Raw genomic sequence first — 72,089 nt, 5'->3', positions numbered from 1 at the left:
AGCACGACAATGACCCAAAACATACAGCCAAGGCAACAAAGGAGTGGCTCAAAAAGAAGCACATTAAGGTCATGGAGTGGCCTAGCCAGTCTCCAGACCTTAATCCCATCGAAAACTTATGGAGGGAGCTGAAGATCCGAGTTGCCAAGCAACAGCCTCGAAATCTTAATGATTTACAGATGAGCTGCAAAGAGGAGTGGGCCAAAATGCCATCTAACATGTGTGCAAACCTCATCATCAACTACAAAAAACGTCTGACTGCTGTGCTTGCCAACAAGGGTTTTGCCACCAAGTACTAAGTCTTGTTTGCCAAAGGGATCAAATACTTATTTCTCTGTGCACAATGCAAATAAATATATATAATTTTGACTATGTGATTTTCTTTTTTTTTTTTTTTTTTTATATATTCTATCTCTCACTGGTAGAATTAACCTAGCCTAAAAATTCTAGACTGTTCATGTCTTTGACAGTGGGCAAACTTACAAAATCAGCAAGGGATCAAATACTTATTTCCTTCACTGTACAAGATTACTTCTTGTTACTATGTGCAGTGCTTGGTTCCACAATTCTTGCATCAAACTGTTCCACATACTGTTCCTTGATAAAAACACCTGATCTTTGCTCGTACAGAAGTTCAAAGCTTACAGTATATAGAATGTCACATAACAAAACAAATAGCTGCCCTGCTAAGCACATATAACATCTACATAAAAGGGACAAAGTACAGATTCCATATCAAAGCCTACTATATGAATATTTGTATTCTTTTTTTTAAAATCATCATTAGAAGTACATTGGGTGAGGTTACATCGGTATGTTATCCAATCTCTTGTTAACCCTTCCTATCTGTAGAGACAATACCTAGAGGTGGCTAAAAATGTCATGATGATTTTGATGATCTGACTGCCATTCAGTGATCAAGTGATACTCTATGCATCTATGAAGTTATGAATCAGACTTTCAGATGTATATACAAGAGAGTTTATCAGATTGGGGGGAGATACCCCCACTATAATTTTATATATATAATATATACAGGGCCGCACCATCCATAAGGCGAAATGAGCATCTCGCACTGCTTGCATCATTGAATGGCAGGGCAAGGCACCCTGAATATTGATGGTATTATTTTGAAGTCCACCACCCAGACTTAGACTTTGCATACCTCCGTAGTATATAATTATGAAAAAAAGAGATAGATCCAGAGTTTATGTTTATATATATATATATATATATATATATATATATATATAAAATATAACTTTTACTGTGCTTTCTTTTTTAAAAATAGAAAAATACTAACATACATATATAGTGGATTCATACGTCATAGGTCACATTGCATCTCTTATAACGTGTAACCAGAACATTATTTTTGGTCAAATTAGGCAGCAAGATATTCACAATATCTACAGGTGGGTCTATATGTGGGGCACTATCTACGGGGGCTATATGTGAGGCACTATCTACAGGGGGACCTGTATGTGGGGTACTAGCTACAGTGGGGCTACATGTGGGGCACTATCTACAGGGGGCTAAATGTGGGGCACTGTCTACAAGGGCTACTATCTACAGGGGGATCTATGGGGGCCACTAACTGCAGGGGGCTCTATGGAGGGCAGTATCTACCGGGGGCTCTATAGGGGGCACTAGGTATGTGGCCCACTGTCTACAGGGGGCTCTATGTGGGGCACTGTCTACAGGGGGCTCTATGTGGGGCACTGTCTACAGTATGCTCTATGTGGGGCACTGTCTACAGTAGGCTCTATGTGGGGAACGGTCTACAGGGGGCTCTATGTTGGGCACTGTCTACAAGGGGCTCTATGGGGGCACTATCTACAGGGGGCTCTTTTGGGGGCATTATCTACAGGAAGTACTGTGTGTGGGGGCACACAATGTATGGTGCTATTATAATCAGGGACACCATGTACGGTGCTATTATAATTAGAGGTACAGTTTATGGCACTATTATATTTAGGGGTGTAGTGTGTGGGGCACCATGAGAATTTTATCTTCGTTTATAGGTGCAGAAATATTTGAAAAGTGAGAAGCGGAAGACATCTGAGCGGAAAACTGCAGAAATGGGCTGTGGCTGGGAGAAGTCACCATAGAGGTCTGGACCGGATGGAGAAGAAAAGAGAAAAATAACAACTAGAATCTGAGAAGACGTCACCTGTGAGACACTTAATGTAAATCTCCAATTAATGCAGATCCCTGTATGATCTGCAGCGAGATGATGGGTGGTATGATTATTTTTTTTTGTGAAACAGCAACTCCCAGGATATCCTTACCATTTTTCGGGCCATGCCGGGCACTGTAGTTTTACGCCATACAAACCTATATGGCAGGGGTTGCACTAAATTGAAATGTACTTCTGCTGGTGCTGTATTTATGTACTGAGCTTGGTTCTGTATTTATGTACTGTGCTTGGTTCTGGTGCTGTATTATGTACTGAGCATTGTTCTGGTGCTGTAATTATGCAGTGAGCTCTGATCTGGTGCTGTATATATGTATTAGGCTTGGTTCTGGAGCTCTAATTTTATAGAATTTATTTATAATAACACAATTGCAGGGCAGATGGAATTGTTTTCCATTCATTGTATATTTAATGGGAACCTGTCAGGTAGTTTTAACCATTTGAACCGCCACCATGCCGTAATACATGACCTGACAATATTTCCAAACATTCCCTTTTATGTTTTTTTTCAGATGCAGCAAAATCTATAAAATCAACGTTTAAAACGGCGCACGCTATATGTTATTTATATTAAAGGTTCATGAGGCGGTGCCGCTATCCTGAATAGTCATAGTCCTTCCTCCAATCCCACGTTTTCATTCTTGATCCTGGCTGTTATACATCACTACCAGTCTCCCCCAAATTTCTTAGATGCGCCATTGCCTTGTACTACTTGGGCATGCACCGTGCAGCGAGGTGTACTCTGCCTGGCTTCATTGCTGCACCATGCATGTCAGGGGAGTACAAGGCAACGGTGCATCCACAAGGGGTGGAGGAGGCTGCTAGTGATGTAGAACAGCCAGGGGGATGTCAATCAAGATCTGGGGGGCGCCATTTCAATTTTCGCCTCTGACATAATCTTAATGATTTGCGTGCCACCACATTGGATTTTAAGTGAAACAACTAAAATCCAATTGAAGAGTACACTTTCAGGTTTAGTTCAAGAGATTGAACAAAAATATCCTGTGAAACGTTTAGAAATTGCAACCATATTTCTACACAGCCTCCTCATTTAAGGGTCTCAAACGTAATTGGACAAATTAACCCCTTAATGACCGGGCCTGTTTGGGCCTTAATGACCAAGCCAGATTTGTTAAAACTGGTATGTCTGACTTTATCAGAGAATAACTCAGCGAACGTTTTGAATATCCAAGTAATTCTGACATTGTTTTTTCGTCACATGTTGTACTTTATTTTAGTGGTAAAAGTAGACTGATACGATTTACGGAAATTAATAAAAAAATAGAAAAAATGAAGAAATTTTGTAAAAATTATCATTTTTCCCTATTTTTAATGGCAATATGTCACATATGTACATACATACAGTACAATTTTTTTTAATAAATATATATTTCCATCTCTTTACTCTATTTTGGCAGCACTTTTGAAAAAATAAATTTTTTTTTGAGCAATTTAGAAGACTTACAAGTTTAGTAATAATTTTATACATTTTGAAGTACATTTGGTTTGCCTGCACCAAGCCAGGTTTTCAGAGGCTCATAGGTGTCAGAATGGTGGAAACCCCCACAAGTGACCCCATTTTGCAAACTACACCCCTTAAGGTATTTATCTAGGGGTGTTGTAAGTATTTTGACCCCACAGTTTTTTTGTAAGAATTCATGCAAAGCAGGCGTAAAAAAATATAATCTCACTTTTTTCATAAAAGTATAACTTTGAAGACCGATTTCTTTGTAAAGCGACCATGAGAATGAAGAAACACACCCCAAAATCTATCACCCTGTTTCTCCTGTTTTCAAAAATGCTCCCATTGTGACTCTAATGCATTGCCTGGACACACGGCAGGGCCCGAAAGGAAGGGAACACCCGGAGACTTTCAGGTCTCATATTTTGCTTGAAAATGTTTTAGGCCCCACTGTATATTTGGAGAGGTTGTGAACTTCCAGAACGATAGAAACTCCCCATAAACGACCCCATTTAGAAAACTAGACCCCTTAAGGTATTTATCTAGGGGTGTAGTGAGTATTTTGACACCACAGTTTTTTGCTAAATTTAATGCATAGCAGGTGAAAAAAAATAAAAAATCACTTTTTCCATAAAAATATCACTTTGAAGACCGATTTCTGTGTAAAGCGACCATAAGAATGAAGAAACACACCCCAGAATCTATCACCCTGTTTCTCCTGTTTTCAAAAATGCCCCCATTGTGACTCTAATGCATTGCCTGGACACACAGCAGGGCCCCAAAGGAAGGGAACACCCGGAGGCTTTCAGGACTCCTATTTTGCTTGAAAATGTTTTAGGCCCCAATGTGCATTTGGAGAGGTTTTGAGCTGCCAGAACGATAGAAACTCCCCATAAACGACCCCATTTAGAAAACTAGACCCCTTAAGGTATTTATCTAGGGGTGTAGTGAGTATTTTGACCCCACAGTTCTTTGCTAAATTTAATACATAGCAGGTGAAAAAAAATTAAACTTCACTTTTTTCATAAAAGTATCAGTTTGAAGACCGATTTCTTTGTAAAGCGAACATGAAAATGAAGAAACACACCCCAAAATCTATCACCCCGTTTCTCCTGTTTTCAAAAATACTCTCATTGTTGCCCCAATCTGCTTATTAGAAGTGTGGCTGGGCCAAAAAGAGAGGGAGCACCCTTTGGCTTTCAGGGCACAATTGAATAAATTCTAGGCCCCATATCATGCATTTAGAGGCATTGAGCTGCCTGAACAAAAAAAAAAAACACGCAGAAATGACCCCATTTTAAAAACTAAACCCCTAAAGGTATTCATCTAGTGGTGTAGTGGGCATGCGGACCAAAAATTTTTTAAAGGAGGAAATAATGGGTATCATTTCAGACACTATGGGTATATAATGTTTTCTTCAAACTCTTATTACGTTTCCAGATAAAATAGAGGAGACGTGGTAGAAGGTTATTTTGTTAGAAATATGCCACATTAATAAATTTGTGCGGCATAGAATAGAAGTGAAGCCGTGTATTCATAATGGATACATGTTGCTATAGACGTATTTGCCTGTACTTATGACTATGTCTTGCTGAAGAAGCAGTTGGTGCCATTATGATGTCATTGTGGACAGAATTCTGTCCTAATATAAAATCAGTCAGAGAGGAAAAAATAAACTGTACTGGAGTGACGGGCAATATCTTCAAACAAATGGAGGAAAATTTATCCAACTATGTTGCAAACTCGAGTCTGTTCACCGGATAGAAGAACACCTGCAGGGCTGTCAAGACAAGGTTTTTTTTTTTCAGTGATTGGTTGTACAACGTCTCTTTAGCTTCATCAATCCTTATGAGGGACGAATGTGCCAAGTGACGCGGTACACCATAACAGGCCCCTGGCCGGCAAGGTAGGAACCGCTATGTGCACAAAACAACCAATCACCTACAGAATATATAGAGGGGCAATGTCCAAAACCATCTATAGGAACAGTAAAGGATCACTAATCCCCAAAATGATGTCAGTATTTCCAGAAGAACCGTAACAAAGCCCATGGTGTATTGATAAGGAACAGTTCGATTATTAGAGATCCTCCAAAAAAAAAATATCATGCCCGTATCACGGTACAGAATTAGGAATGTAACAGCTGTATGTGGCAGGACATAGTCATAAGAAAAAGGAAATACATCCCCAATTATTTTCTTGTAACCATTGCTAAAATGCACGACTTCAACTAATTCAGGGGCGGCACATGCCGCAGGTGTTGGATTTATCTACTAATAAATGCAATGCCCAAATTTATTTTTTATTTCAAGAACACTTGTGGGGTCCATGTTCTGAATAGACAGATGTGGGCTCCTGCACAATAAACTGTATTCATTTGTGAGTGATCAAGTCCTGGATTTAATTGTCCAAGAATTGTATAAAAAAAATCATAAAGGGGAAATTTAGTTTTACAGTCTGAAATAAATAAACCTCCCCATGAGAATCCCTCCCTCCCTTGGAAAGCCCAGAAACTAAACAAAAAAGTATGCATAAATGAAATTGACTCCCTAAAAAGAATCCCCCCCCCACCCCACCCTTTTTGGTTTTCCCTAAATTATAGATAAAATTAATAATTAGAAACGGTGTGGTAGGTCTCAAAACAGGGGTAGTTGCACAGGCCTGGATTTGAAGGGCACATGGGGCAGTAAAACCGGGAATCGCTCCTCCTTCCGTGTTTACTGCACACCTGGCATCACTTTTGGGGGTATCTTTGGTTCACAGAGGCAGGGACGGGGTGAAGGAAGTGGCGCTCAGTGAGCCTTTTGACATCCTCTGACTCGAAGGAGTCTCTAGGTGCGGGGGAGTCAAACAGGAGGTGCTCTATAATTTTCTCCTGATACTGGAGGAAACTGAGCGTTGCCTGGGTCTTATAGAGCACATAACTATTGTAAGTGGCCATTTGGATAAGGTAGATCGCTACCTTTTTATACCAGGCCCTAGTTTTGCGCTTGACCAGGTACGGTTGTAGGACCTGGTCAGATAGATCGACTCCCCCCATGAACTTGTTATAGTCCACCACGCAGACCAGTTTCCTCTTATCAGAGGTAGCGCCCCTCTCTCTGACTGCCACTGTGGTGTCCTCGTGCACGGTGGAGAGCATGTACACGTCCTTTTTGTCACTCCATTTGACAGCGAGAAACTGGTCACTTGCAAATGAGAGTGACGCACCCCTTACTAGTCGCCTGGACACCAGTCGTTGAGGGAAGCCGACTCTATTTTTTCGTACCGTCCCACGGGCCCCTGTATTCGCAGCATGGAGGGACTTAGACAGGGGGACACTGGTGTAGTAATTGTCGGTGTACACATGGTACCCTTTTTGTAGGAATGGCCCCATGAGTTCCCAGACAATTTTCCCACTAATGCCAATATCCTCTGGGCATCCTGGGGGATTAAGGTGGCGGTCCCTGCCCTCATAAATGAAAAAGCCACAGGTGTAGCCCGTTGTGCTCTCGCACACCTTATAGAGTTTCACTCCGTATCGGGCTCTTTTGGAGGGGATGTATTGTCGAAAAGATAGACGGCCCTTGAAGGACATAAGGGACTCATCTACCGCTAGTTTTTGGCCTGGGGTGTATAAATTGAAAAATGAGTCACTTAGGAGGGAGATTAGGGGTCTCAGTTTGTTGAGGCGATCATAGGCTGGGTCACTTCTTGGGGGGATTTGTGTATTGTCAGAAAAATGCATGAAACGCATTAGAGTCTCATAGCGCGTTCGGGCCATAACGGCTGCAAATACAGGCGTGCTATGGATAGCGCTGGTAGCCCAATAGGAGCGGATAGAGGTTTTTTTTACTATCCCCATGTTTAGGGTAATTCCCCCAAAAATTTTTATTTCAGAAACTGTTGTGGGGATCCATCCTCTGGCATAGCAAGACCTTGGATTTTGGGTGCCAAATTGCCTGGCGTATAAATTCGTCTGCTGGACGATTAGTTCCAGGACCTGATCGCCTATAAACAAATGAAAAAAATTATAGGGACTAAAATTTGAGACATCTGCGTTGATGCCTGGAGTCGCTGTAAATGGCAAAACCTGGGGGGAGAAAGCAATTGCAGGATCCCAAATTGCGGAAGGGACTGCAGTACTAGGCCTGTCTCCTGACGCTTCACCGCTGACCGCTGCGTCCACCACCATAGGGCTGGGGGGTCCAGTGGCAGAAGCAGAACTTGTGTCGCTTTCTGAGCCAAGTTCTGCTTCTGACGCAGTGTCTGTATCACTGCCGGAACCGCTAGAGCACAGCATGGCGTATGCCTGCTCTGCAGAGAACATTCTGCGGCTTCTGCGGTTCATGTTCACCACACTAATAATTGTTTTTTTTTTGTTTTTTTTAGAATACAAACAAAAAAAACAGGGGTGATTACGTGTAATCTGGGGTGATTACTGGTAATATGGGGTAATTACGGGTAATCTGGGTTAATTACGGGTAATCTGGGGTAATTACGGGTAATCTGGGGTGATTACGGTAATCTGGGGTTATTACAGGTAATCTGGGGTAAATTACGGACAATATTCAGATAATAACGGAACACTGGCGAGTAAGTATGTGGTGTATTTTACAGTATAATACAGCACAAGATTTGTATAGTATCTCTCTCTCTCCTCTCACAGATCAACTACAGTGAAAGGAGGGAGGGAAAGAGCACAAATCTTGTGCTGTATTTTGAAAATATGGGACTATGGTCACTGTGATAGGTATATCACAGTGACCATCTGATCAGGGACCAATTATAACGGTCCCTGATCAGTTTCTATTTACAGGCAGAATAGCTGCCTTTCAACTGACAGCGCATGCGTGCGCCATTTTTTTTCATTTTCCCGGCGGTTGGGGGGGGGGGCACGATCGGAGGCCTAACAAGTAGTTTTTTATCTCCTCTCACCAAACATTCATGGTGAGAGGAGATAAAAAGTTACATTTCAATGCTGCATTAATTGTAACGGCGATCGCCGGTATTCGTTTAATACCGGCGATCGCCGGTTTGGGGACCGCAAATAACGGTCCCCAGATTGTGCTCCAAGCCCTCAGCTAACTCTGGTAGCTGAGGGCAGGGAGCTATCACTCTGCACGGCGCCGCAATCTTAATTAGATTGTGTGCGCATGCGCGGGCGCCATTTTTTTTCTCTTCCCGGCAGCTGCGGGAGGAGAAGAGAAGGGGGGCACGATCGCGGGCATCGGAGGCCCTTCAGGTTAGTTTTTTATCTCCTCTCACCAAACATTCATGGTGAGAGGAGATAAAAATTAAGATTTTCCACCGCTGCGTTAATTGTAACGGCGGTTTGGGGACCGCAAACAACGGTCCCCAGAGTGTGCTCCAAGCCCTCAGCTACCTTCGGTAGCTGAGAGCAGGGAGCTATCTCTTTTCACGGCGCCGCAATTTTATTCTGATGCAGTGCCGTGAAAAGGCCTATGCATCAGAATAAAGCCCGTTAGTGGCCGCCGTGAAAAGGCGTATTGGCGGTCACTAACGGGTTAACATTACCATAAATAAAATAGTTTTTTGTAATACTTTGTAGGGAATCATTTGCAGGCAATAACTGCCTGAAGTCTGAAACCCATGGACATCACCAAACGCTGAGTTTCCTCCTTTGTGATGCTTTGCCAGGCCTTTACTGCAGCTGTCTTTAGTTGTTGACTGTTTGTGGGTCTTTCTGCCTTAAGTTTTGTCTTAAAGGGGTTTTCCACCTTCTGACAACTGATGACCTATCCATCGGATAGGTGGGAGATGTATATATACACACACACACACACACACACACACACACACACACACACACAGTATAATGCCCATAGCTGCCCCATACAGTATAATGCCCCCACAGCTGCCCATACAGTATAATCAACCTATATAAGCCCCCTTAAAGCATAATGCCACTTTAGCTGCCCCATACAGTATAATGCCCCCTTAGCTGCCCCCACAGTATAATGCCCCCACAGCTTCCCCATATAGTATAATGCCTCTATAGCTTCCACATACAGTATAATGCCCCCATAGCAACCCCATACAGTATAATGCCCCCTTAGCTGCCACCATACTGTATAATGCCCCTTTAGCTGCCACTAAACAGTATAATGCATCCACAGCTGCCCCATATAGTATAATGCGCCTATAGCTTCCCCCATAAAGTATAATGCCCCCTTAGCTGCCACCATACAATATAATGCCCCCTTAGCTGCCCCTAGTGCCAGTGCCTACATAGACAGTGACCATGTAGATAGTGCCACACACAGTGCCCATATAGATAGAGCCACAGTGTCCCATGTAGGTAGTGTCAGTATATAGTGCTACAGTGGAAGATAGCGCTACCTCCCTGTAGATAGCGCCACTGGGACTCCCTCTAGGAGCAGAATCCCCAGCCAGAGCATAGGCCGGGGGCTCCGCTCATGGAGGGAACCCCTGATGTCACTGTCCATATATGAACAGTGATGTCAGGGGCTACTCCTAGAGCAGTATCCCCTGCCAGAGCATTGCCGATGCTGGTGCTGGGCTTTGTGCTCCATGAGGAGCCCCTGATGTCACTGTCTATATATGGACAGTGATGTCACGGGCTTCCCCGGGCACAGCGCTTAAAATAGCGCTGTGCCTAGGGAGACCTCGGTGAGCCGAGGAGATCCCCTCCCATTGCTCTGGCAGGGGATTCCACTCCTGGAGAAGCCACTGAGGTTACTGTCCATATATAGACAGTGACGTCAAGGGCTTTCCTGGGCACAGTGCTTAAAGTGTAAACTTCTGACATGTCACAGTGTAACGCCCATGGCCACAGACCAGCAAGATTACTCACCTCCTGAGGGCCGCAGCCATGGATCTGTGAGCGCTGGCCCGCATCTCCTCTTTAGGAGTCGCCAGCGCTCACTTCTGCTTCACTCTGCTGTGTCCCGTAGGGTGCGCAGCCTTAAAGGATCAGCGTGCGCTCCAGAAAAGTATGTCAAATTAGCCCATGATCATCCTGGATTATAAGAAGGGCCCTGCGCCTTCCTTCATTGCTTGAGCATTGTTGTGTTTACCCATGTCAGTCTTTGCAAATGGTCCCCTAGTGTTTTCCAGTTCCCAGTGTTCTTGTACCTGCTGCAACATCTATGGCCGCGAACCGTCGTTCTGACTTACCCCCTGACGGCTGCGGCCATGGACGAGTGAGTGCCGGGCGGCATCTCCCGCCTGGGAGATGCCGGCACTCACTTCCACATTGTGATACTGGCTCCCGCAGGGTGCGCATGCACACACGTGCCCGGCCTTAAAGGGCCAGTATGCGCACATGTAGAATATCTGCAAATTAGCCCAGAATGCCTGTGGACTATAAAAAGGGCTTTGCCCTTCCATTCAATGTCTGAGTGTTGTTGTCATTACCCTAGTTTGTCTTTGCAAATGGTCTCCTAAGTTTTTCCATTTCCCAGTGTTTCCCGTTCCTGCTACCTGTACCCTGTATCCCGTGCTACCGTGCCCCTGTGCCTTGAAGTGTCGGAGTCGTGTTGTGATCTCTGCTGCATCTACTGTATTGAAACCTGCCGGGTATCTGTCTACTGCCGGAGCCTCATCTTAGATTGAAACCTTTGCTACTGTCTACGTTGCCTCAGGTACCCTTTCAGAACTATAGACATTGCCTGTACCTGTTTGGCCAGCTGCTATCCCACTACGCGGTATGGACCAGTGGGTCCACACCACGCGCCGTGACAGTACGCTCAGGCCATGGACCTCGCTGGTCAATTCAAGGGCTTGTCACCTTCTCAAGCCATGCAAGCGGATCTGCAGGACCTGTGAACACGACCGGATTAACTCCTTTTGGCAATAAACGCCATGGCACTACAGCTAGGGGCGCTAGCTGCTTCCTCCTCTGCTCCTTTTCCAGTTTCTCCGACTGATCCTCCGGCTACACCTCCTTTTAACGGAAACGCAAGTGCATGCAGGGGATTTCTCACCATATTCACTTCACCTTGCATGCGAGAGTGTAGTCGGTAGCTAGCTCCCTTCTGAACCTTCGCCATGAGAACAACACTGTGGGTGAGTACACCATCCAGTTCCGGACCCTGGCAAGTGAGCTGTTCTGGAACAACAAGGCGCTGGTAGTTTCCTTCTGGCATGGACGGTCATCTGAGATCAAAGACGAACTGGCTGCCCGTGATCTACCACCTACCTTGGAGGACCTCATTTTACCCGGGTTGATATGAGGATCAGGGAAAGATCCCAAGAGGTTCGTCGAGAGAGAGAAGACTTCCGGACTTTGTCTATATTGCGGCCTCGGAGGCCATGTCGTGCGCCTGTGTCCCCAGAAGCAAAAAAACTCCAACGCCTGGGATTGGTTGGGGAGATAACCCTGGGCGACACAGCATTTGACAAAGAACTTTCTTCCAAGCTGTCTATCCCTGTGACTATTGTCACTGGCGAGAGGACAGACCTGGCCTCTGCCTCTGCAGCCAATTTTATACGCAGAGACCTAGTGGATCTCCGTCACTTGCCTACAACCCTTCTGGAGAGGCCGTTGATCGTTGCCTCAGTAAATGGACTGCTGCTGCCCGACCCAATATTGTCTGTTACTAAACCGCTGAGGCTTGAAGTGGGAGCCCTTCATTCCGAGCTCATCTCCCTTTTTTTGTCCTGCCCAAGGCCGTCAACCCCGTGCTGCTGGGTTTGCCTTGGCTCCGTCTACATGCCCCAGTCCTGGATTTCAACTCCAGAGAGGTCCTCCAGTGGAGTCCAAAGTGCCTCAACCGCTGCCTGGGGCATATCCATCCGGTTCAGCCTCCTCCGCATCAGTCATTGGCAGGGTTGCCCCCTTGCTACTGTCAGTTCTCGGATGTCTTCAGCAAGAAGAAGGCAGAGACGTTGCCTCCACACCGGGCGTTTGATTGTCCTATTGACTTGGTTCCTCATTCGCCTCCTCCCCGCGGTAGAGTATACCCTCTCTCCTTACCTGAAACCCAGTCTATGTCCACCTATATCAAGGAGAATTTAGAGGGGCTTCATACGCAAATCCTCATCCCCGGCAAGGGCTGGGTTTTTCTTTGTTAAAAAGGACGGATCTCTCCGACTCTGCATTGACTACCAGGGTCTCAACCAGATCACGGTAAAGAACAAAAACCCGTTGCCTTTGATTTCAGAATTGTTTGATCGCATACGGGGAGCAAAATTTTTTTCCAAACTAGACCTGCGGGTGGCCTACAATCTAATCCGGATTCGTCGGGGTGACGAATGGAAGACGTCATTTAATACTCGAGATGGGCACTACGAATACCTGTTTATGCCCTTCGGCCTGTGTAACACTCCCGTGGTCTTCCAAGAGTTCATCAATGACATCTTCCGTGATCTCCTCTATGTCTGTGTTGTAGTGAATCTCGATTACATTTAGATTTTTTCCACAGATCCTGCGATTGAGGGAGAATCGCCTATATGCCAAGCTGGAGAAGTGCGTGTTCGAGAGAAAGTTTCTACCCTTCCTGAGCTACATCATCTCTGATCAAGGTCTCAAAATGGATCCTGAGAAGATAAAGGCTGTCCTGGAATGGCCACGCCCTCAAGGCTTAAGGGCCATACAGCGCTTCTTGGGATTTGCCAACTTCTACCGGCTGTTCATCCCCAATTTCTCCTCATTGACAACTCCCATCTCTACCCTCACAAAAAGGGCATGAACGCCAAGGTGTGGACTACAGAAGCAGAGGCCGCATTCAAGAACTTAAAGAAGGCCTTCACATCAGTCTCAATCCTCCATCATCCTGATGTTTCTCTACAGTTTTTGTTGAAGGTGGACGCCTCCTCTGTTGGTGCTGGCGTACTTCTGTTACAGAGCGGTCTCAAAGGCAAGACTGTCGTATTTGGCTACTACTCCAAGCTTTTTTCTCCCGCAGAGCGCAACTACTCGATTGGGAATCGGGAGTTACTGGCCATCAAGCTGGTTCTGCAGGAGTGGAAACACGTACTGGAGGGTGCAGCTCATCCAATCCGAATATTCACGGACCACAAAAACCTCACCTATCTTCAGGCAGCCCAGTGGCTGAACCCCTGTCAGGCTAGGTGGTCGCTGTTCTTCGCTCAGTTCCAGTTTGAGCTTCACTTCCGCCCTGCCGACAGGAATGTGATGAATATCATTGATCCATCCTGCATCATCCCTGTCAACCCTCTGCAAGTTAGCGACATTCCTCCGGGGAAGAATTTTGTGCGTCTGGCAGACAGAAGAAGAATCCTCCACTGACAAGTCACGCTGGTGCCCGAGACCTGATTTCCCGTCAGTTCTAGTAGCCGACGCTGCCCAAAGCCGTCACAGACTTTGTCTCCTCCTGCACGGCGTGCGCTGCAAATAAAGTTGCCCACTCCAGACCAGCTAGCATGCTCCAGCCACTGCCTGTGCCCGATGTCCCCTGGCAACATATTGCAATGGACTTTGTCACGGACCTGCCTCCCTCTGCTGGATGCAGTTTGGTCTGGGTGGTGGTGAACCGATCACTTCAATGTTCTGGAGAGCCCTCGGCGGACTCCTCGGTGTGAAGTTAGACTTTACCTCAGCCTACCATCCCCAGTCCAATGGTCAAGTTGAGAGAATTAAACAGATTATGGACAACTATCTACGACACTATCTTCAGGCAGCATGATGACTGGGTGCAGCTGCTTCCTTGGGCTGAGTTCTCTTACAACGACCATCCTAGTGAGTCCACCGCCTCCAGCCCATTTTTCATTGTCTACGGCCAACACCCATGAATACCCCTGTTTCCACTATGTCCAGGTGCCTGCAGCTGAATCCCCTTCCCGGGACTTTTTACAAATCTGGCAGCAGACCCGATCTTCTATTCTGCTGGCGGTCGACCGCATGAAAAGAAAGGCAGACACAAGAAGACGAGAGCCTCCCCAGTTTCTTCCAGGTACTAAGGTGCTGTCTTCTAAGAATATCTGGCTGAGGGTGCTAACTTGCATGTTTGCTCCGAGGTTCCTTGGACCCTTTGAGATTCTGCTGCAGATCAACTCTATCTCCTACAAGCTTCGTCTGCCTCCCACCCTCAAGATCCCAAAATCCTTTCATGTCTCTCTGCTGAAGCCTGTGGTCCTGAACCGTTACACCAAGACTCCTAGATCCGCAGTGTCCCCTAACGGTTCGTCTGAGACATTCGAGGTGAAGGAGATTTTGGACACCAAGAGAGTGGGAGGAAAAACTTTTTATTTGGTGGATTGGAGGGATTTGGTCCAGAGGAGAGGTCCTGGGAGAACATTAACGCTCCTACCCTTGTGAAGAATTTTCTCTCCCGCTCAGGCCCCAAGAACAGGGGGCGTAAGAGGGGGGGATACTGTAACGTCTATGGCCACAGACCGTCGTCCTGACTTACCCCCTGACAGCTGTGGCCATGGACGAGGGAGTGCCGGGCAGCATATCCCTTCTGGGAGACGCCGGCACTCACTTCCGAATCGTGATACTGGCTCCCGCAGGGTGCGCGCGCACCTGTGTGGCCGGCCTTAAAGATCCACACCAGGGAGCTTATGCAGGTGGACCTGCTTAAACTGTATGTCCAGGAGAAACTCTGTAGACGCACTTCTGGACTTTGTCTGTATTGCGACCTCGGGGGCCATATTGTGCGTTAATGCCCTCAAAAACAAAAGGGACTCCAATGCCTAGGATTGGTTGGAGAGACAACACTAGGGGGAATGGCACTAGATAAGAAGTTCTCCTCCAAACTGTCCATTCCCGTGACCATTGGGTCTGGGGAGAAGACGCACCAGATCTCTGCATACCTGGACTCTGGGTCCGCAGCTAACTTCAACGGAAAAGAACTAGTGGACCTCCTCAGAAGCTGAATTTAATAGCCTTAAGAGTGCCTTCATGTCAGCCTCAAATCTCCATCATCCTGATGTATTGCTACAGTTTTCATTGAAGGTGGACGCCTCCTCTTTTGGTGCAGGTGCACTTCTGTTCCAGAGAGGTTCTAAAGAGAAGGCAGTGGTATGTGGCTATTATTCCATACTTTTTTCGTCCGCAGAACGCAATTACTCGATTGGAGATCGGGAATTACTGGCCATCAAGTTGGCTCTGGAGGAGTGGAGACATCTATTAGAGGGCGCAGGTCAGCCTATCCTTATATATAGGGACCACAAGAACCTCACCTATCTCCAGTCGGCCCAACGACTAAACCCTCGTCAAGCCAAGCCAGGTGGTCGCTGTTCTTTGCTTGGTTCCAGTTTTTACTCCACTACCGCCCTGCTGACAAAAATGTGAGGGCCGATGCCTTGTCCAGGTCGTTCGAGACAGACGACACCGTGGACTCTCCAGAAAATATTATTAATCCGTCCTGTATCATCTCTGTTAATCCTCTGCAAGTTAGAGACATCCCTCCATGGAGGACTTTTGTGCGCCTGGCATACAGGAGGGGAATCCTTTGCTGGGGACACGGCTCCAAACTTGTGCCAGTAAGACTCGAGATTTGATTGCCCGTCATTTCTGGTGGCCCACGCTGCCCAAAGACATTGTGGACTTTGTCTCGTCCTGCACGGTGTGCGCTGCCAATAAAGTTGCTCACTCCAAGCCTGCCGGTCTGCTCCAACCTCTGCCTGTGCCCAACGCTCCCTGGCAGCATATAGCAATGGACTTTGTCACAGACCTTCCGTCCTCTGCTGGATGCAATACGATCAGGGTGGTGGTGGACCGGTTCTCGAAAATGGCTCACTCTGTTCCACTGACCGGCCTACCTCTTGCTTCTCGACTGGCCAACCTCTTCATCCAACACATCTTCCGCCTGCATGGCTTACCTCTGCATATCGTGTCTGATCGGGGGGTTCAGTTTACCTCAAAATTCTGGAGAGCCCTCTGTAAACTCCTTGATGTAAAGTTGGACTTTTCCTCAGCCTAACATCCCCAGTCCAATGGCCAAGTCAAGAGGATCAATCAGATCATGGAGAACTACTGTATATACATTTCATCTCCAGGCAGCAGGATGACTGGGTGCAGCTTCTTCCCTGGGCTGAGTTTTCTTACAACAACCACACAAGCGAGTCCACCGCCTCCACACCATTATTTATTGTCTACGGCCAACATCCATGAATGCCTCTCCGTTTCTGCTACGTCCCAGGTGCCTGCAGCTGACTCTGCATTCCGGGACTTCTACGGATCTGGCAGCAAACCCGGTCCTCTATTCTGCTGGTGGTCGATTGCATGAAGCGAAAGGCAGACACGACGAGAGGAGAGCCACCTCAGTTTCTTCCGGGTACCAAGGTCTGGCTGTCCTCAAGAAATATCCGGCTGAGGGTGCCATCATACAAATTTGCTCCTAGGTTCCTCTGACCCTTTGAGATCCTCCAGCAGATCAACCCGGTCACTTATAAGCTTAGACTGCCCGCTACCCTCAGAATCCCCAACTCCTTTCACGTGTCTCTTCTGAAGCCTGTGGTCTTGTACCGCTACTCTAAGACTCTTAGCCCATTAGTTGCCCTCAGCAGTTCTGCCGATGTATTTGAGGTCAAGGAGATCTTGAACTTCAAGAGGATAAGAGGAAAAGCCTTTTACTTGTTGGATTGGACGGGGTTTGGTTCTGAAGCGATGTCCTGGGAGCCAGAGGAGAACCTCAATGCTACTACCCTCGTGAATAAGTCTCTCTACCACTCTGGTCCCAAGAAGAGAGGGTATAAGAGGGGGGATATTATAACGCCCATGTCCACGGACCATCGGGATTACTCACCTCCCGACGGCCACAGCCATGGATCTGTGAGCTCTGGCCCGCAACTTCTCCTCAGGAGATGCCAGCGCTCACTTCCGCTTCACTCTGCTGTGTCCCGTAGGTAAAAGTATGTCAAATTAGCCCATGATCACCCTGGACTATAAGAAGGGCCCTGCCCCTTCCTTCATTGCCTGAGCGTTGTTGTGTTTACCAGTGTTAGTCTTTGCAAATTCTCCCTTAGTGTTTTCCAGTTCCCAGTGTTCCTGTACCTGGTACCTGTATCCCGTGCTACCTTGTTCCTGTGCCATAGAGAGTTGGAGTCATGTTGTGCCGTATACTGCACCTGATGTGTTACACCGCGCCTGGTGTCTGCCTACTGCCAAGGTCCCATCCGAGCCTAACCATCGCTACTGTCTGAATTACCACAGGTACCCTTATTCGAACTATAGACATTGACTTGGTATCCGGTTGGCCAGCTGCTTCACCGCTACAGCGGTACGGCCCAGTGTGTCCACACACCCACCATGACACATAGTGACATGTCAGAAGTTTTGATTGGTGGGGTCCGAGAACTGAGACCCCCACTAATTGCTAAAACGAATCAGCATAAGCGCTCAGCCGCTTTGTTTCTGTTCGGTTTTTTCCGAAAAGCCGATGTAGCAGAATACAGGCTCATAGACTTTCTATTGAGCCCGTACACCGCTACATTGTTTTCCGGAAAAAGCCAAACAGAAACTAAGTGGCTGAGCACTCACACGAGTGCTTCTCCCGCTTCGTTTTAGAGATTGGTCGGGGTCACAGTGGGGGAACCCCACCAATCAAAACTTCTGACATGTCACTATGACATGTCAGAATTTTGTTGAAAATTTAGTTACCCTTTAAAGTAGAGCTGTGACCGGGACACAATTCTGCAACCATATAGCAGACTCCTGACAGAATCTACTATTAAATGGATGATCCATTCAATTTTTACATCTCTTAAAATAGATGATAGTCTTATGTGACGCCATTTCCTACAATATGGGATCAATGTCAATTATCTGCCAGATACTTTGTATTGCAGTTCTAATTATCGATGTAATTGGGCTAAATAGGTATAAAAATACAAAGTACTTGCTATGTGTGTTTGCCATGTGAGAATCAGATCATGTGTCTAGTGTGGTATTTTTCCAGCACTTCCTAAGTATTTCCTCAGTCCGTGTTTGCTTGTGTTCTTTTCTCCTTACCTAGTTTCCCTGAGTTTCTGATCAGTTTGTGTTTTTTTTTATTTCCTCTGTTTCCTAGTTTTGTCCTGGTGCTGTATTAGGGACAAGGTATGCAGTTTAAGGATTCCATTAGGGACAGTGTTTGTGACAGTGAGGGATATGGTTTTGTGGTGTTAGGGTCAGTGCTTAGGGACAGATCAAGGGATGGATAAAGGGAGAGCTAGTTAGGGTTAGCTTATCATCTATCATCAACCGTTTAGCTTCCATTGTCTAACTGTTACCAACACCCATCATCCATTTGTTCCCATGATCCATCTAATATCTTCATCTTTTTCCATCCCTGTCTTTAATCGGTGAATTCCTATTTCTGGCATTTTTTGTTGCTTATCTACACTGTGATACGTGCTTCATAAATCAATCCTCTTCAACTGACCGGTTGGTTTACAATTTGGCTCTACTGTAGTCCTGCCGTCTTGTGGCCAGCTAGCGGCGTTACAATAAAGTGCTGCACTGAGGGAGACACTGACTCACTGATCAGACAGTACGCTTGCATTAATCCCCACCTTTGTATTACAATTTTGTTTACTGTATGTTTTTAGTGTTGCCCACAATTATTTGTAAAATCTAAACTGTTGTGTGTGAAAAGATGAGTAGTTTCCAACATCAAACCATGCTGTCGGCCATGAAAAATGTAATAAACATAGTCACTTAGATCAACATGAATCATGTCTGCATGCTTTTATGCATTGCTGCCACAAAATTGTTTTATTTGATATTTGCATGTAGAAGTGTCAATTTATAGATTATATTTTTATTTAAATCCCCTAAAAAGTTTTATGTCTGCTATTTTCACTACAAATGATACTACAATGTTGTAATTTCTGTTTACAAATATTCTTTAATGAAATAGTTAATACTAAGCAAGTCACTATCCATCTGAATAGTAATTCAGACTGACACACTGTAAATAATGGCAGGAAGAATGCGATCGCATGTAAAAGTTGGATTACGAATCATAAAGCCATTTGTTTGTGTTCACCTGTGGTCAAGTATGCTGAACTATAGTACAAAAAATAGTTGTGCACAAAACTGTTAAAGTGAATAGCTCTATACGAGGGAACCTGATCAAACTGGTACAATACAGATACACATTGCTTCTCAAGTAGATATCACTAAGGTTTTGTTTGGTTAACTTTCGAAACCAAAGCTGAAGAAAAACGACAAGAATTACAGGGCTAGCAGGCTCAAAAAGATTAGGGTTTTCCAGATGCATTGTATACATAGGGGGAATCTATTTACTTTTCTTCATGTGGGGTAATGTTTTACTCGAGAGAAATAGCTTTACAAATTTTGCGGTGCTTTTTCTTCTTTAGTCCTTGCGGAAATCAGAAAAAATTAGCTAACCTACATTTTCTTTGAAAAAATTTACAGTGAAGGAAATAAGTATTTGATCCCTTGCTGATTTTGTAAGTTTGCCCACTGTCAAAGACATGAACAGTCTAGAATTTTTAGGCTAGGTTAATTTTACCAGTGAGAGATAGATTATATAAAAAAAAAAAAAAGAAAATCACATAGTCAAAATTATATATATTTATTTGCATTGTGCTCAGAGAAATAAGTATTTGATCCCCTACCAACCATTAAGAGTTCAGACTCCTCCAGACCAGTTACACGCTCCAAATCAACTTGGTGCCTGCATTAAAGACAGCTGTCTTAAATGGTCACCTGTATAAAAGACTCCTGTCCACAGACTCAATTAATCAGTCTGATTCTAACCTCTACAACATGGGCAAGACCAAAGAGCTTTCTAAGGATGTCAGGGACAAGATCATAGACCTGCACAAGGCTGGAATGGACTACAAAACCATAAGTAAGACGCTGGGTGAGAAGGAGACAACTGTTGGTGCAATAGTAAGAAAATGGAAGACATACAAAATGACTGTCAATCGACATCGATCTGGGGCTCCATGCAAAATCTCACCTCGTGGGGTATCCTTTATCCTGAGGAAGGTGAGAGCTCAGCCCAAAAACTACACGGGGGGAACTTGTTAGTGATCTCAAGGCAGCTGGGACCACAGTCACCAAGAAAACCATTGGTAACACATTACGCCGTAATGGATTAAAATCCTGCAGTGCCCGCAAGGTCCCCCTGCTCAAGAAGGCACATGTACAGGCCCGTCTGAAGTTTGCAAATGAACATCTGGATGATTCTGAGAGTGATTGGGAGAAGGTGCTGTGGTCAGATGAGACTAAAATTGAGCTCTTTGGCATTAACTCAACTCGCCGTGTTTGGAGGAAGAGAAATGCTGCCTATGACCCAAAGAACACCGTCCCCACTGTCAAGCATGGATGTGGAAACATTATGTTTTGGGGGTGTTTCTCTGCTAAGGGCACAGGACTACTTCACCGCATCAATGGGAGAATGGATGGAGCCATGTACCGTCAAATCCTGAGTGACAACCTCCTTCCCTCCACCAGGACATTAAAAATGGCTCGTGGCTGGGTCTTCCAGCACGACAATGACCCGAAACATACAGCCAAGGCAACAAAGGAGTGGCTCAAAAAGAAGCACATTAAGGTCATGGAGTCTCCAGACCTTAATCCCATCGAAAACTTATGGAGGGAGCTGAAGATCCGAGTTGCCAAGCGACAGCCTCGAAATCTTAATGATTTACAGATGATCTGCAAAGAGGAGTGGGCCAAAATTCCATCTAACATGTGTGCAAACCTCATCATCAACTACTAAAAACGTCTGACTGCTGTGCTTGCCAACAAGGGTTTTGCCACCAAGTATTAAGTCCTGTTTGCCAAAGGGATCAAATACTTATTTCTCTGTGCACAATGCAAATAAATATATATAATTTTGACTATGTGATTTTTTTTATATATATATAATCTATCTCTCACTGGTAAAATCAACCTAGCCTAAAAATTCTAGACTGTTCATGTCTTTGACAGTGGGCAAACTTACAAAATCAGCAACGGATCAAATACTTATTTCCTTCACTGTAGCTATATCTCTGACTGTGGACCACTTAGAACAGTGCTTCTGGTGGTATATGAAAGATGAGAATCTAATCTTTCATATTCAAGATGGCAGTTCTAGCTGTGAAACAACCGGAGATATCACCAGTTAAAAACACAGTCGGAAATGGAAGCAACATTACACCGCCCAGAGTGAAAAGAAACCGTAACCTCCCATTGACAAGTATAGCTAAATTAGCATATTTACAAAAATGAACATAACTTTGCAAATAATAAACGTTTTTGAAAAAAAATGTACACTGTAGTTATCAGCATCATATCGCCTATTAGATTAGATAGGAGATAGGGCATTAACAAACTAGTGACAGATCCTCTTTAAAGGGAATGTGTTGCCAGAAAAACATGTTTTGTTTTTTTAAATTAAACATTTAGTGTGTGGGTGATTAAACATTGTTCAAATTTTTTTTTTTTTTTTCACGAGTCAGGAAATATTATAAATTAATTCTAATTTATAATACTACCCATTTTTGGTCACTAGATGGAGCTATTCCCAAAATTGCAGCATTGCAACATTGGGTTAAAAGCCCTCGCTCTAGTGAGCTCTCAGCATCCCCCCCTCCTTTATCCTGGCTAGTGCCGGGATAAACGAGGGGTTTGAACGGTGTAACCTCCTACACTGTGTGTCGCCATTTTTTGAGCTAACACACAGTGTAGTAGGTTTACATACAGTAGTAAACACACACAAACACGAACATACATTGAAATCTCTTACCTGCTCCTGCCGCCGCGGCTCCCTCCGGCCCGTCCGCTCCGTTTGCTGCCGCTGGTCCAAGTGCACAAATCCGGAAGCCGCGACCGGAAGTAGTAATATTACTGTCCAGCCGCGACTTCCGGTCCACAGGAAAATGGCGCCGGACGGCGCCAATTTCGAATTGGACTGTGTGGGAGCGGCGCATGCGCAGTTCCCACACAGACGCCGTACACTGAAGTCAATGGGACGGGAGCCGTTCGCAGTCCCTATGGGACTGTGGCTGCCGTATTCCATGTCTGTATGTGTCGTTAATCGACACAGACAGAAATGGAACAAAAAATGGCAGCCCCCATAGGGAAGAAAAAGTGTAAAAATAAGAAAAAGTAAAACACAAACACACAAATGAATATAAACGTTTTTAATAAAGCACTAACATCTTTAACATATAAAAAAATAATTTGTGATGACACTGTTCCTTTAAGCCAACATAAAAGGTGTGTCTCATGTAATTAATTTAGTTGTATAATTAGATGTAAGTCTCTAGAAGAGAAATAATGTTTTTGTTTTTTTTTGGTTTTTCTTAAATGTTGCAGCTATTCATGTTTTATTTTTAAACATGTCCCTGTGGCCCACACTTCCTTCCTGCATTGTCTGTATAGACAGTGCAGTAGGGTGCATGTGCTTTATGGCAGCAGAAATGAATGGGAGTCAATTAACAAAGGACATTGTGATGATTCTGCTCATCCTATCCTACTCTATACAGCGAGGCTGACGAGTGAGCTACAGAAAACAGCAAACATCAGCCTATTGTGTCTGCTCTAGTGGCAAGTGAGAAGATGGAATATTTCAAGATTTGTTCAATTATATGTGGATAGTGAAAAAGAAATTTGCCCAAAAAAATATGTTCATAATAAAAATTTGATTGAAATAATATGTCATTTTTCAATGCGGGCCAGTAAAGTTCTCCTACAACAAACCTCACAAAATATTCATATGGACCTCGCTTTTTGCCTTGGAGCATTGTAAAGCTGATACAGGAAATGGCTTTCCACAAAGCCATCATAACAGCCCTAGACCAGGTGATTAAGCATTAGGGTATGTGCACACACAAAATAAAAAAACATCTCAAAATACGGAGCTGTTTTCAAGGGAAAACAGCTCCTACTTTTCAGACGTTTTTTAAGCCACTCGCGATTTTTGCTGTTTTTTACGGCCGTTTTTGGAGCTGTTTTTCTATAGAGTCTATGAAAAACGGCTATAAAAACGTCTGACGAAGTGACATGCACTTATTTTTCACGTGGCTGTTTTGAAAAACAGGCGCATAAAAAACGGCCCGTCGGAACAGAACGTCGTTTTTCCCATTGAAATCAATGGGCAGATGTTTGGAGGCGTTCTACTTCCGATTTTTCAGCCATTTTTCGGGATGTTTACGGCCTGAAAAATGGCTGAAAACACTGCGTGTGCACATACCCTTAAACTCACTCCAGAAAACTCATCACTCCAGCTTATATGTTGCCCATAGTGATCTCAGGCTTATGTGCAACCCAATGCATGACGTCGAACATTTTATGTGTGCAGATTTAGTGAATTTGGAACTTGGCATTAGGTGTTGTACTGGAGGGCATATGATTTTTTTATTTGTTATAAACTCAGGAAGGCCGAATCAGGGTTGGTGGGGCCCACTCCCCAGTAACACTCTTATATAATGCATGATAACTTACAGGTTAACTAAATGTAAAAAAACTTTTGACATGTCATAGTGACATGTCAGAAGTTTTGATCGGTGGGGGGTTTGAGCACTAAACCTGTACATCGCTTGCTCGGCTTTCCGAAGAAAGCCGATCAGAAACAAAGCGGCAGATCTTTCAAACGAGTGCTTCTGCTGCTTTGTTTTAGCGATCGGTGGTGGTCTCCTTGCTCAGACCCCCACCGATCAAAATTTCTGATATGTCACTATGACATGTCTAATTTTTTTAAAAGTTTAGTTACCCTTTAAGTTGTCTCTTGTTATATATTAACATTTTTATATTGTTGAATGCATGATTACAATTTATTTCAACTCCCATGTCAGGTGGCTAGGAGTGTCTGGGTGAGGCTGGAGGGAATTGAGTGGTGGAGGCACCTAGAAGGTGCAGTCATCTAGGCAGCCGCCCCTGTTGCCCTCGCTATAATCTAGCCATGAGCTTCAGTACTCTGCAGAAGCTGCTTCATGAAGTGACATGTCACTTTTTTTCAGCAAGGCGGTTTGCTAACTCGACCGCTGAAAATTCTGCCCTGTCTGAACAATGGGTTTTCGATTGACATCAATGGAAGCCTTGTTACCAATTGAATTCACACTGATTCCGACCCGGAAAACATGTCAGAATCAGCGTGACAATTCTGTCGTGTGAACAAAGCCTAAGAAACTGCCATGTTAAAATTTAGTGAGCAGAAAAATGTTGCTTCTGCATACTTGCTAAATTGTTGCAAAACTGAGACTGTGAGTAAATTTCACAAAAGACTCTAGAAGGCATTTATGAGTACTGTATTAGACAAGCCATCTTAAGCTACTCATATACCTAAAATATTTGTCAGCGTATCCTGACGAGTTTGACCAGCCAAACTGTCCTCCAATTTATGGAAGCAAGACAAGTCAGATTTTAATCTATCCCACAATTTGTTTCTGCAAAGGGCCTTTTACACCGGCCGACAATAGGCCGGTGCAGCGAGCGACGATCGAGATATCGTTGATCAGAGCTCGTTTGCTCCTGTCACACGTAGCTTTGGATGGGGACGAGCGGTCTTTACTCTGATCACTTGTCCCCCATATATTATTATCATGTCGGCAGCGCGTCTCCCTGTTTACAAAGGAAGATGTGCTGCCAACGATAACATATATATTTTTAAAACAATACGATCAGCAGATGATTGAGCGTTTGCTCGTTTATCTGGTGATCTCTGCCCTGTTTACACAGGGCAATTATGGGCAACGAGCGTTATATGAACGCTCATCTTCACGATAATTGCCCAGTGTAAAAACCCCTTAAGAAATAAGTGACACCAGACGACATGGAAGTCAGGGAATATAGCTGTTGACCAAATTATCAATTTTCCTGACCTTAGGGAAAAATTCCCTCCCAAATCCAATATGGCAAACAGAAGAAATCGCTGGATCAACGACTCATCTATAGTAATCTAGTAACTGTAACTTGTAATATTATTACACTCAAGAAAGGCACCCATGCTCCTTTTTGAACTCTTTCAGTGGCAGAAAGTTTCATAGTCTCACTGCTCTTACAGTAAAGAATCCCCTTCTTTGTCAGTGTAGAAACCTTCTTTTCTCTATACATAAAGCATGCCCACTTGTTAGAATTAGGGTATGTGCACACACACTAATTACGTCCGTAATATACGGACGTATTTCGGCCGCAAGTACCGGACCGAACACAGTGCAGGGAGCCGGGCTCCTAGCATCATGCTTATGTACGATGCTAGGAGTCCCTGCCTCTCTGCAGGACAACTGTCCCGTACTGTAATCATGATTTCAGTACGGGACAGTAGTTCCACGGAGAGGCAGGGACTCCTAGCATCGTACATAAGTATGATGCTAGGAGCCCGGCTCCCTGCACTGTGTTCGGTCCGGTACTTGCGGCCGAAATACGTCCGTATATTACGGACGTAATTAGTGTGTGTGCACATACCCTTACAGTCCTGGGTATAAATAGATAATGAGAGATCCTTGGGTATAAATAGATCACGAAAGTATTGACCTTTGATATATTTATGTATAGTTATTATGTCACCCCTCAGCCGTCTTTTTTCTAAACGAAATAACCGTCATTTTGATCTTTCCTGTTCCAAAACCATGAGTGTTAGTATGGAGTTGGCCCCCATTTTGTGGCTGTAACAACCTCCACTTTTCTGATTAGGCTTTCCACAAGATTTTGGATTGTGTTTGTGGGAATTTGTGCCCATTCAACCAAAAGAGCATTTGTAAGGTTAGTCACTGATGTTTGAAAAAGCTCTGGCTCGCAATCAGTGTTCCTGTCAATCCCAAAAATGTTCGATGGGGTTGAGGTCAAGGCTCTATACAGGCTATTGGAGTTTCTCCACACTAAACTCCCCTAACCATGTTTTCATGGACCTTGCTTCGTGCACCAGGACACAGTCATTCTGGAACAAGAAAGGGCCTTTCCCAAAGCGTTGCCACAAAATTACAATTGTCTAAAGTATACTATTATCTAAAATGTCTTTGTATGCTGCAGCATTAATATTACCCTTTACTGGAAATAAATAGATTAACTCAAACCTTGAAAAACAACTCCAGAACATTATCCCTCCTCCACCATATTTTACAGTAGGACCACTATGCCATCCGGTAGGTAGCGTTATCCTAGCACCGTCCAAGCCCAGATTTATCCGACTGCCCAATAGAACGGCATGATTAATCACTCCAGAGAACGTTTTCACTGCTCTAGACTCCAGTGGCACTATGCTTTACCATTCCGCCTGGCACCTCAAATTGGCACATGGTGATCTTAGGCTTGTGTGTACCTGCTTAACCATGGAAAATCATTTTAAGCAGCAAGGTGTCATTTTCATCGCTACTATTTTGGGGTGCATGGGACTTATTGATTAACTTTTATAATATTTTTTTTGTTGGGGGAATGCAGAAAAAAAACGATTTTGCCGTTGTTTTTAGTGTTTTTTTTGTATGGCGTTCACTATACAGTTGAATTAATGTGTTAACTTTATTTTTTGTGTTACGATACCAGCAATACTGTATATGTGTACTTTTCATGTTTGTTTTTACAATTTTATCAAAAAAAAACACTTATGAAAAAAAAATGGTTTTTTTTTTTTTTATATTTTCAAAAACTTTATTTGACTTCACTATGCGATCTTCTGATCGCAGATATGCTTTGGTATACTTAGTATTCACGGGCTGCCGATTGGTGACAGAGGGAGCTCCCTCCCTCTGTCAATAGAATTAAATGCCGCAGTCGCTATTGACGGCGGCATTTAATGGGTTAAACGGTTTCTTCAATCTCGGCAGTTGCAGCGGGAGCCTGGCTGTCAGTCATAGCCGGGCTCCCGCGGGCACAGAAGCACGATCTCCATCACATACATGCACGCGGGAATGCGCGAACAGGCTGCATTCCCCGACGTGCATGTACGTGAAAATGCGGGAAGGGGTTAAGTAAACATTCACAGTTCAGGGAGAAAAAGCGAGTGAACCTCAGTGTTAATAACCTCAAGAGATAATTGGCAAAAGGTATTTTGAGATGAGAATCTAAGGTGGGTTTCACGGGTGCATTGCCCATTAACCCCTTCCCGCCACAGCCATTTTTCAGATTTTCACTTTCGTTTTCCCTCCCCACCTTCCAAAAGCCATAACTTTATTTTTTCCATCAGTATCGACGTTTGAGGGCTTGCTTTTTTGCGGGTCGAGTTGTAGATTTTCACGGCACCATTTATTATACCATATAATGTAGTGGGAAACTGGGGGAAAATATTTGTGTGGTGGAATAGGAAAAAAAAAAAAACAGCAATTTCTCATTTTTTTGGGGAGGGGTTGTTTTTACAGCGTTTGCCATGTGCTAAAAATGGCATGTTAACTTTATTCTGCAGGTCAATACGATTAACGGTGATACCAAATTTATATATTTTTTTATGTTTTACTGATTGTTAAAAACAAAATTAGAGTTTTGTCGCCATATTCTGAGGGCGATAACTTTTTTATTTTTCCATCGATTGAGCTGTATGAGGGCTTATTTTTTGCAGGGCGATCTGTAGTTTATTAGTATCACTTTAGGGTACATGAGACTTTTTGATCACTTTTTATTCCATTTTTTGTGGGAGATGAAGTGACCAAAAAACAGCGATTCTGGTGCTTAAATTTTTTTACAGCGTTATATGTGCGGACTAAATAATGATATATTGTAAGGCTGGGTTCACACGAACATGTTACGTCCGTAATGGACGGAACGTATATCGGCCGGAAGTCCCGGACCGAACACAGTGCAGGGAGCCGGGCTCCTAGCATCATAGTTATGTACGACGCTAGGAGTCCCTGCCTCGCTGCAGGACAACTGTCCCGTATTGTAATTATGTTTTCAGTACGGGACAGTAGTTCTACGGACAGGCAGGGACTCCTAGTATCGTACATAACTATGATGCTAGGAGCCCGGCTCCCTGCACTGTGTTCGGTCCGGGACTTGCGGCCGAAATACGTTCCGTCCATTACGGACGTAACATGGTCGTGTGAACCCAGCCTAATAGTTCAGACTTTTACAGACGCGTAGATACCAGGGATGTTAATTTGTTATATTTACAATTTTTTTAAACTTTTTTTAATTTATTTATTAAAAATGTTACTTTGTTTTACTTGTCCCCCAGGGGACTTGAACCAGCGGTCGTTGGATCGCTTGTATGATACACTGCAATACTAATGTATTGCAGTATATCGTGATACTGATACTCTCCTATGGCAGACCTGGGTGCCCTCATCAGGCCGAAAACCTGTTTTTAGTAATTTAAATTCCGCTGTCACTATTAAACCGCAGCATTTAACAGGTTAAACCAGCGGGATCCCACTGGTTACCCCCAGCATCGGCTGTAACACACAGCCGACACGCTCGCCCGCTCCATGTTCCCCCACCCGATGTGCTCTTTATCTATCTACATACACATGGCAGATGTCGGGAATGGGTTAAATAAAGGCACATTAAGCCTGGTTACTGACAAATCTGTTATTTTCCCAAGCAAGATTGCTTAGTGTGAACTATGCTTTGAGGCAAACAACTTTTAGCAGAACCCAGTAGAAATGTTATAGAGATGCATGAAGCTGGAAAAAGCTACAACAGCATTCCTAAATACCTGGGTGTACACCAGTGGCTTAACTATAGGGGTCGCAGCAGTCGCAATTGCGGCCAGGCCCGAAGGCAGGGGGGGCCCGCAGCCCCCTGCACCACATCAATGAAGAGTTACTATAGTAACTGGTGCCTATGTCATAAACTTAACGGGCCCGTTACTGTAGTAACTGACAGTACTTACCCTCCTCGTTCTGGAGCGCAGCGGAGGTCCTGACGTCACAACACTGTGTGCAGCGCATGACAGCCCTACCCTGGATGGAGTCAGGACCGAAGTGGAGGGTAAGTTTAATACCACTGTCTGCTGGAGCAGATAGGTCAGGGTCTGACTCCCGGGACCGCCGCCAATCAGCTGTTTTGAAGGGGCCACAGCGCTCGTACTAGCGCTACTTCCCCTTCATTCCGGTCACTTGTTCACATGTGAATCGCCGACACGAAGGTCAGTGTGAGCAAGGTAGCTAAATAAAGAGGTACGAGCGCTGCACCCCCTTCAAAACAGTTGATAGACTCCAGGACCCCCTGCCCATCAGCTATTGATGGCCTATCTTGAGGATAGGACATCAAGGTTTAGGGACTGGAATACACCTTTAAAGGGACAGTGTCATGAATTTTTTTTTTTTATTAAGTTGTCTTTTTAGTTAATAAAATATTATATTGACTATTTTTTTCACACACAATGTTTTTTTAATGTTAACACTTTCTTACTGTAGTGGGGGCTGCCATGTTTTATTTAATCTGTGTATGTGTCTCTTAACAACACATACACAGATGGAATACGGCAGCACAGTGTTTAGGACACAATGAACGGCTCCCGTCCATTGCATTTGGCTCTGTACTGCGCAAGCGCAGTTCAGAGCGACCCAGCATAGACGCTGGTCTGTAGGGGGAAAGCCGGCGCCATTATGAAGACCGGCCGCACTGCAGGTATGGGTGGGGGACTTTTTGCGCGCGCGCGCGTGTGCGTGTGCGTGTGTTTTCACGGGCGCCGCTGATCCTTCATAACCGCTTATCAGCGGTTTTGAAGAATCAGCGGAGAGCACCACACACACACACACACACACACATCCCCCAAAACATGCAACTGTGCCACACACAACCACACCCCACTGTTTTTCGTTACGCAACACATTTTTTTAAAACCGCTTGCGTAAAAAACTAACGGCTCGCTTTCCCATTGATGTAATTGGGAAGCTTAATCAGGAATTTGACGCTTTTTTTCACGTGTTTTTTTACGCATTTTGTGTGCGCTTCTTGACGCATAATTAGGACTCCCATTGACTATGGGAACACTTGGCACATCTTACATGCAAAGACATTGATCCAACACTTCTTTATTTACACGCTTTTTTTTAAAGGGTGTGCGTAAAAAAGCGTGCTGTACATACTAACAGCGCACTTTACCAATTATGTAAATGAAAAGCGTGATCAAGTGCTTTCTTATGCGGTTTTTGGCATGTAAAATGCGAAAAAAGTGTCAAATACACGCCGTGTGAACCGGTCATCTGAAAAATCATTCACTTCACTTTCATCATTCTTAGGGTATGTGCACACACAAACTCAAAAACTTCTAAAAATACGGAGCTGTTTCCAGAGAAAACAGCCTCTGATTTTCAGGCGTTTTTGAAGCTGAAAATTAAGCCTCTTTTAATTTGGAGCTTCTTTTCAGGCGTTTGAGGTATTTTTCAGTGTTCGGGTATGTTCACACGGCCTATTTACAGACGTAAATCGGGCGTTTTTGCCCCGAATTACGTCCGAAAATAGCGCCTCAATAGCGCTGACAAACATCTGCCCATTGAAAGCAATGGGCAGACGTTTGTCTGTTCACAGGAGGCGTAATTTACGCGCCGCTGTCAATTGACGGCGCGTAAATAGACGCCCGCGTCAAAGAAGTGACCTGTCACTTCTTTGGCCGTAATTGGAGCCGTTATTCATCGACTCCAATGAATAGCAGCGCCAATTACGTCCGTAATTGACGCGGCGTTCAAGCGCCTGCACATGCCGTTACGGCTGAAATTACGGGGATGTTTTCAGGCTGAAACATCCCCGTAATTTCAGACGCTACGGATGCCCTCGTGTGAACATACCCAGCTCCAAAAAACTCCTCAAGAAGTGACATGCTACTTTTTAAGGAGCGTTTTTTTACGCTCCGTTTTTTAAAACAGCGGCGTAAGAAGACGCCCCGTATAAACTAAATGCTGTTTTTCTCATTGATTTCAATGGGCAGATGTTTGTAGGTGTTGAGCTTCCTTTTTTTCAGGCGTTTTTCGAGGCGTAAACGCCACCAAACACGCCTGAAAACACTGCGTGGGAACATACCCTTGGGGTATGTGCACACAAAATGAAAAACGTCTGAAAAGACGGAGCTGTTTTCAAGGGAAAACTGCTCCTGATTTTCAGACTTTTTTTTAGCAACTCCACGTCAGAACAGAATGCTATATTTTCCATTGAAATCAATGGGCAGATGTTTGGAGGCGTTCTGTTTCCGATTTTTAGGGCCCGAAAAACGGCTGAAAATAAGCCGTGTGAACATACCCTTAGGGTATGTGCACATGTAGTGTTTTCAGCCGTTTTTCGGGCCGTAAACTTCCTGAAAAATCAGAAGTAGAACACCTACAAACATCTGCCCATTGATTTCAATGGGAAATACGGCGTTCTGTTCCGTTGGGGCGGTTTTTTTACACCTCATTTTTTTAAAAAACAGCGCGTAAAAAGATGCCCGTGAAAAAGAAGTGCATGTCACTTCTTGGGACGTTTTTGGAGCCATTTTTCATTGACTATAGAAAAACAGCTCCTAACACAGCTGTAAAAAACCGGCTGAAAATCAGGTGGTCTTCCCTTGAAACCAGCTCCGTATTTTCAGAAGTTTATTTAGGAAGCTTGTGAACATACCCTTAGCCTTTTGGTGTGCCCTATAGCGTCTGCCAGCTGCCATTTGATGGCTCAGTGGTTAGCACTATTGCCTTGCAGCGCTGGGGTCCTGGGTTCAAATCCAACCAAGGACACCATCTGCATGGAGTTTGTATGTTCTCCCCGTGTTTGCATGGGTTTCCTCCGGGTACTCTGGTTTCCTCCCACACCCCAAAAACATACCAATAGGGAATTTAGATTGTGAGCCCCAATGCGGACAGTTAAAAAAAAAAAAAAGAGGACCTCTGTACAGCGCTGCATAATATGTTGGCGCTATATAAGTAACGTAGAGTAGAAGAAACGTAGAAGAAAAGTGGATAAGATTTAAACAAATCTCTCAGCCACACAGAGAAAGTGAGCGGGAAAACCCCCCACTCAGAAACAGACCTACAGTGCGTTTTTTGTTTTTAATCTGCATTTCAAGTGTATTTTCGATTTCGCTGCTTTTTTTGTTGCGCGATTTGCTCATTGAATTCAATGGGGACGTAAAACCAGCAAAAAGTAGCCGATGTTGAAAATTTTTCCAGTTGAAAAGCTGCGATTCGTGGCAAAACTAAAAAACAGAATGCTGAGCTTCATCGCACCCGGCCTCCTGGGATGAGGTTTTATCCCATGTGACAGGCTGCAGTCACATGGGAATAAAGGGGGCTGATTTGCAGAGGGATGTTTCACTATGGCAACAGTTAAATATGAAACACTTATGTCATTTTTCTGCAGCAGACATTCCAGCCAAAAAACTGCACCACCATTTGGTGCGTTTCTTCGTCCGGAATTCCCTGCGGAGCCCAGGGCAGATATACTGTGTGCTTTTAGACAGTATCTGCCCTCTACCAGTGGATTGTTTCCTCTAGATACAGGGAGGTTACGTTTAATGTCATAAGAACATCCAGAGGATAAATGCGTTGTCTAGGAAATGGTTTGACTAGAAGGGAAGATATGCTGAAAGGGCGTAATCCATGCTGGAAACTAAAGAGGTCAGTTGTAGATGAGAGAGGCCTGAGCTGAACGGGCAAGCTTGATCAGAAGACATTTAACCTTTTTTTTTATTTTTTTTTTTAAGGCTTATTCGGTACTGTATTTGGTCTGAATTGTGACCATGCACTGTAAGGCGTTAACATTAAAGGGGTTTTCCGGAACTAAAAAATTACATTTATTTGAATAAAACAAAGAAAAATATATAACTTTACAATGTACTTACGTTTCATCAGATGGCTGTAGCGTCGTATATCCTCCTCCATCACCGCCCCCTTAGTAATGCAAAATCTGCACTTCCTGTGCAGACCCGTCCATTTGGTCTTCTGCCTTGCTTCCGGTTTCCAGCTTTCACACTGTACGGTTACGTCACAAATTATGTAACCGTACCACGTGCTTCTTTATCTCATTAGAGCATGCATGGTTAACACACTCCACCGCGCATGCGCTGTGAAATTATAACCCCTTATAAATTGGCGACAGAATATGAAGTTGCGGGAATAACAACAGGTGCAGGAGCTGTGACAGCTGCTATCTCGTACAGCAGCTGTCACAGCTCCTACAGCGCGGACCGATCGCTGTGTCCCCGCTGTCTAACCCCTTAAAAGCCGCGTTCAATAGAGATCGCAGCTTTTTAGGGGTTAAGTTACCATCGCTGGCCTGCTACACTATAGCGGCCGGCGATGGTTACTATGGCAACCGGACACCAAACAATGGCGTCCGGCTATGCCAGACGGAAGCCTAATGGGTCCTGACAAAGTCAGGACCCACTATGCTTGCTGTCAGTTCTAATACACTGCACTACGCATGTAGTGCAGTGTATTAGAATAGCGATCAGGGCCTCCTGCCTTCAAGTCCCCTAGTGGGACAAAGTAATAAAGTTAAAAAAAAAAAAATGGTGTAAAAATAAGAAAATAAAAGTTAAAAAAAATCCCCTTTTTGTCCCTTATCAGTCCTTTATTATTAATAAAAATATATAAATAAATAAACTATACATAATTGGTATCGTCGCGTCCGTAACGGCCTGAACTACAAAATTATTTCGTTATTTATCCCGCGCGGTGAACGCCGTAAAAGAAAATAATAAACCGTACCACAATCACTATTGTTTGGTCACTTCACCTCCCAAAAAAAATTATTAAAAATAGATCAAAAAGTCGCATGTACCTAAAAATGGTCCTGATCGAAACTACAGTTCGTTACGCAAAAAATAAGTCCTCGCACGGCTTTATTGATTGAAAAATTATAAAGTTCTGGCTCTTAGAATAAGGTAACACAAAAAGTGAATGATTTTTTACAAAACGTATTTTATTGTGCAAACGCCATAAGACATAAAAGAACTATAAACATCTGGTGTCACCGTAAGGCCGAGTTTACACGAGCGTGTGCAAAAGGCACTTAACAGCTCCGTGTGTCAGCCCTTTATGATGCGCGGCTGCCTGGTTTTCACGCAGCCACCATCATTATGACACTCCGTTTGGATGTTTGTAAACAGAAAAGCACGTGGTGCTTTTCTGTTTTCATTCATCCTTTACAGTGCTGTTGCGCGAATCACGCGCGTCCCACGGAATTGCTTCCGTGCGACATGCGTGGTTTTCACACACCCATTGACTTCAATGGGTGCGTGATGTGCGAACAGCGCACAAATATAGGACGTCGTGCGTTTCACGCAGCGGACATACGCTGCGTGAAAATCACGCACCTGGCTGCACGGCCCCATAGACGAACATAAGTCCCTGCGACGCGCATTGCACGGACGTATAACACGCTCGTGTAAATGAGCCCTAATCGTATCGCCCCGCAGAATAAAGTGAATGTCATTTATAGCGCACGGTGAACGCTGTAACAAAAATAGAATAAAAAAACAATAGTAGAATTGCTGTTTTTTTAGTCACCGCGCCACCTAAAAATAGAATAAAAACTGATCAAAAAGCCGCATGCACCCCAAGAAAACTACAATGAATTCCTCAAGGGGTCTAGTTTCCAAAATGGGGTCACCTTTTGGGGGTTTCCACTGTTTTGGTACCAGAAGACCTCTTCAAACCGTTTAACCCCTTAATGACCGGGCCATTTTGCGCGTTAATGACCAAGGATTATTTTTGTTTTTTTCACGGTCACATTCCAAGAGTCGTAACTTTTTTTTTATTCCGTCGACATAGCCGTATAAGGGCTTGTTTTTTGCGGGACGAGTTGTATTTTGTAATTGCACCATTTTTAGATGCTTACAATATATTGATTAACTTTTATTAACTTTAGTTTAGGAGAGTATTGAAAATAAGCAGCTATTCTAGCATTGATTTTCACGTTATAAATTTACGCAGTTTACTATGCAGCGTAAATAACATGTTAACTTTATTCTGTGGCTCGGCACGGCTACAGGGATACCAAATATGTAAAGGTTTTATATGTTTTCCTACGTTTGCACAATAAAAAGCCTTTTAGAAAAAAATTACTTGTTTTTGCATCGCCGCATTCCAAGAGTCGTAACGTTTTTATTTTTCCGTCTATGTGGCCGTACGTGGGCTTGATTTTTGCGGGACAATGTGTAGTTTTCATTAGTACTATTTTGGGGTACATAGGACTTAGATTAATTTTTATTTAAGTTTTTATGGGGAGAATGGGAGAAAAGAGCGAATTTTGCCGTTTTTTTGGACGCCGTTCATCCGGCGGTTTAATTAATGTGTTCATTTTATTGTTCAAGTTGTTACGATCGCGGGGATACCATATATGTGTATGTGTGATTTGTTTTGACACTTTTACTAAAAAAAAAAACAAACACTTTTTGGGCAAAAAAAGTAGTTTTATTTGATTTTCACTGTAATTTTATTTTATTTTTTTTCACCAACTTTATTTAACTGATTGACATTTTTTTTTTTAGTCCCACCAGGGGACTTCACTATGCTATGTGCCGATCGCATATATATTGCTTTGGTATACTTAGTATACGGAAGCATTATTGCCTGTCAGTGTAAAACTGACAGGCAACCTGTTAGGTCATGCCTCCGGCATCGCTTAACAGGCAAATGCTGAAGACAGACCTGGGGGTCTTTGTTAGACCCCCGCTGCCATGGAAACCAGACGGCGACCCGCGATTTCTTTGCGGGGGCGCCGATGGGGGGACAGAGGGAGCTCCCTCCCTCTGTCACACATTAGATGCCGCTGTCACTATTGACAGCGGCATTTAATGGGTTAAACTGCCGGAATCGGAGCGCGCTTCGATTCCCGCAGTTGCAGCAGGAGCCAGGCTGTGTATAACAGCCGTGCTCCTGCCGCTGATCGCGTGGGTACACTGGCAGTACCCGCGCCATCACAGGACGGATATAGCCCTCCTCCTGCGCGAACTAGCAGCTGCAGAGGACTGATATATCCGCCCTTCGGCGTTAAGAGGTTAAAAACGCAGATATCCAGTGATTTCAGCTTGTGCTATCAGTAATAGAATGAGAGCACCAAAATGAAGACTGAGATTGCAGAAGTTAGTAGAGCTGGGTGTAGTAGGCGGAGCAAGTGCACTGCTGCATGCACATTGCATGCTGGGACTAGAGCAGTGCATGCAGGGAGGAGAAACACAGGAAGAAAAGAGGAATGAACTTACTGAGCAAAACAAACCTCTCAAGGTAAACAATAGGGAGTTATGTTACTAAAACCATTTATTATCAAGAAAAAGCTAGTCAGAGTGCACTAATATATTAATAGAGGAACATTGTTTATTTTTTTATTTTTTAAATCAATGCAAAGGATTGGAAAACCCCTTTAATGGACAATCCTCAGGCTAAACCATCATTGTGTGGATGGTGGTTGGACTCACCACTTCACCAATCAGAACAAAGGGGCCACACCACTTCAGTACCCAACACCGTGGTGCTGTTGTATCCGATACTACAATTTGCAACGACACTTAAATGGGGCTGCACTATAGTATCCATAACAGCTGCACACATGATCAGTGCACGGTCGTTCTGCCGATTAATGGGGTCCCTGGGATTAGACCCTTACCAACTACACATAGATGTACTAAGGAAAGGCCATCAATGTTAAAATCTGCAAAAGAAAAATGGATGCTAAATGCTCCACTATTGTCCAAAACAATCAGTAAAATTCTCGCTGCTAATTGTAACTGTATTCTGTCCATGAAGCAGAATAACTGGTAGTGCTACATAAGCTAGAAATGGAAGCAGCACTCTTAGGCGGGATTCACACGACCGGGTCGTTCCCGAGCCCGAGTGCCGGCCGGTAAAATCGGCCATTTTGCCCGGCCGGTTTGCATAAAGTTATGCATCCGGGCCGGGCCGGGCAGATCCGGACAGTGACATCAGTGGCAGCTCCTGAAGGGGAATCCCCATGTGTTCGGGGATTCCGCTTCAGGAGTTTCCCCTGATGTCACTGCCCAGATATGGACAGAGACATCAAGCGCTCTGTCCAGGAGCGGAATCCCCGAAAACACGGGGATTCCGCTCCTTCAAGGAGCTCAAGTGCGGCTAGCACATAGCAGAGCGGGGAGATACCTCCCTGCTCTGCTATAGTGGCGTCGCTGCAGTAGTAGCAGCCGCAGCTGCTGCTACTAGCGGCGCCATCGAAAGTGTCGCCGAGCCAGGGTGCTTTTAACAAGCAGGGGAAGGGAGCCAGCGCAGCGCTCCCTCCACCTGCTGTACACCCGGCCCTGCCACACAGTGTACAGCGATGCCATTCGTCAGAATGGCATCAACTCCTCCTCCTCACATGCACTCTGCGCTGTGAGGAGGAGATAGAGCGCAAGCGCCGGGAAACCCGGCCATCACTCGGAACACATTCCGGTGATGGCCGTGTAATACCCGGCCCCATAGACTTCTATGGGAGCCGGGCACCCGGGCAAAGATAGAGCATGTCCTATTTTTTGACGGCCGGATTTCCCGGCCGTCAAAAAATCGGTCGTGTTAATAGCCCCATTAGGGGTCTATCATTCCTAATGCAGCCGGGTGCCGGCCGATTTATGAACGGCTGGCACCCGGCCGGGAAACCCTGCCGTGTGAATGAGGCATTAAGGCTGCGTTCACATCAGTTTCTTTCCGTTTGAGCTTTCCATCGGGGAAACCCCTCAACGGAAACCTTAGCTCCCATTTGTATCACCATTGATCTCCATGGTGACAGATATTCACAATGGTGACAAATAGAAACCATTCGTAAAGGGTTCCTTTTTGTTTTTGACGGAATCAATAGCGCAGTCGAGCGCTTGTTCATCTGTATTTAAAAAAAAAGTAAAGTATTGTTGTCGGCAGCACATCTCCCTGTTTAAACAGGGACGTCCCCTGCCAACATAAAAATCTATGGGGATAAGCGATCGTAGTAACGAGCGCTCGTCCCCATACTAGTTCCTTGTGAAAGGATCAAACGAGCTGCCTCATTGATTGGCGCTTGCTTACACTGCCCAGGACAGGCCATGTAAGAGGATCTTTAGATGTAATAGTTTACAGGTGGATCATGTGTCAGACACACAGGACCCGCCGACACTGAACTCGTGAGGTCTGCGGGACCAATTCACTGAATAGCGCTAGACACAGCTGCTCTGTAGAGAATAGAGCAGCTGCATCTTAAATAGTAAAAATTGTGTAAATACCTTAAGTTACACAAAACACTAATACATATTTCAAAGGTTTCAAATAATATCCAAATGCAGATTTGTAGGTGTGACTCCCAATGAATATTGATGGGCAGCAATTTCAATGCTGTTCATACTGGTGTTTAACCCCTTCGAGACATGGCCAATTTCAGTTTTTTTCTTTCCCGCCTTCCAAAAAACGTAAACTTTTGTTTTTTGTCGACATAGCCGTATGAGGGCTTGCTTTCTGCGGGACAAGTTGTAGTTGGTCATGGCACTATTTATTGTACCGCATAAATGTACTGGGAGTTAAAAATAAATAAAATAAATTGTGGTGGTGGAAGGGAAAAAAAAAACCCACAGCAAATATGCCATTTGGGGGGGGGGGGGGGGGGTTTATATGTTTTTACCGCATCCATGCGGCAGTAAAAAAAACAAAAAAACGACATGTGCACCTTACTCTACAGGCTGATACGATTACAGCGATACCAAAATTTATTTGTTTTATTTTACCACTTTAAAAAATGTTTTGTGCCGCCATGTTCTTAGCCGTAACTTTATTTTTCCGTCAATTTAGCGATGTTAGGGCGATGTTGTGAGGCGAGCTGTAGTTTTCACCGATACCATTTTGGAGTATGTGTGACTTTTTGATCAATTTTTTTTTTTGACCAAGAAACCGCAATTTGCTTTGTCATTTTCTTTATTTTTATTACCGAGCAGGCTAAACAACGCTATATTGTGATAGTTCAGACTTTTACGGATGCGGTGATACCAGTTATATTAACTTTTTTAAGAAAATATTACATGGGAAAAGGGTTTTTTTCATTTTTATTATTAGTCCCCCTAGGAGACTTCGACCAGCGATTGTCCGTTTCACAATATACTGCAATACATTGTTGGATTGCTTGCATGCTATACTGCAATACTAGTCTCCTTTGAAGCCCTGCCAGAGGCAAAGCGTCAAAGGCGTACAAAGATGGCAGAATTGGGGGCCTTTATTAGGCCACCAGGTTGCCATAAGCATTGTAAACGGCCGATCGCGCTGCAGGGGGGGGGGGGGACGACGACGCAAGGGTGTGTTTGAGGGGGCGCCCCCGATTCTAACAATTTAGATGCGATTTAAAGTGTTAAACGGGTGGAATCAAAGTGAACTTTGATTCTGTCTGCCAGCTGGAGTGAGGAGTCAGCTGTATAACACAGCCAACACCAGCAGAGTATGGAGCGCGCTCCATACCTCCCCTTGGCGACATCTCAGTAATAGTATGTCGTCACGGGGTTAAGGTTCCACCGTATTTGGTTTAGTTACCAGATCAGAATAGCAGTTTTCTTTGCTAATCCACACAGAATAAATGGAAACCTGATGGATCCCATTAAGACAATGAAATTAAAAAACAAACACCAGCTCTGTCCTGGATCCCTTAGTGTGCCGATACAGTTGTTCGTGCCGTGTAGCATAAATCCGGATTCACACGTGTGCGCATTTTGCACTCGCAAAAGGTCCATAAGAGTGTCAGCAGCATAGGATGCGTGGCTGCTTGATTTTCACACAGCCGCCACCATTAGGTTTGCATGAAAACAGAAAAGCACCACGTGCTTTTCTGTTGAGTTTTGACTACTGTAGCACGCGTCCATGTGCGGTTTTCACACACCCATTGACTTCAATGGGTGCGTGATGCACGAAAAATGGGCAAATATAGGACATGTCATGTTTTACGCAGCAGACATACGCTGCGTGAAAATCAGACAGTCTGAATGGCCCCATTGACTAACATAGGTCCGTGCGACGTGTGTGAAAATCACGCGCGTAGCATGGACGTATTATACGTTCGTCTGAATAAGCTTTAAGTCTCATGCAGTTTGGAGTGCGTATTTCTTGTTGCGCAGCAAGCACAGGTGAAGAAAAATCGTATTTAACCTGCATTGCAAGACTGCGGCAATTTGCAGTAAAACCACATGGAGCTCGGCAGCTACGTTTTCATGCACCCTGAAAACCAGAAACCAAATTTTATAACAGAGCCCGTGTCATTCTTGAGCCCTACTATACTTAGTTTTGATTATTGGGAGTGGTCTCAGAAACAACCCCTTTGTTTGGCGCCGCAGCTAGCCAAGCATTTCCCCTGCTGTGTGTATTAACCTCTTCCTGCGCCGTGGGGCAGGCAACATTTGAAGCGGGCTCACCCACCAAGTCCGCTCCTTACACATTGGGTGTCAGCTGTTTTACAGCAGATACCTGCAACTAACAGCCAGGAACAGATATTATGCTGTTCAACCCCTTCGATGCTGCAAACAAGCATGATTGCAGCATCTAAGACGTTACAAACAGGGGGTGCCTCCCCCTCTGACAGATCGGCCCCCCTGCAAAGCGATCAAGGGTGCCAATGGTTGTCATTGCAGCCTAGGGGCCTAATGAAGGCCCCAGCGTTGCCGTTCTTAATCTTCTGTTAAACCGTGTCTCGTGGCACGTCTTAACAAGAGCCTGTAAAAAAAGATCACAATATACTGCAATACATTAGTATTGCAGTGTATTGTACCAGCAATCTAATGATCACTGGTTCAAGTCCCCTAGGGGGACTAATGAAGTGTGTAAAAAAAAAATATATATATTAATTTATTTTTATAAATTTAAAAAAACCACCCTTTTTCCCGGACGTAAAAAATATAAAAAAAAAAACTGGTATCGCTGCGTCCGTAAAAGTCCAATCTATTACACTTTAGCATGTGCACGGGTGAATGCCGTAAAAAATTAAATTGAAAAAAACACAAGTGCCGCTATTTTTTGGTCACTTCATATCTCACAAAAAAATTACATAAAAAGTTATCAAAAAGTCTTATAGCCCAAAATGGTACTAATAGAAACTACAGCTCGCCCCACAAAAATATAAACCCTTACTCCCCTCAGGCATTCATGTGTCCTATTAGGGCACATAGACAGGGGTTGTCTCTCCCCGTTAAAGATCGCAGGGTGTATTTTTCTAAGGAAAAATGGACTAGCCATAGTAACCAACCAGGTTTCTGCTATCTTTTGCATAGGGCTGTTGCCATCAGCTCCATAGACTTTGAATGAAGCAGCGGCCAGGCATGCGCTGTGCCCCACACACATCGATAAAAAGATAACACAAGTCTGCCTAAGTTTGTGTTTTATTATACACGCATTTTCCATCACAAAATATAGTTCCCTTGCAATCAGAATGCTTAAATAATTTGTTCACAATAAACAAAAACTCCTAATATAGGGATTAAGCGGAAAAAGAAAAAAAAAAAAAAAAAAAAAGAAAAAAGGCAAAACTGTTTATTTCTGCTTGCAGATCAACTATTAGATATTGCTCTGAAACCTGTTGGATTACAAAAAAAAGATACAGCAATACCATTGTTGAGACTCAGAACAGTACAACAGAAAACTTTGAATTGAAAAATTGTATTAAAGTCATAAAAAGGGTAGGGTTTACTGGATGCTTCAGATATTAAAACTTCTCCAATTAAAGGTGTCAGTAACGCCCTGGAAATGGAATAAAAAAAAAAAAAAAAAAAAAAGAAGTTACTAAATGAAACCATTTACTGATTTTTGTAACTAAAGCAAGTGATCTATGTATAAATTGACAATGACATGAAATCCCTGGCCAGTGGTGAAATAACTATTTATGGAACGTCACCACTGGAGACCGTGAATAGGTGCAAAGTCATCATGCATGGAGGAACATTTAGTACGTATGTCGCATGGGTGTTTTTGCTAACAACCTCTTTCAGAACACTTACTTGGGCTGTATGAACGGGATCTTGATCTGGATCTGTAGCGACTATTGTATGGTGAAGGTGATCGTCGCCTGTGTAGAAGCCATAATAAATATTTATAGAAAGTTCTGACATTTGCAGCAATGTTACAACTAATGAAGTCCTGCCTAATAGGCAGGACTTCATATATTTTAATATTAAACGTACACAAATCATCTTGTTACCATTGGAATTAATGTTACAACTAATCGCAGCATTTTGTTTACACATTAAAGCGAGGTATTCCTTACCCCCCCTCCCACCGCCAGTGTGGACTCCACACCAAATGTACACTTTATGCCATCATTTTCATGGTTCTACACTTCCCTCTGCTGACAAATCCAATAGGCGTTTTGCTGCTGATAAATCGTGTGATTTGTTTATTAATTGCAGTTATGAGCATTTTTCTAAATATGCTAATGTGGCTATAATAGCCAAATAGGTGACTTTTCAATCTGGGTGGTGTAAGGTTTTCTGTATATCGCTGTCCAATCAGCACATAGCATCGCCCCCTTCCCAACCAAGCAGAACAGCATGATCATATAGTATACAGCTTCCATTCCAGCTGTGTGGTCAACTGGCGATATCTCTGTTTGTGTTACCGCTAGAACTGCGATCCGGGTGTCATACGAAAGCTTAGAACCTAGACTTTGGAAAAGCCTGAGCTATGGCTGTTTGAAGTGATCCCCCTCCCCTCTAGACTGTCACACTGAAGCAGTTGCATGAGGATAGGACAGTGTCAGAGGCCGTGACAAGTAACAGCAGCGATTCTACTACCACTTGTCTAATAAAGGCTCATTTACTTATTTTGAAAAAAGCTCATAACTTGAATAAAACGTTTTAGGACAATTTTTCACTAGCATTATCAGTGACAGCGCCTGTCAGATGAGCTAGGAGACAGGGCATTACTAAACTAGTGACAGAGCCTCTTTAAAAGGAATGTCATGACAAAAACGACCTGTGTTTTAAATCACGTTTTTATGTTAAAGATACCAGTTTATTAACGTGTCCTAAAACTAGTCTTCAAAGCAGCATCTTGTAAGTCCAAGATCATAAACCTTAATCCAATTGTGAATAATGGAGCCAAAGTGCACAAAGAAGTGTGCCCCCTAATGTGAATAGTATTTCGCCATTAGTCCGTACAACATACAACTTGCCTGTATTCATAGTCTTCGTATCTATCATATCCCCGTTCATATCCTCTGTCGTAGTTATCGCGACGTCTGCTGCCGCCTCCACCACCGCCACTGCCTCCGCCGCCGCCACCACCACCACCACTGCCTCCTCCACCACCACCACTGCCTCCTCCACTAAAAGAAGAGGGAGGAAAAAAAATAAAAAATAAATTTTCTTTTGTGTTTAGAAGTACATCAGATTGTTTTGTTATGCATCTGTCTTTACATGTTTTGGAGCCACTTCAGGCATGAATGGCTAGGCAGTGTTGACAATGAGCTGACCATAAAAATTTTCTTAAATGGTGGCCATTAACCCCCTTGGCAGCATGCAGGGTACATTTACACTGCTGTATTCCTGTAGTTAGCGCAGAGTGCCATAAATCCACAACATGGGCACAGGAGTAGGGATGCACGGTGCATCGAAACTTCGATACTGTGCATCCCTAAACGGTTCGATACCGCTATTTCCTGTATTTCGATACTGAGCTGCGCAGCCGCACAGCTCAGTATAGTAACACATGAATGTATGGGAGCGCGGCTGCGGCTGTGTAATTCAGCCACAGCCCCGCTCCTGAGTCATAAGTTCGCAGGGTCAGGATGATGCGATGCGGCCGGCGCTGCACTAATGAGTGGCGGCACTGGAGACAGAACATGGCGGGCGCACTACAAAACACCCCCATGTTCTGTCTCCAGTGCCTGAACTGCCGCTCATTAGTGCAGCGCCGGCCGCACCTCCTCATGCTGACCGCACACGCACTTCCTGTCAGGAGCGGGGCAATGGCTGTATTACACAGCCGCAGCCCCGCTCTATAACGGCAGAGATCAGAGAAACCTCTCATCTCCGCTGTTATTCCCCTGAATGCTGCGATCACAGCTGACTGCAGCATTCAGGGGAAAGTAAGAAGGGGGGATGCCCCTGGATCGCGTCACAGGGAATTCCTGTTACGCGATCGAGGGCCATACCATATATGGGCAGACAGCCCAGGGTCTATTGACGGACCCCAGGGCTGTCTTACCATATTTCATGTTGTTAGGACATACCCAAGTATGCCCTAACTGCCGCCTGTGTGCTATCCGTCCACAGGCTAATGTACTGGCACATATCTGATATGTACATTAAAGTTTAAAAATAAAGTAAAAACAAAGTATTGTTAAAATTTAAAAAAAATACACATTCACCTTTTTTACAATAAACATTAAAATAAGTCTCAATACATAAAATATTCACACATTCAGTAATGGCGCGCACAACCATTTTTTTGCATCATTTATGATGTGTGCGCTGTAAAAAAAATGAAATAAACACGGCTTTCATTCACTTATTAATGTGAGGCGCGATGAATTTACCCTCCATGTTCCTCACATTAATAGTAATTAACCCCATCATGTACCTCGCACATTAACCCATTATGACTGAGAAACATGATGGAATTACTATTAATGTGAGGCGCGTTCAAAATTCATCACACGTCGCGCCTCACATCAGAAAACGGAAGATTTTTTTTTTTATTACTGTTGGCAAAAGTATCGAAATCGCAATACTAAACGAAGTATTGGTATCGAAGTCCAAATTCTGGTATCGTGACATCCCTACACAGTTGTGCCAGCTTCATCCACAGCATGTCCACTGTATACTAAAGTTTAACCCCTCAGATGCCATGGTCAATACAGACTCATCTAGGTGGTTAGAGGGAGGTAGGCTCCCTGTGGACCCATTATTGCCTTCGTGACAATGGCAGGGTACCAATGGGTTTCCATGGCAGCCAGGGCTTTATGAGGGTCCTCATGTCTGGCATCCAGACGCACAGCCTAACAGGCTTCTTGTCAGTGTACAGCAGACAAAATTATTGCAGAATGTTATTGAAGTGATTGAATGGTCAAGCCCCCTTGTGGAACAATCTTAAAAAGGGTTTTTCCCACACTAAGAACATTTATCACTTATCCATCCATAGGATAAATGCATTAGCGTGCCCACCAATAACCAGACATTGAATGGAGTGGCAGGGCACATTACCTCGCTACAATCATGCAGTGAGGAACAGATAGATTACTCAACACATTTTGCATCTTGTTTTCAAAGTAAAAAACTTACTGAAATAAAAAATTTATGTGTTTTTCTTATTGTAATGACCTGCAGTAATAAAGTTACATTAATGGCAGATTTACCGAAGCGTGTGCGACTTTCGCACGCAAAAAACGTGGCGTTTTGCGTGCGCAAAAGGCACTTAACAGCTCCATGTGTCCTGTTCATATGGTGCGCGGCTGCGTGCTTTTCGCGCAGCCGCCATCATTATGACACTCCGTTTGGATGTTTGTAAACAGAAAAGCACGTGGTGCTTTTCTGTTTACATTCATTTTTTTTTTTACTGCAGTTGCTCGAATAACGCGCGTCCCACAGTAGTCCTTCCGTGTGGTGCTCGGAAAACGGCGAAATAAAGGACCGGTCGTGAGTTTTACGCAGCGGACTGATGCTGCGCAAAAATCACGGATCGTCTGCACTGCCCCATAGACTTGCATAGGTCCGTGCGACACGCGTGAAAAACACGCTGGTGGGCACAGACGTACTACACATTTGTGTAAATCCGCCCTTATACTGCACAGTGAATGCTGTAAACAACTCAATTCCACCATCTGTTTAATCCGCATCCCCAAATTTTTAATACAGTATATAAACGCCAAAATTCTGCCATTAAAAAAAAAAAACAAAAACAAAAAAAAACCATCATACAGTTTCATCTTAGGAAATGGCCTGGGGTTGGGGGGAAAGAAATATCTATTTTACACCCAGAGAAAGTAATTTTTATAAATCCTTAAGAGGTTAATAAAGGACCATGACACAATCTACAATTAAAGTCCATGGCAGATGTAGGTTATAAAGTTACATAAAATATAGCTAAACGAGTTGAGGTTATATAATGTTCCAAACAGATGGGCAGTGACCCTCGTGCCACTCATCAGTCTCCAGGTCTATGACCGTCCTGACTGGAGAAGATGCTGTGATAATAGGAGGTTCAGCACATACTTGCAGACTCTGGGACATATTCTAGCAGCTGTCAGTACTTACTGTGTGGGCCTGCCCATGTAAATGCCTGGAGTAGGAGTGTGCGCCCGCTTTGTGATCGAGTAATCTACACGGATCCTTCTACCATCTAATTCCATTCCATTTGCGTGTTCCATTGCCTGAAAAAAATAGATACAATATTACGATTACAAGACACCCAAACCGAGAGCCACTGAATCCAAAGCAGAACAAAACAAACGGCTCTTCTGACACACAGAATTGTCCAAACCAAACGAAAAACCAGTGTGCATGAAAAGAAGGAACCCCCGCTACTTCTAGAGGATAGGGGCGTGTACATGCACACGAGGCGCGCGCTACTCCCGCACAGCCTCCGGCCGGTACTGAACGAGTTAAGCTCCCCACGTGTTTAGTGCACGTGGTCAGGCTGCCATTTCACGCTCGTCTCCGCCTCTCGGCTGCCATCTCACGACTTGCTCCCCGCCCCCCCTGCTCGTTCTCCCGAGGCTAAAATGGCGGCTTAACCAACCCGAAGATCCACCATGTTGTAACGCGCGCCGACTGACTCCTTACAGACGAGCTGTTGGGTTCTGGTGCAACTAGCGGCAACAAGCACCTCTTGTGTCAAGAGTAAATATATAGCGTGTATCAGACCGCAGCCTGCACGGAGGGCAAGCTACGACCACTGATTGTAGGTAGCGGCAGCGCTTCATGTGCACCGTGAGCTAAAAGGCTCCTAAAATGCAGGTTTTCCTAGCAAAGGTAGAATCACAACCACAGACGCTAGTTCACAGGACACTCAGACTGCAAACAAAGCACCAACAGCAGAAGGAAAGGATGTGGTGTGACGGACATGGCTGCTGGTCTGTCCGCACTTGTTTGCCGCACTGTTGTGAACGTTGCACCAAGACCCACGCTGCAAGCACGTCACCGAGGAGCACACGAAGCAGTAATCGCAAGCGTGCCCAACGTGCTACACACATCTACTGCCTGCCACCTAGTGGTGGCCGGCCGCAATTATAACGTATGTACATGCTTTCAGAAAGCTGTATGTATTGTGCGCAGTACTAAAGGGTCATTGGTCCTAAGAAATGCTGGAGTGCCACCAAACAATATTTTACTGTATGTTTTCTACATCTCCTGCAAGGAACTCCATTTGGCACTGTTCATATAATGTTTATGGCCTGTTTAAAGGGAATGTGTTGCCAGAAAAACATGTTTGTTTTTTTTTTAATTAAACATTTAGTGTGTGGGTGATTAAACAACGTTCAAATTTTTTTTATTTTTTTCACGAGTCAGGAAATATTATAACTTAATTCTAATTTATAATATTTCCCATTTCTGGTCACTAGATGGAGCTATTCCCAAAATTGCAGCATTGCAAAATTGGGTAAAAAGCCCTCGCTCTAGTGAGCTCTCAGCATCCCCCCCCTCCTTTATCCTGGCTAGTGCCGGGATAAACGAGGGGTTTGAATGGTGTAACCTACACTGTGTCGCCATTTTTAGAGCTAACACACAGTGTAGTAGGTTTACATACAGTATTAAACACACACAAACACGAACATACATTGAAATCTCTTACCTGCTCCTGCCGCCGCGACTCCCTCCGGCCCGTCCGCTCCGTCTGCTGCCGCTGGTCCAAGTGCACAAGTCCGGAAGCCGCGACCGGAAGTAGTAATATTACTGTCCGGCCGCGACTTCCGGTCCACAGGAAAATGGCGCCGGACGGCGCCAATTTCAAATTGGACTGTGTGGGAGCGACGCATGCGCAGTTCCCACACAGACGCCGTACACACAAGTGAATGGGATGGGAGCCGTTCGCAGTCCCTATGGGACTGTGGCTGCCGTATTCCATGTCTGTATGTGTCGTTAATCGACACATACAGAAATGGAACAAAAAAATGGCAGCCCCCATAGGGAAGAAAAAGTGTAAAAATAAGAAAAAGTAAAACACAAATAAAATATAAACGTTTTTAATAAAGCACTAACATCTTTAACATATAAAAAAATAATTTGTGATGACACTGTTCCTTTAACGTATACGTTGGGCGGTTTTCCTGCTTTATGTTAAAGGACGGGTGTCGCGATATTTTTTTTTTTTTAATATATATTGTTTTTAGTAGGTTATTAAAATAAATTTTATTTGTGTTTTTCTTTTTTCTAACTTTTACTTCACTATGGGGGCTGCCATTTTATTTTTCATCTCTGTGTGTCGATTAACGAGATACAGACATGGAATACGGCAGCTGCAGTGCATAGGAGTCCATGAACGGGAGCCGTTCCATTGACTGCTCTCTGGCTCTGTACTGCACAGACGCAGGTCAGTCACACAGCAGAGCAGCTGTTTGCAGGGAGATAGCAGGCACCATCATGAATACCAGCGGCACTGCAGGTAAGGTGCGTGTGTCTGTCTGTGCCTCTCGTGACCACTGACGCGCCCCCCCAACCCCAAGCGTGTGAACATACCCCAACAGTTATCCCATAGTGTACAGAGACCAAGGATACGTTCACATGTTTTTCAGGAATTTGGACCTGCTGGCAGTTTCTTCCGTGGGCGAACAACGCTTTTCCTGCTTCCCATTGATGTGAATTGGTAGGTCAGACTGAAACATGGGAAGAGCAGGATACTTACTCCCCCGCAAGAGTTTTCAATGGGAGGCGATTTCTGACTTGATTTTGGGTGGTTTCAAAAACCGCTCCAAAAAAAAAAAAAAACACGCCATGTGAACTGCTCTTAAGGGCAAGTTCACACTGCGTAAATACTATGCACTTTCCGCAATGGATTTCGTTGCAGAAAATCCACATTATACAATAGAAGCAAAGTGGATGGGATTTGAACAAATCTCATCCACATGCTGCATAAAAGAGGAATTGACCTGCGGTTCGTTTTTTATTAATCTGCAGCATGTCAATTGTATTTGCATAATCACTGCTGTTTTGTTTTGGGGTTTACCCATTTAATTCAACAGAGAGGTTAAACCAGCAAAAAATAGATGTTGCGGTTTTTTGCAGCAGAAAATAAGATCCCGCCGCAAAAAAAAGCAACTTGAAAAAAATTAAAAACCTTCTGCTTATCCAGAGTTGTGTTTTTGTCCAGGCTGGCCTGGGATAACGTATCATCCCATGTGACTGATGTTAATGACAGGCTGCAGTGGTGACATGGGATTACACGTTACCCCAGGAGGCCAGCCTGCAGGATGGCAAAGGGACAAGTCGCCATGACTATGTAAAGTATTTAGCTTTTTTTTCCTTCTTTTTATGTGCAGTTCTCCTTAGTGGACATTCCGGCAAAATTCCCTGCGGCGCCCAGGGCCGATACACTGTGCTTTTACACAGCATATCCACCCTGTGTGAACATACCCTAATAAGAACTTTAGGCTAAAGCCCCCTTCACATCATGTTCATGATCTTTAGCATTAGCACGACAGGGAAAATGAGCGTCCCTTTGACCTCTATACGTTAGTATACTTTTTTAGGGAACTGAATACCCCATTACATTCTAAACGATACCCACCCCCCCAAAAAAAATAAAAACCCCTAGGCAGCACAGTGTTTATATCTTGACAATGATATCAGGAGCTTCCCTGGGCACTGCGCTTTAGGTAAAGTTCTGCCTAGGGGGCTTTGGCAATATCCCACTGTACGCCTATACAGTGGGATACGTTGCAGTCTTCCATCAGAGGTATAGGTCCTGCCAACATACCTCAGATAGGCCCCTTTTCATCACGTTTTTTCCATCTAAGACTACAAAGTGAAGCAATCTTTCAAAATCACTCAAATGAATGGGAGTGCAGATGTGTTGCTTAACATAGTCCGCTGCAACTGTGGCATCAGATGTATTTGACAGATAGCGGTCAGAAACCTGATGGACCCATTATCTTATCCTGTAGAAACGCAAAACATGATGCTGTGAACAGGGCCTTAGAGAAAATCTTGTAAAAGTTGCACGTGCATGCGATGCTAGGTATTTCTATTGACTGCAAAGTCTGTATAAATGCACCCAATCCTACATTGCTGCTTTCCACAACCAAGTTCACACATACCGTTTTTCTTGCAGTTTGGACACAATTTACAGTAATGGATAAATGCAGATTAGGAAGAAAAAGCTGCTCCTCTGAACGGGCGCTCAGGTGTAGACTGTACTGGTATCTTCACAAAATAGTCAGGGTTTATTTTCAACGATTTTATTATTAAAACAATATAAAATCTGATTGCTGCAACGCATTTCAACCACGCACTGTGGTCTTCGTCAGGCAGCTTTTTCTTCCTAATCTGCATTACTTCAAAACCGCAAGGAGAGGAGTTCCTGATACGAATTCACCCTATGCGGTTATGGCTCCAGAGGCAAGCACAGTGTGCTCGAGCGTGTACAAGCTACAAAGTCAAGTTGTGCTGGCGACATTGCACAACTCACCAAGGTGAGCTCCAGTCATTAAGTTCCTCACTATCCTACAAATACCAGAACGATATCACCTTAGAGGAGCGCTGTTTTTCGCTCTTTTTTATCCCCCTTTTTATCTTAAGTAATGGATAAATATTAGATTAAGGTTTCTGTAAAACTTACGGGACATTAACCCATATTTTCTAAAAGCAACTCAGGCACTTTAAGCTAAAGCCTTCCCTTGATCCCATAACATTAAAGTAAACAGCTAAACACTATCCAGCGAGCTTCGTTCTCCTCCTGATTTTTCTTAAACTGGAGAAGGCCCAGGAGAACTTATTCTGCTTCTTGAGGTTTGTAACCTTACCTGGTAAGGAGCGGATTTAAACCTCTATTATTGGGTGTACATCGCCTTAAATAAATTCCCTTCTTGAAACAGACTTTACTATAATACCAAAAATAAAGCCTAAAAAAGGCATAAAGCCCCATTATTAATTAAAGGTGTTTCCCCATCAGACATTTATGACGTATCCACAGTGTGTGTCAAATGTCAGATAGGTGCGGGTCCCAGAGGCGTGACCCGCATCTATCTCTAGAACGGGGCCCCATAAAAAGTTCTACTGCGATGCCTTGTAGCTGAAAAGTGTTATTCCCGACCATAAATTAGGGAAACTCGCTGAGCTACGCAGTTTCTGAAACGCTCATAGTAAATGGCAGTTACAGAAGCAGCGTAGCACGCGAGCTACGCCGTTTCCGTAATTCATGGTCAGGAATCACACTTTTCAGCTACAAACACAAGAGTGGTAGAACAGAGTTTAGGGGGCCCCGTTCTAGAGATCGGTGCGGGTCCCAGAGGTGGGACCCGCATCTGACAACCTGTGGTCATAAAGGTCTGATGGGAAAACCCCTTTAAGTAAAGTCAGATACCAATAGGTCACAAATAAACCTAGGGTACAAAGTAAGATCAGTCTATTAGAAAATGCCTATTTGCCTCCTGACAAGTTGTAGACAGTGGAGCAGAATAGAATATATTATTGTGGCTTATACAAATACTAAAAAGAATCTGTCACCAGATTATATTCTGCCCTATCAGATTGACAAGGCATAAAGTAGTGCCAGACAGATTATAGCGGTGGGTCCCTTACTGGCTTTCACAAAATCAATGTTTATCAGCTGCAGCACGAATATCAGACTCCTGAGCACGAGTACGTCACGGAGCGGATAAAACACTACTGGCAAGCCACTATACACTATAGAAAGTGACTTTGGTAAGAACCGTTTTTACTCATGAGATCCTACATAGTCTACAATTGCAAAGCGCTGTAACAGAAATTGGGTCAATAGCGACCAGGTCATCCAAGCCATAAGGGGGGGGGGGGGGAGAGCGCTTAGTCATTCAAAGGCTTAATGGGAGCTGGTAAAAATGACAAAAACACAAGTATTGCAGTGTATTGTACCAGGGATCAGGCACAGAGAACAAAAACCACACAAAGCCTAGTTAATTGTAAAACACATCCTTAGGACAGAGCCCTGTACTGTGCAGGAAGACTAAGGCTATGTTCACACAGTTTTTGGACGCGGAAACCGCACCGCAAAACTCGTCAAAACCGGCCCGAAAATGCCTCCCATTGATGTCAATGGGAGGCGGAGGCGTCTTTTTCCCACGAGCGGTAAAACGGCATCGCGGGAGAAAGAAGGGACATGCCCGATCTTCGGGCGTTTACGCCTCTGACCTCCCATTGACATCAATGGGAGGCAGAGAAAGCGTATTTCGCTGCGTTTTATGCCCGCGGTGCTCAATGGCTGCAGGCGAAAAATGCTGTGAAAATCGGCGTGCAGGGAGAGGAAAATCTGCCTCAACTTCCAAACGGAATTTTGAGGCATAAATTCCGCCTGCAAAAAAAACTGTACAAAGCCTTAGGCTGGGTTCACACTAAGAGGAATATAAAAGGGGTTTTCCCATGACATTTATGACATATCCACAGGATATGTCAAACGTCAGATAGATGCGGGTCCCACCTCAATCTCTAGAACGAGGCCCCCTAAAACCAGTTCTAGCTTTGTCTGATCTCACAGCCACTTCCTGGTTATATGGTCAGGAGTTACGAAGACAGTTTCTGTAACGCCCATTCAGTTCTATGGGACTTACGGAACGAGCGTAGCTCAGCAAGCCGTTTTCATAACTCGCAACCATATAAACCTTTTTCATGGTTGAAATTCACCCGATTCAGCCGCAAAAAAAAGAGCGTCAGAATGGGGTTTAGGGGGCCACGTTCTGGAGATAGGTGTGGATCCTGTGGATGTCATATATGTCTCATGGTAAAATCCCTTTAAAGCCCTTATGTACCACTGTACAGGCTCGAGAATCCAAACATGCCACGACTAAGGACATGTTCACATGGCATATTTTTAGGCGTATTTTGGAGCCTAACACTTATTATGCTCCTTCCCATTGAACTCAATGTAAAATACACTAGTTCGAGTATTTTTCAATGCTGAATTAAAAAAACACCACCTAAAAAAAAAAGTAGTGACATGTCACCTTTGAAGCCAGTTGATTTTCCATTGATACTTCCAAAAACACTTAGATTTTCCAAAACGTGGAATATAAATATATATATATATTAAAAAAAAAAAAAAAAAAAAAAAAAAAGAGTACTTCCATCTTCTGATGATCCACGCGGTATGATGAATTTTGAACATTCATGTGCCACACATTAATAGTAATTAACCCCATAGTTTCTCATAGTGGACAATTTTGTGTTAGTGTGAAGAAAATGGGGTTAATTACTATTAATGTGAGGCACACTGATGTACTAAATTCATAACACATCGTGCCTCACATTAAGAGAAAAAGCAGATTTTTTTTTTTAACAGTAATTATAAATGGAGTTATAAATTTGTTGTGCAGGTTGTCACGGTTGCAGCGATACCAAATGTTTATTTTATGTATGGAGACTTATTTTAACGTTTATTGTAAAAAAGGGTTTGATTTAATTTATTTTTTTATTTAACATTACTTTATTTTTTTTTACTTGGTTTAAATTTTAATGTATTAGCATATATCTAGACGCAAGTACATTAGCCTGTGTACAGATAGGTAAGTGGGGAAAATATACCAAGTATGCCCTAACAGCAGAAAATATGGTCAGACAGCCCTGGGTCCTTCAACGGACCCTGGGCTGTCTTGTCTGCCCATATATGCCATGTCCCACGATCGAGTGACAGGGATCCCCCGTGGCACGATCAAAGGGGTATTCCCCCTTCAATGCTGCGGTCAGCTTTGATCACAGCATTCAAGGGATTGGCGGCGGCAGTCAGGCTTCGTTTCTTTCGGAGCAATAGCTGTGTGACGTGTGCGATGCAGTCAGCATGAGGTGATGCGGCCAGCGCTGCACTAATGAGTGGCGGAGCCGGCACTGAAGTTAGAACATCGGGGCATTTTGCAGTGCACCCACCATGTTCTTTGTCTTCAGTGCAACGCTGGCTGCATCACATCATGCTGACCAAGTACGCACACTTGTTGTCAGGAGCGGGGCAATGGCTGTATTACACAGCCGAGGCCCCTGTCTGACTACATTCATGTATTACAACACTTAAGCTGTTCGGCAGCACAGTATGTTATTAAAATACATGAATTAACAGCATCGAAATCGTATTGATATGTCGATGCATCGTGCAACCCTATGTCCATGCACAAGCTGCAGAAACAACCCCATTTGGATGAATGGAACAGATTTTCAGTTGCAGAAGTTACAGCAACACTTAAAATAAAGTCTAAAGCTTATGAGACTGGATTGACAGCTCTGCATATAGAAATAGCTTGAAGTCATTAAGTAGGGCTACCCACTGGACTAAGCAGTCCAGAATGAGAAGAGGCTTAGATCAGTAAAACGTTCACACTGCTTATTTTCTGGCCGTAAACAGCCGAAAAAAAAATCGGGAGCAGACCGCCACCAAACATCTGCCCATTGATTTCAAAGAAAAACACGGCGTTCTGTCCCGACGGGCCGTTTTTTTAAGCGGCTGTTTTGAAAAACGGCCGCGTAAAAGAAGTGCAGGTCACGCCTTGGGATGGTTTTGGAGCAGTTTTTCAAAGACCATTGGAAACCGCTCCAAAAAAGGCCGTAAAAACCGCGAGTGGCTTAAAATAAGTCTGAAAATCAGGAGCTGTTTTCGCTTGAAAACAGCTCCGTATTTTCAGACGTTTGTGCGTGAACATACCCTTATACTGAATACTTTCCCATAAAATTCTATATCCAATTCTGCTCAGCTCATCCTGCTCAGAACAAACTGCCAGCAGATTAGACTGCATGTTCGACGTGACAGGTTCCCTTTAAGTTCTATGGGTTACTGAACCATGTCAAAAACATATCAAGGCACACTTCTAGTCATCCACCCTTTTCAATAGTATGCAACACAAAAATCCTGATTACCACCCACAAACCAGCTACAAGAAAAATATTTTTTGTTTACCTCTCTGGAATCCTCTATGCGGTCAAAATAGACAAATGCAAAACCCCTCGACCGTCCAGTTCGCTGATCATAAACAACGTTCACAGCACAGAGCGGGCCATAGCGAGAGAAGATTTCTCTTATATCTCGTTCAGTTGTGTATAAGCTCAAACCGAAGACCCCAACACATTTGTTTGGATCTGGATTTGCCTAATAAATAAAAAAAACAAAAAAAAAACACAAGTTAAAATAAAGACATTTAAAGTCTGCAAAGCGTTTAAATATTTTTTTGATACAAAACAGGGGGAAATTTATATGTAAAGATTACATACCCTGCTACCATTGTGCCTCCTTCTGTTAGACATGGGAGAGCGACTGCGGCTCCTTCTCCGTCTGTATTCTGGGGTATATGATCTGCTTTTAGTCCGTCTTCTGTGCGAATGTGATCTAGAACGAGAATGTCTTCTATGGGAGCGTCTTCTAGACCTGGAACTGTACAATAAAGATAGTTACAGTTACCCTAGCCAACATTACATGATCAAATATTGCAGTATGTATATGCGATGGATCTGCTTGAAGTCCAAGGCAATTTGTTTTTTTTCGTTTCACTCCCTGCCTTCCATGAGCCATAACTTAAAATTTTCTGTGGTTTTTTTGCAGGAGGAGTGGCTTCCATTGTTACCATTTAAAGGGAAGGGGGTCACGAAATTTTTTTTTTTTTTTTTAATATATGTTATTGCTTTTAGTATGTTATTAAAATAAATTTTATTTGTGTCTGTGTTGTACTTTTTTCTCTCTTTTACTTCACTATGGGGGCTGCCATTTTTTTTTTCATCTCTGTATGTGTCGATTAACGACACATACAGAGATGAAATACGGCACATACATCCCCAGAGAGAACGCGAACGGGAGCTGTTCCATTCACTATAGCGTACGCCGTCTGTGTGGGAACGGCGCATGCGCCGCTCCCACAGTCCAAAAGGAAGGTCTTCGGCCGAGCGACATCCGGCGCCATTTTCATGTGGACCGGAAGCCGCGGCCGGACAGTAAGATGACTACTTCCGGTCATATGTTCCAGGCAGCGAAGACGCGAGGAGTAGGATCGGCGGCAGCAGGAGCAGGTAAGTTGTGTTTGTGTATGTGATGTGTGTATTATGCTCGTGTTATACTGTCTGATTACCACTGTATCTAATCCTCCAACACGGTGTGCCGCCATTTTCTGAATGAATGCACTGTGTAAGATTAGAAGATTCAACCACCTCCTTCTCCTGACACTAGAGCGTGTGTGTCTACACCAAATTTGCATCATAAAAGCAATGAGGTTGCTTTACCACATTGCAATGCTGCAATTTTGGGAATTGCTCCCTCTAGTGACCAGCACATAGAAATGTTATAAATTAGAATCCAATTTATAATATTTCCTGACTTGTGATAAAAATGTAAAAAATGTTTAATCACATAAATACTAACCGTTTAACTGAAACAAAATCTAAAAAAAAAATTCTAGCGACACATTCCCTTTAAAGTACCATATAAACTGAATGAAAATTCTATGTAGGGTGGAATTAGGAAAAACAAAAAACAGCCGCTTCCTCCATTTTCTTTTGGGTTGCGATTGTCTTTACCACACGCCGAAATGCGTGCAAACTAGCCTTAATATGCTGGTCAATAAGATTACGGCCATACAAACTGTATTTTGAAAAGGATTTACTACTTAGGCTGGGTTCAGACAGTTTTTGGACACGGAAACCGTGTGAGAAAGGGGGGACATGCCTTATCTTCGGGCGTTTACGCCTCTGACCTCCCATTGACATCAATGGGAGGCAGAGAAAGCGTATTTTTCTGCGTTTTATGCCCGCGGCGCTCAATGGCCGCAGGCGAAAATCGGCGTGCAGACAGAGGTAATTCTGCCTCAAACTTCCAAACTGAACATTGAGGCAGAGTTTCCATCTGCAAAAAACTCTGAACCCAGCCTTATACAAAAAAAAAAAAAAGCCATTATTCTAAAAGCCATAACTATTTTTCCGTCGATCGAGCAGTGTAAGGGCTTATTTTTTGAGGCACAGGCAGTGGTTTTTATTGGTACTAGGGCTGGGCAATCTAAAAACTAACCGAAAATCAGCGCAGATACGAGCCGACGTCCTCTTCACATTTCGGTTTGGTTATTACATGCAGCCCAGCCTCTGCCCTCAGTAACTATGTTATCCAATTAGAATCGTTGGTATGTGATTAACATATCAGCGATTCTGATTGGATAGCCTAGTTACTGATGTTTGGGATAGCCAATGGCAGAGCAGCCTCAATGTGACAGCATCAACGCTACTCCTCCAGAACGCAAAAGGCATGGCTGCCTGGAGTACAGGGATGATCAGTGACTGAACGTTCGGGCTGGCTGCTGAGGCACAACCAGACCCACCATATCAGCCCGTGGGCCCTTCCAGAGCAAAGAGCGGTCCCCCACCGCACAAGTAGTGCGCGATAGTGCCGTAGCTGCACTATTTACAGCTAGTCCACTTCGTTTTAGTCAGCCGCTCATCCCCCATACTTTCTGCTTTGTTCCAACAGCTTCCTCTCTGCTGCTGTCACTGCTCACCCCCCCCCCCCCTCCAGACAGCCCTTATGCTTTCTGCTTTGTTTACATGACAAAGCAAAGAGCATCGGGACTGTCCGGGGGGGCGGGGTGGGGTGGGTAAGCAGCGACAGCATCAGAGGTAGCGGACGAAACAAAGCAGAAAGTATGGGGACTGTCCTGAGGGGTGGCAACTGCAGCAGAGCACGGCCTGACCACCTCCGGCGACATACTGTATGTGAAACAAGCCTGTAATGCCTCTTATAAATTGCTACTCTTCAACGTTTGACATTGGGGAGAGAGGGGAGAGAGGGGAGAGAGGGGAGAGAGAGCTTAATAGAACCCTTTCAGAAAGACAATATACTGCAATACATTGGTATTGCAGTATATAGTGCAAGCGATCAAACGATCGCTGGTTGGACTAATATTTAAAAAAAATAAAAATAGAAAAAAGTAAAAAAACAAAAAACCTTTTCTGCCTAGAGCATAGTAAAAAAATAAATAAAAATTGCCGCATCTGTAAAAATCTGAACTATTACAATATATCATTATTTAACCGGCAGTGTACGCCGTAAAAAAATTAAAAATGTAAATGCCAGAAGTGCATGCGCCGCTCCCATACAGACCAAAATGAAGCTCGTTAGCAGAGCGAAGTCCGGCACCAAATTTCATGTGGACCGGAAGCTGCTGCCGGACAGTCAAATGACGACTTCCGGCTGCGGCCATATGTTCAAGGAAGCGAAGGCGCAAGGAATAGGAGCAGAGGCGGCAGGTAATTTATGTTCGTGTGATACGGTCTGCTGAGCACTGTATCTAATCCTCCTATACTGTGCATTCGCTCAGAAAATGGCAGCACACCGTGCAGGAGGTTTGACGTTTCAACCCCCTCCTTCTCCTGGCACTAGCCATAAGGGAGGGGGGATTTTGTGAGGACACTAGAGCGAGTGTGTCTACCCCAAATTCGCAGCATAAAGCAATGAGGTTGCTTTACCACATTGACCATGCTGCAATTTTGGGAACTGCTCCCTCTAGTGACCAGCACATGGAAATGTTATAAATTAGAATCTAATTTATAATATTTCCTGACTTGTGAAAAAATTAAAACAATGTGTAATCACTTAAATATTAATTGTTTAAAAAAAATATAAAAACATTTCTAGCGACACATTCCCTTTAAGCGACGGAAAAAACAGCCAAAACTTAAGAGCCCTCAGAATTTGGCGACAAAATAAATTACATTTTTTACACTTAGTTTTTACTTGTAAAGAAGTAAAATATAGACACGCAGAATAAAGTAAACATGTTTTAATTGCACAGTGAATTCCGTAAAAACGAAGTGCAAAAAACAGGAATGGAGGAATCGTGGTTTTATTAATTTTCTACCCCACAAATAATTTTTTTCCCACGTTTCCTAGTACATTACATGGCACAATAAATGGTGCTACGAAAAACCAACTCGTCCTGCAAAAATCAAGCTCTCATAGCACTATATCAACGAAAAAAAAAAAAAAGGGTTATGGCTTTTGGAAGGTGGGGAGGAAAAAACGAAAATTAAAAATCTGAAAGTGGTTTGACGGGAAGGGGTTAAACCGGATTTTTAGTTTTTAACCGTCAAGCAATATTTCAGCATTGAGGCAATAAACCCAAAGTTTGAGACTGCACAACTGTTTCAGACGACAACCGTTTGTTCCGATCTCCGTCATATGCAGAGTTATGATGACCAAACAAACATCCCCACATACACGCACAATTCAAGCCAGAGAGAATTATTGTTGTATATGGCAATTCAGATATCCATGACAATACTGCACCTAACCTTTCCCATACTGAATGGTTATCTGACCTCAGGATAGGTGATATGGTCTAATCACTGGGGAACGCACCGATGACTAAAACATGTATCACGAGCCTCCTCCTGCATGACTGCAGCGCCACTCCATTCAAAGTCTATGGGACTGAGACAGCCATGCTCTGGCTGTTTTCTTCAGGTGACACCCACCTGCAATGGTCCGTATTAGAGAACTCCAATACTGTCAGCTTAACCCCTGAAATACAGCAGTCCATATGGTATCTGAGGGGTACGACAGAGGGAGGTGGGTCCTGAGTGGTTGTCATGGCAGCTGCAGTGTGATGGAGTGGCAGTCGAGCCTGCTGCTCCTTTTAATATCTATTGGGCTGACTAGTGTCAGTATTGGAGTTCTCTAATACGGACCATTGCAGGTGGGTGTCACCTGAAGAAAACAGCCGGCACCTGCTGCATAGAGTACTCCTGAGCCCTGGCCATATAGTAATAATGCACAGTTGCAGTACATATGCGGTGGATGTCATTAAGGGGTTAAAGTCAGAGTTACATAAATATATAATGCAAATAGTAAGGGGAGAGTTTCATTTCCTTATTTACAAGAACTGTCAACTTCAAAGAAAATTACAATTACAGGCCGCCATGAACAAACAAAAAGAATAGTGAGATCACATTCTGAACACTTCACTGCTACCATATGATCACTCACCGAGATTTTGACCTGGACCGAGAATGGGACTTTGATCGCTTGGAAGCTCTTGATCCACTACGAGAGCGAGATCGACTTTTAGATTTTACACATTCAGCACTTTCTGCAGCAGACTTGGAACGAGATCGCGACTCCTAACAGAAGAAAGTAGATTAAAAACAACAACAAAAAGCAGTTCTAAGATATGCCTACCTTGATACAAAAAAACACATGAAATAAACCTGAAAAAAACAAAAATGGTTAGGTTATAGTTTACTCTGCCCTCTGACTGCATTTAACCCATAAAAATAGTTTTCACTATTAATACCCTATTTGAACCAGTTGACCAAATCCAAATTTTCTGTTAACTAAAAATCATGCAAAGTCATTAATTTGATCATACAGACACTGGAACATAAGCCATACATTTACTTAACCTAGGACCCATTCATTCTTCCAGATTCTTTTAATTCTACGTCACTCTTGCTTTAAACTTTTCTTCATTCTTCAATTTTTATTTTTATTTTTTTTTTCCATCTTTTAACTTCGTGTATTCTTCCCCAATTCAACCAATTCATTAAAGCCTTAAAAATATTCAAGAGCTTCTATCTGAACAGTCTTCTGATAATTTTTTTTCCCCCATTCAATTGAAATTTTCTGATCTTTACAACTTTTCATTAGCCTTCTTTTATCTTGCTTTCTCTTCAACATTCTTGGAATAAACTCTTCAATTTCTTCACGAATATTAACCTTAATGGAAAAACAACATTTAGTATATTTAAGCAAATCTGGACTAGATACTCTTCTGTGGCACTAAAATTATGAAAAGCCAGCAGGTAGAGTATACACAGATTTTGGCAAGATCTCCCTGCAGTAACCTCCAACAACCTCCTTCCTAGGACATCTGCTATAGAAAATCCTCTTCAATACAAGACCTGCTTCATTCACCTAGCCTGTCAATTACCTGAACACAATGCGCCTTTCGAAAGTTATCCTTTATGAAACCGTAACCCATTATCGAAACCTATTTTAACATACTACTAACTGAGTAGTCTTGAAATCTTGCCAATACGGGATTTCAGCCAATGCAGGTATGAATAAATAAGAATATAGATTCTAAAAGTCAATTCCCACCAAATCTAGATGCTTCACCTACTTGTCGCATGGGACTGTCCCTGAGATACCAGTTGGAGGGATCATGAAACTGAAATGTCTGAACTACTTGGAGACCGTTTAAGAAAGTCAAAAATGTATGATCAGATCTGCAAACAGATTAAAAGAACTCCTGTTGCTATTCAAGAGAAGGTTGAAGAGGCCCTGTCACCAGATTATAAATGCCCTATCTCCTACATAATCTGATCGGCGCTATGTATGATATGTAGATAAGTGTTTTTTTATTTTGAAAAACTATAATTTGAGCAAGTTATGAGCATTTTTAGATTTATGCTAATTCGTTTCTTAATGTCCAACTGGGCGTGTTTTTACTTTTTACCAACTGGGTGTTGTACAGAGGAGTGTATGAGGCTGACCAATCAGCATCATACACCTCATTGTTCCAGTGTGATTGTGCAGTGAAAGAAGCTGGGCTGGAACAATGAGAAGTTTATGACGCTGATTGGTCAGCATCATACACTCCTCTGTACAACGCCCAGTTGGTCAAATGTAAAAACACGACCAGTGGGTCATTAAAGGGAAGGTGTCATTATTTTTTTTTTTATCATATTGCTTTTAATATTATTTATGTGTTCTACTTTCTACTTCTCTATGGGGGCTGCCATTTTTTTTTTCATCTGTGTGTGTCGATTAACGACACATACAGAGATGGAATACGGCACATACAACCCCATAAAGAATGCGAACAGGAGCCGTTCCATTCTCTGCAGCGTACGCCGTCTGTGTTGCGCCGCTCCTACACAGACCAAAACGAAGCTCGTTCGCAGAGCAAAATCCTGCGCCATTTTCATGTGGACCGGAAGCTGCTGCCGGACAGTAAGACGACTTCCAGCCATATGTTCAAGGAAGCGAAGGCGCAAGGAATAGGAGCAGAGGCGGCAGCAGCAGGTAATTTATGTTCGTGTATGTGATGTGTGTATTATGTTCGTGTGATACGGTCTGCTGAGCACTGTATCTAATCCTCCTACACTGTGCAGTTACTCAGAAAATGGCAGAACACAGTGTAGGAGGTTTGAAGATTCAAACACCTCCTTCTCCTGGCACTAGCCAGAATAAGGGAGGGGGGATTGTGTGAGGACACTAGAGCGAGTGTGTATCCCAAATTTGCAGCATAAAGCAATGAGGTTGCTTTACCACATTGCCAATGCTGCAATTTTGGGAATTGCTCCCTCTAGTGCCCAGCACATGGAAATGTTATAAATTAGACTCTAATTTATCATATTTCCTGACTTGTGAAAAAATTAAAACAATGTGTAATCACTTAAATACGAATTGTTTAACGGTAAAAAAAAAAAAAAGGCGAAACATTACCTTTAACGGTAAGAGCAATGTAAGCCTGATGCTACTGCATAGCCTCACAAAACCATAAGTAGCCATGTTTTGTCCTCCTTTGTGTAAAGGCTGACCACAGACTAGAGCCATCAGACAAGATTGATCGGTTGCATAACTACAATTATGCCCAACAGTATTACAAAGCTTTAACCCCTTAATGACCAGAATATTTTAGACCTTAATGACCCAGCCATTTTTTACGTTTTTCCATCGTCTCATTCAAAGAGCTATAGCCTTCTCATTTTTTCGTCGACATAGCTGTATAATGTCTTGTTTTTTGCGGGACAAGTTGTAATTTTTAATAGCACCATTTTGGGGTACATAGAATTTATTGATTAACTTTTATGAACTTTTTTTTGAGAGGAATAGAAAAAAACAATTTCGCCACACTTTTTTGCGTCCTAAATTTACGCCGTTTACCGTGTGGTATAAATAACAAAATAACTTTATTCAGTGGGTCGTTGCGATTGCAACGATACCAAATTTGTATAGTTTTAGTAGATTTTACACAGAGAAAACACTTTTTTAAAAAGTTATTTGTTTTTGTCTCCTTATTTGAAGAGCCGTAACGGTTTTATTTTTTCGCCGATGCAATTGCAGGAGGGCTATTTTTTTGCGGGACGACTTGTAGTTTTTATCGGTACCATTTTGGAGTAGATGCAACTTTTTGATCATATTTTTTTTTAAGGCTGGATTCAAAGAAAACAGCGATTTGTGCATGGTTTCTTATTTTATTTTTTACAACGTTCACCGTGCGGGTTAAATGATGTAATAAGTTTAAAGTTGGGGTCGTTACGGACGCGGCGATACCAAATATGTGTAACTTTTTTTACTTTATTTTGTTCTAGCAGTTTGTAAGGGGGAAACGTGGGTTTTTAATTTTTTTTCCTTCACTTTTTTACTGGTCCCACTAGGGGACTTCACTATGCGATGGTCCGATCGCATTTATAATACACTGCAATACTTCCGTATTGCAGTGTATTATGCCTGTCCGTGTAAAACGGACAGGCATCTGCTAGGTCATGCCAGAGGCATGATCTAGCAGGCATTCACTACAGGCAGACCTGGGGGCCTTTATTAGGCCCCCGGCTGCCATCGGAGACACAGACACTCGGCGATATTATCGCCGGGTGTCAGTTGGATGAGAGGGAGCTTCCTCCCTCTCTCCAAAACCACTCAGATGTGGTGCACGCTATTGAGCACCGGATCTGAGGGGTTAAACGGGTGAGAGCGATACGAATATCGATGTCACCCGGTCGAGCAGGGACACCCCCAGCTACCTTTGGCAGCTGAGAGCAGGGAGATTTGACAGCTCCCTGCTCTGTTTACTTATTCCGATGCAGCGACGTAAAAAGTCTATTAAATCGGAATAAGGCCCGTTAGTGGCCGCTGTAAAAACAGTATGGGGCGGTCACTAACAGGTTAAACATTGCCAGATCTGGTAAGAAAAGAAAAACCCTAACCTATGGTAATGTCTGATAAGCCAATAGACATAACATAAAATACCAGTTTTCAAGTCCTATAAAGAAGCCTATGGAAAAGTAAGAAACAAAAGCCACACCCAGAGAATGATATTTTGAACACTGCATTTTAGATTGGACTATAGATGTACACATTTGAAATAGTTTGTTTTTTTAAAATCAGTGTGTCTTGCACAACTTTCCAATTACTTTTTATTAAAAATTTACTTTTTGATACAGCTGCTTTGTAACCTGTATACAGGGCAGTATCTAGTGCTGAATTCTGTACCCATCAGGTCAGCAGCACTGACTGATTCAGTGTCAGCAGGTCCTGCGTGTGAATTTGCTATACCTGAATTAGCGATTTTTTTGCGACTACATGCCAGTTTACAGCAGCAACAAGTACTGCAGCATTTTAGCACAGCGCATTGCACCTGTCCAATACAATTTGTCAAGTTTGGCTGAATAGATCGGAATACAGATACTCTCCCAACTGAAAAACCACTGTGCCCTAATTAACAATACACAACTACATTTCAGGCTCACTTGCTACATTTACAAACCATAGAATAGTCAATTTGAGTTAAGAGATTTACTGTTTAATACCATGGAAAACCTGTCGTCCGGGGCGCACATGACTTTCATGCAGCTCTGCAGTACACTAGTGCTTATGGCGTAACCTCTAAGGCTGGATTCACACGAGCATGTGAACTACCATGGAACTACTGTCCCGTACTGAAAACATGATTACAGTACAGGACAGTTGTCCCTGCTAGCTAGGAGCCCGGCTCCCTGCAGTGTGTTCGGCCCGGGATTTGCAGCCAAAATACGTTCAGTCCTTTACCGAACATGCTCGTGTGAACCCAGCCTAAGTGTCAGGTTGTATATGGGGCTCAGATACTTCTTGCTCAGTAAGGCCTGATTCACACGAACGCTGCGCATCTCGGATGTGAAAAACTGACGTTTTTTTCACGTCCAAGGTGCATCGGTGCTCAGCGCTGCGGGACGCGATGTCACGCATCCACCATAGTTGAGAGTCTATATGGAGGGATGCTTTAAAAGATCGGACATGTCCTATTTTCCTACGGACCCTTCACAGTCCGTTGAAACAACGGCTGTGTGAACGGCCACATTGAATTACATAGGTCCGTGGGACGGCCGCTGCTTCAACGGCCGTTCCACGGACGTTTAACATGTTCGTCTGAATCAGGCCCTAGACTGAGACACTTGAAAGCCACAACCCTTTTTAATAAAACATGAAAGATAATTGCCAGAGAACTAGGTAGGGACTAGATAGTTATTGTATATGTGTTTAGTTTCATTTGCTGATGGCAAATAAAAAGTGCTGAAGTATATTAGCCTGGATTTCTTCATATAGCAGCACTAGCGACATTTTCACTGGGGCTACTGGGTGACATCTATCCCTACTGTCATACTGGTGGCAATGTAGAAGGAAATTTCTGCTTATTTTTTTGCCTGGGCATGAATGCACGATCACTGCGCAAAATTGCTGTAGAAAACACATCACACTGCTTTGTAGTCATCTAAAATGGATTGGATTCTCAAAAAAATAAAATAAGAGAAAAGCTTGCCAACATTGCTAGTTATAGTGCCCTATGGTTTGCTGAATGCTGGCCCAAAAAAATAGTTTTCAGTTTGTTGAGAACCACTTGATAAGATCTTACCATGTTCTCACCCTATATGGACCTTCACACCACAGAACAGCACAATCTTCTACAGTTTGCCAACACTAAAACCCAAGTCTCATTTGATCTTGGCTGGGTATACATAAATATGTTAACCCATAAAATAAACTCAAGCCACAAAATCTGGTGCTGTAATTACATCCTAATGTATAGGTTCATAGAGCTTGGAGTTGAAATTTACTAAACATTTCTGCCAAAGGCAAGAAAACAGATATGAGACAACATTACCCACATCACACAGATTAAGGACCACTTGATTGTTTTTGTACCCAAAAGAGACTGGCTATGGTATATCTTATGGATGTCGATCACTTAGAGATGATGGCACACAAGGTGGAGCTGTAAAATTTCCCAATCTTCATTCACAGCAGGAGTGGGCATAAATCTTTAAAATTAAACAAGTCATTGAACTGTACCTGTTCAAGCACCAATTTGATACAGGAAAAAATATAAATAATTTTTCTAAAATAAAAATAAACATCTCTCGCTATAGGTTGTGTAGGAGAACGTTGATGGTGTAAGCCAACGCTTTGTTTTCCCACGTGCCCTAGTTATACCCGGTAAAGCGTCCCCTATTGCTTAACATTACATAACGTGCAAGTGTAAACAGCTTAATCTCTGACAATCTCCAATTAACAACACAGAACAATTTCTCTACTGAATAGAATACGGGGTGGGCTACAGAGATACTGTGCCTTAAATAAGGCTTTGAAGTAATAATGATCCAAAGCCTTGGATATTGGTTATTGATAATCCTTTATAAGCTTTCAATCTCCGATACTGAAGCGCTACGCCCTGAACAATACAAGTTGGGTAGTTTCTTTTTAGACATTCCTCAGACTTCCATAAACATTTTGGACTGTAGCGTCGCAGGAAATAACACGGGGAAACGCACAAGGGCGAAATTAGTAACCGTAGTAAAGTCTTTTTCCTACGAGGGTTCAAATAAAGTAGATGATAACTGGCACATTGGAGGGAAGGGGCTTCTGGTCTGAATGGTCTTTACAATACAAAGTACTATTTCTAGATACAACCTAGGCAGATATAGACATTTCCACAGAATCAGGACATCAAGACCCACTGTTTGGGTACAGGCAATAACCGGTGTCTACAGTCACATCTGACCCAGAAGGATGGCGTTCACAGCCATAAAAACGTAGACAATGGAAAAACACAACTTTCCATGGTTGACGGACAGGACGCTAGGACTAGACATGTAGATTATCACTGTGGGAATAGGGGAATTCATATTTCCAGGTGTATTAGTGGCGAACATTAACACCCTACACAACGTCCTCGGAAGTTCTGTTTATCAAGCAGATTCTCTCAGGTATTCCAGAGAAGCACTGAACAGTAATGGTAGGGAGCAGCCGGGTCATAAAAAGGACTGGTCACAGCAGACTGTGGGGTCTCCTCCATAACACAACTTGCTTGGTAAATCTAAACTTCTCCATACATACCTAGAGGGCCCTCTGCGCTCCTGTCTAGCAGGAGCCATCTTGTACCAGACAGACAATGCCGCCAGCTTGGTCTCTTCACCTCAGACGAGTCCTCGACTGGAGTAACTCACCCATACACCCGCCACAATGCACATTTCATCAACCCCTCGACTTAACCCGGACTCATGACGAGATACCAGTCACGTAAACCACCGTAGTGTATTTATATACTCACTCTGCTCTGGAAGTTATTGCCTTCCGCGTCACTCATGGTGGCTGATTTAACGTCACCGACGATTTGCGGATAAGTAGTTGTAGGCAGGAGACCGATGCTGTGTCCTAGTTCTTCTCTCCTCGTCGCTCTTTGTCCGTAAGACCGCTTCTCTCGCAGCTCCTGTCTTCCTTCGTCCAACCGCTTCATAAAATGGCGTCGTCGTCGTCTTCTCGCGGTTCATAAGGCAGAGACGGGGAGGGGCGGAGCGTACGATCACAGAATGGCGGTGGCAGTGCGAATGACGTAGCAGCAGATATGCAGGGAATATTGTACAGTACAGTGGATGTTACTGAACCAGTGAAGATTACTTGTGTTATGCTAATGAGTGCTGCAGCCACGCTGTGTCTCCAGGAAGCGGCATGCAGAGCTTGTACGGTTTACGTTATTATTGGCGGACTAAAAGAGCGTCTCATTATCTAAAACCTCAATCGTTTTTTTACGTGAACATTTTTACACATCCATTTTCTAGTTATAATTGTTTCTGGGAAAGCTGGGTGAACAACAAAATGGCCACCAGCAATTCTTTCACAGCTTTCCCAGCTCAATCTGGCTAAACATTCTCTGAACTCAGACATAGCAAAAGAAAATAACTCAAGGACTAATTGTGCTGATAGTTTTCATTGAAGTCCCTGCCTACTTGCAACGACCCGCCCTAGGCGACGGGGTACAACTGGGCAACGGTCCCTACACTCAATAGGTGCACGACAGACAAAGGTACAAGAAGCTAGGGAAATGGGGAAGTAGCCCACGGGGACACCGTGAGCAACAAGCGAAGTGAACGAGCCGAGTCAAACCAGGAGATGAGCGAGGTACAAAAACGCAGAGCAGAAGAGTGGTCAGTAAAGCCAAGGTCAAACACAAGCAGAGGATAAGTAGTTCAAGAAGCTGCAGCAGGGCCAGGAAACCAGCAGAGAAGAATCACAAGCAAAGGAGGAACAGGAAAGGCAGGTATAAATAGACAGAGGGCGGGAGCTAGCTCCGTCTGGCCAGGCTGCGATAGGCTCTCCCACTCCTAAGCCTGCCATCCTGGGTGGTGGGAGATGGAGTCAGTCTCACAGACATAGAAGCAGGTGCAGACTGATTACCTATGGGCGTCGACACAGAAGTTGTGTTTGGCAGATCCTTTACAGTACCCCCCCTTTTATGAGGGGCCACCGGACCCTTTCTAGGTGGACCTGGTTTATTGGGGAAAGGCAGGTGGAACCTCCTGAGCAATACCCCAGCGTGAACATCCCGGGCGGGTACCCAACTCCTCTCCTCAGGCCCGTATCCCCTCCAATGGACCAGGTACTGGAGGGAGCCTTAGACCATCCTGCTGTCCACAATCTTGGCCACCTCAAATTCTACCCCCTCAGGGGTGAGAACAGGGACCGGAGGTTTCCTCGAGGGAGCCAAGGACGGGGAGCAGCGTTTTAGGAGGGAGGCATGAAACACGTCGTGTACTCGAAAATACGGGGGCAACTCCAGTCGGAAGGAGACAGGGTTAAGGACTTCAATGACGTTGTATGGCCCTATAAACCGGGGAGCAAACTTCTTGGACGGGACTTTAAGGCGCAAATTTTTTGACAATAGCAACACCAGATCCCCGACCACAAACAAGGGGTTAGCAGAACGTCTTCTATCTGCCTGAGTCTTTTGTATGCTCTGGGACGCCTCTAGGTTCTTCTGAACCTGGGCCCAGACTGTGCACAGTTCCCGATGAACGACATCTACCTCGGATTGTTGGAACTACCAGGTGAAACGGAGGAGAACCGTGGATTAAACCCAAAATGACAGAAAAAGGGGGAGACCCCTGACGAGTTACTGACCCGGTTATTAAGGGAAAATTCGGCGAGGGGAAAGAATGAGACCCAATCATATTGACAGTCAGAGATAAAACACCTTAAATATTGTTCTAGAGACTGATTAGTCCTCTCAGTTTGGCCATTAGTTTCAGGATGGAAGGCAGAGGAGAAGGACAGATCAATCTCCAACTTTTTACTGAAGGCTCTCCAAAACAATGAAACAAATTGTACCCCTCTGTCAGAAACAATATTGACAGGGACCCCATGGAGACGCAGGATGTGTTTGACAAACAAGGTAGCTAACGTCTTAGCATTGGGTAGTTTCTTGAGGGGCACAAAGTGGCACATCTTACTAAAGCGGTCTACTACAACCCACACCACCGACTTGCCTTGAGATGGAGGCAAATCGGTGATGAAATCCATGGAGATATGGGTCCAAGGTCTCTGGAGAATGGGCAAAGAACATAGTAAGCCCGCTGGTCGGGACCTGGGAGTCTTGGACCTAGCACAAACTTCACAAGCGGCGACGTAGGCTTTAACGTCCTTGAGCAACCCAGGCCACCAATAGTTACTGGCAATGAGGTGCTTGGTACCCAGGATGCCTGGATGGCCAGATAGTGCAGAATCATGATTTTCCCTAAGTACCCTTAGCCGGAATTGCAGGGGAACAAACAGCTTGTTCTCAGGAAGGTTCCCGGGAGCTGAACCTTGATCAGACGCAATTTCAGAGACTAAATCAGAATCAATAGAGGAAATGATTATACCTGGAGGCAAAACACAAGCAGGATTTTCCTCCGAAGGAGGGCTGGCCATGAAGCTACGCGACAGTGCATCAGCCTTAATATTTTTAGACCCAGCCCTATAGGTGACCAAAAAGTTGAATCTGGTAAAAAATAACGCCCATCGAGCTTGTCTCGGGTTTAGCCTCCAAGCAGATTCTAGGAAAACCAGATTCTTGTGGTCGGTAAGGACCGTTACCTGGTGCCTAGCCCCCTCCAGGAAGTGGCGCCACTCTTCAAATGCCCATTTAATGGCTAAGAGTTCGCGGTTGCCAATATCATAGTTACTCTCAGTGGGCGAAAACTTTCTGGAGAAGTAGGCACAGGGGCGGAGATGGGTGAGGGACCTGGTACCCTGGGACAAGTGTAGCGCCCATGGCCGCGGGCCGTCGGGTTTACTCACCTCCCGACGCCCGCAGCCATGGATCTGTGAGCGCTGGCCTCCGTCTCCCTCCTAGGAGATGCCAGCGCTCACTTCTGCTCCGTTCGGCTGGATCCCGTAGGGTGCGCGCGCACGCTCGCACCCCGGCCTTAAAGGGCCAGTAAGCGCAATTAGGAAATCGTCATCACCATCAACTGCCAGATCATTTGAGACGGAAGACACGGTGGAGTCCCTTCAGGCGATCATAGACCCATCCTGCGTTGTCACCGCCAATCCTCTGCAGCTTAGAAATATCCCTCCGGGGAGAACTTTTGTTTGGTTGGCAGACAGAAAAAGAATTCTCCGCTGGGGACACAGTTCTAAACTGGCTGGGCACGCCGGTGTCCGTAAAACCCAAGACCTGGTCGCTCGTCACTTCTGGTGGCCCACGCTACCTAAGGATGTTCTGGACTTTGTCTCTGCTTGCACAGTGTGTGCCTCCAACAAAGTGACTCACAGCAAGCCTGCCGGCCTGCTTCAACCCCTGCCTATACCCAGTGCCCCCTGGCAGCACATTGCTATGGACTTCGTCACAGACCTTCCTCTCTCAGCAGGATGCAACACCATCTGGGTAGTGGTGGACCGGTTCTCTAAGATGGCACATTTTATCCCGCTGACCGGCCTACCCTCTGCTCCTCGACTGGCAAGTCTCTTCATTCTGCACATCTTCCGCTTGCATGGCTTGCCTCTTCACATTGTGTCCCACCGGGGGGTTCAGTTTACCTCCAAGTTCTGGAGAGCCCTCTGTAAACTCCTGGATGTGAGTTTGGACTTTTCCTCTGCCTATCACCCCCAGTCCAATGGGCAAGTTGAGAGGATCAACCAGATCATGGAAAATTACCTCCACCACTTCATCTCTTCACAGCACGATAACTGGGTACAGCTTCTTCCATGGGCGGAGTTTTCATACAACAACCACACAAGTGAGTCTACCACTTCCACTCCGTTTCACATCGTGTACAGTCAACATCCCAGAGTCCCTCTTCCTGTGTCGACTTCATCTCAGGTACCCGCTGCTGACTCTGCATATGGGGACTTCCTGCAAATCTGGCAACAGACCCGGTCCTCTATTTTGCTGGCGGTCGAACGCATGAAGCGAAAGGCAGATACTAGGAGAAGAGAGCCGCCTCAGTATCTTCCGGGGACTAAAGTCTGGCTGTCCTCTCGGAACATTCGCTTGAGGGTGCCCTCATACAAGTTCGCTCCCAGGTTCCTTGGTCCTTTCGAGGTCCTGCAACAAATTAACCCTGTCTCCTATAAGCTGCGGCTGCCTCCTACCCTCAGAATCCCTAACTCCTTCCATGT

The 72,089-nt window shown here is 44.1% G+C and overlaps 1 protein-coding gene across 1 annotated transcript; it reads right to left on the bottom strand.

The window, feature by feature from the left end:
- Window positions 1-43,445: 43,445 nt before the first annotated feature.
- Window positions 43,446-68,104, bottom strand: TRA2A (transformer 2 alpha homolog). Its single transcript, XM_075827285.1, has 6 exons — window positions 67,762-68,104; window positions 60,438-60,571; window positions 55,691-55,850; window positions 55,380-55,568; window positions 46,568-46,683; window positions 43,446-43,638 (listed from the first exon to the last, which is right to left on the bottom strand). The coding sequence occupies exons 1-6, from the start codon at window positions 67,945-67,947 to the stop codon at window positions 43,461-43,463; spliced, it is 963 nt and encodes a 320-aa protein (XP_075683400.1). The 5' UTR covers window positions 67,948-68,104; the 3' UTR covers window positions 43,446-43,460.
- Between the last annotated feature and the right edge of the window lie 3,985 nt (window positions 68,105-72,089).

This window comes from Rhinoderma darwinii, chromosome 5 (assembly GCF_050947455.1).
Source record: "Rhinoderma darwinii isolate aRhiDar2 chromosome 5, aRhiDar2.hap1, whole genome shotgun sequence".
In the NCBI taxonomy this organism is placed as follows: domain Eukaryota; kingdom Metazoa; phylum Chordata; class Amphibia; order Anura; family Rhinodermatidae; genus Rhinoderma; species Rhinoderma darwinii.
Note: the sequence above shows the minus strand (reverse complement) of the source record. Positions and strands in the feature narration are given on the sequence as shown.

What these genes read in the sequence shown, in the direction of transcription:
- TRA2A (XM_075827285.1), bottom strand. Translation starts at nt 67,947, where the DNA reads ATGAAGCGGTTGGACGAAGGAAGACAGGAGCTGCGAGAGAAGCGGTCT. An exon ending in CGGTCCAGGTCAAAATCTCG is followed by an intron (nt 55,851 to 60,437) that starts GTGAGTGATCAT and finishes TTTATTGTACAG; the next exon opens with TTCCAGGTCTAGAAGACGCT. An exon ending in TACATGGGCAGGCCCACACA is followed by an intron (nt 43,639 to 46,567) that starts GTAAGTACTGAC and finishes CTCTTCTTTTAG; the next exon opens with TGGAGGAGGCAGTGGTGGTG.